General features: G+C 43.6%; 1 protein-coding gene across 2 annotated transcripts; it reads left to right on the plus strand.

Moving 5' to 3' along the window:
* The first annotated feature begins 19,571 nt into the window (after positions 1–19,571).
* On the plus strand, positions 19,572–54,121 carry PDGFRA (platelet derived growth factor receptor alpha). Of its 2 annotated transcripts, none has more exons than XM_068186742.1 (23): positions 19,572–19,801; positions 26,962–27,022; positions 28,370–28,684; positions 31,453–31,716; positions 32,411–32,541; positions 33,860–34,031; positions 34,135–34,324; positions 34,825–34,940; positions 35,422–35,548; positions 36,050–36,243; positions 36,688–36,782; positions 36,892–37,024; positions 41,077–41,181; positions 41,862–41,972; positions 42,704–42,857; positions 43,858–44,024; positions 45,205–45,320; positions 45,896–46,018; positions 46,601–46,712; positions 48,324–48,423; positions 48,545–48,650; positions 49,361–49,596; positions 50,733–54,121. In XM_068186742.1, the coding sequence occupies exons 2-23, from the start codon at positions 26,974–26,976 to the stop codon at positions 50,878–50,880; spliced, it is 3,264 nt and encodes a 1,087-aa protein (XP_068042843.1). In that variant the 5' UTR covers positions 19,572–19,801; positions 26,962–26,973; the 3' UTR covers positions 50,881–54,121. The 2 variants fall into 2 exon arrangements, with proteins under 2 accessions (XP_068042843.1, XP_068042844.1); XM_068186743.1 differs by lacking the exon at positions 19,572–19,801 and adding an exon at positions 20,204–20,257.
* Positions 54,122–71,692: the final 17,571 nt, after the last annotated feature.

Here is a 71,692-nt window from a genome sequence, read left to right on the forward strand (position 1 = left end):
ATAATACAGATAAAGAACAGTTTTAACAGGTGCTTAGGTTTTAACAGGTGCAGGGAAGTCTCTCAGGTGATTTCCTGGAGTAGCTCATATAAAAGGGCAGGTAACGTACACTTGCTTTATTCTCTTACCTCATTCTCCTTTCATGTATCGGGGTGCAGCAGTGGTGTTATTTCAAAGGGATTCCTCCTGATCTGGACCACGTGGGCAAGAGAGGGATCTTTTTAAGCTGAGCTGATGAACATTTTGTTGAACTGCTCAGGAAAATACTTTGATTGATGAGAGAAAATGCCTGTAATACAGTGCTTGATACATTCAATGGGTGTTACTGTCATTTAAAATAGTTGGCTGAGCTTTGATGACATGAATGTTTGTTATCTTTTCCCAGGAAAGTAAAAATCTTTCTTAATTTCAGTGGTGCAAAAACTGGCCTATCAAGAAAGTATTGTCATTTCCAGAAGACCCTTTTCAGATTTATGGGGTTAACTACCTTACAGTCTGATTTAAAATATAGTTATAATGAACTGTGAGAAGGTTTCAAATGATGTATTAGAGCAATATTGCTTTTTGCAGTAAAATGACCAACTGTTATTTCCATTCCTCTAGAGTTCATAAGAGTTATAGCCTCTTCCTGGAATTTGGAAAACAGTGCTGATTCAGTCCACTTTAAAAGCAACTTTAAAGCATGGTGGTAAAATGTTGCATACCACAACTCCTTTCAGCAAAATTGCCACTGCTGCCTTTTTAATATTTGGGAAGTGCAACACTAGTGAGAGACCTGCAATCATGGACTTTCTTCTCACATAGAAACATAATTAACAGTCTCAAGAAGGAATAAGACTAGACAAAACCAAAGGTGGGGAAAATATTACCCTACCATATTGGTGCTGGTATGTTTAGGGTGGCAGGGATTTTTTTCTGCTTAGAAACCCATAGCAGATGGAGCAATACCATTCTCCTTTTACACTTGCCTGCTCTCCTGTAAGAACTGAAATGTGACAAAAGAAGTCAGTAAAGGACTTTTCCGGTTTTATTTTTAATTGTTCTACTTGAATTTGATGTCTTTTTATCAAAATGAAGTTGAATCCCAAATTTCCGACCGCAAGCTGAGCTACAGGTTTGCTTCAGAACAAAACAGTTATACCAGTGTAGAAGGCTGCAAGCATTGCTTGGGATAAGATGTTTAGGACTTGCTGCACTGTTTTTAAGGGAGAAAAAGAAACAGAGACTTTTAGATGACAGACCAAGGCAACATTTCTGGGGTAAACTCCTGGATGACAGATGTTCTGACACAGCCATTTTATGCTCCAAGCAGCTCCACACCACTTGCATCTGCCCATGGAGCACCTCCCATGAAGCCATTCCTTTTTTTCATAGTCAACGGAGATGGACCAGGTAAATTTAATTGTCTTAATGAGTTGATTTTGGCTAGCCTGAGCCATTTTAGGAGAAACTTATCAGGGAGCAAGTCTGTGAGCAGCTGTGTGGGTAGGACAGAAACTAGGTGATGTTTCCATGTGGGGATGGGTGCAAGGAGCGGAGGAGCTGGGAAGCTCCCAGAGCCAAGCTGCTATGACGCTAACAAACGACGTCGCTCAGCAGGCTTTGTTAGCCTGGGCATGGCGCCACGCAGCTGAGGGGACAATGTGCAGCCAGCAGTGGCTCTGGGGTCTCTGTAGAATGCCCTGCTGGGTAGCGTAGACATCTACTTTGTGTTTTCTTCAGACCATTCAGGCTACAGCTGTTTCCAAGAGGCTAAAAATGCCTGAGACTTGACAAGATGCATGGAGTTGAAGCCCAAAATGAGATTATTAGTTTGTCTAATGTGGGCTCATTTATATCTCAGTTTATTAAATTTCACCTACTTCTTTTTTGGAGTCTGGAACTGATCCAAAACCTACTGCAGCCTCTGGAATTACTCCAGAAAGTTCAATGGGTTGTGATTCAGGCTTTGAGTCAAGCCTCAACTTTATACATTTTTAATTATTGAAAGGACTCTAATCCCCTTCTGCCTCCATGTGTGCTGATACAGAGACCTCATTTTCCATTGGTTAATGCTGGAATTTGTCACTTTTTGTAGGAAACATGCAACATTTTCATTCAATGCAGTCTAACTGTGTATTTTTCTAATAGATTTTGTGGGTATGTTAATGGAGTTGAGGCACAGACTCAGGATGGGGCTGACACAAATTATTTCTAAAACTCAATGAGTTGTGAGCACAGAAACAGAAGTATTGTCCTTCAGCTTCAAATTACAGATCTCTGCTCTCTGAGTTGAAGGTGATGTCCCCAGAGGTGAAGGGTGAATCATACCCACAGAGGTGTATCAGGATCCCTGATCTGCTAAGTATTCCCAAAGCTTTGAGAAAAGAAAAAAATCTGGCTGGTTGCTAGAGTAATGAAAAGCAGGTATTTGCCTCACATCATTCACAAAAGTAGCAAGTGGAATGCAGAGAATTTATTTCAAGACAAAATGTTTTTTGCTTCTGGAAGCAGAAGAGAAGAAGGAGAGACAGAGAAGTGGCAAGGAAACTCACAAAGCAAAGGTGGCATTTGCCATGTGAGCCTGAGCAAGCAGAATGAAATATTTCTCTCCACCATGGGAAAATCTTAGTTTTCTGTCTGTCAGCAGCAAAGAGGCAACAAGTGTAAGCAAATGAGAAGAGGCTGGCACAGCACCAGCCCATATATAAAATTATTTGAAGAAACTTAGATGGTGAGTGCTGAAAAGGAGATGGAAATCCTTGAGACCTCACTGATAGCAGCTGTGTTCAGAGTTACTTAAGAAATACCCAGAAACTTAATTCCCTTTATCATTTCAAAAAGAAGATAGAATTGAGTGTTGAAAGAAGAGTGCAAGGGCTAATTGTTTTACAAATATAAATAACACAAGGCCCAGATCATTCTGCAAATACGACTTCCAGTTTTGCCTGATTTAATAGCACTCCTTTACTTATGGTGGTGTAACAAGAAGATTCAGCACATGGCCGAGGTCTTTAGTGAAATGCTGACCCGTCCACACCACTTCTGAATGGCTGTGCGCTGAGAAGGAGCCTTCACAAGCTGATGCACTAGCAATGTGCTGAGCTGCTCTCAGAGGAGAGTACCAAGTATCAGGAAGTTAGCAGGTTGCAGCTTTGGTTCCATTCCTGGTCTCTTTCTTGCCTGCAGTCTCAGCATTTTCATTCAAGACTGAGAACCAATCCTAGCTAGCAGCTAATTACTGCGAGCTTCAGAAAGGTGTAATCTTTCTGATGACCTGCCCAGTAATCTAGGAAATTGTGAGCAAATACTGAACTTCTAACGAGCCAATTAATGAACCATCAGTGCAATTAATGGTTTCCTTTTGTTTAGGACCTTTAAAATCCTGATAAAGAGATTTGTACCTCTCTGCACTGCAGTGGTTTGTGAAGTGTCATAATTCAGCACTAATTCTTAGCACGAGCAAATTTCTGCCTCTTCTTAAAGCTCTGGAAAATCAGACAGCAGTTACTGCCACCACCCGCAAGGGATGAATTGGTGCATATATGACAGAGGTTATTGGTGACGGAGATGCTTCCTCCCCATAACAGGAGCCATTGCTTCATAGCTTGGTCCTCCAAGCTGGGAATGGGATACAAGGGTTTTGATGCCCACTTACCTTTGTCCCTTCCTTCTGGCAAAACAGATGCTCTTCAGGATTATATGGAGTCTGAGACTAGGACCATGAGAGATCTTTCACCTCTCAGACTGCTGCAGAGCTCCTGGTGCCCAGCCCACCATTTTAGAGGACAAAATGGAGCACTTTATTTATCATCCTAAACATGTGCATCATCAACATTTACTTCATTACTGATGTTTTATTTACCAATATATTTAAGCACACTTTTCTTTTGCCTTTTTTTTTTTTAAAGAGTATTCTTCCTTCAGGTATTTACTCTGTTGATAAATTTTCAAGACATTTATACTTCTTCAGTTTTCAGTTTGACAGACGGAAGTAGCCAAGCTCTCCAAGTGTCCTCCCACTTTCAAGGTAGCTCTTCTCCTGCACCTAGGATTTCTCTTTTATGGGTATTCTTGAATATAGCTGAACAAAGTCAACCCAGTGCCTTGTGGAATGGCATTTGTTCTTCCGTCTCTCTGATGTTAATTTCTATCCTGATATATCCTGTTATCTGTTTGCTTTTACTTATTTATTTATTTATTTATTTAATTTTGACCATTATGTCTGAAGGAGATCAAAATTATCCCATCAATCTACAAGTCTTCCTTATATCCACAGCAAAAACTGTTCATATCCCATTGGTAGATGATCTTGCACTTTCTCATGCCAGATTTCATCTTGCTTCTTTCGCTTCAGTCCATAAATTCTTTTTTGCCCTCTGTCCTGGTCCTTTTGCCTACCAGTGATTCTTCCCAGCTTGATGCCAATAGACTATGTTGGCAGACTCTCCCTTGCTGTACTGCTCTAGAAAGGTTTTTGAAGAGCAGCTGTGGCCTTTGCAGTTCTTTGACCTCCTGGAAGAGCCACCATGGATACTGTGTGTAGTTACTGACTGCTCAGCAAATCCAGCCTTGAGCTTCATCACAGCCTTTACAAATATACAACATCTGGAACTGAAAACTTACTGCATTGTAAATTCTATTTCTGACTTTTTCAGCTATGAGATGGCCTAACGGTTCTTAAGGAAGTGACCAACTTCAGTGCAGACACATTTCCATATTTCTGAGTCTATTTGAAGTTTTGCCTTTTATCCCTAGTGACCCAGAAAACCCCATGTTCTTTAAGACCTTTCTTCCAAAACAGGTAAAAAATATCTTACTGTTTGTTTTAAACATTTTCATTCTTCTCTTTATGAAATTTATTATGACCTTTCCTATTAATTTTCTGTCTAATATTTGCCAGCTGTAATTTATGTTTTCTTTATTAGGCTCTCAAAAAACTGATTTCACATTTTGACTTTGAGTCTTTCCAACCCTGCCAATTTCTGTGTTGTCGTGAGGTACTCATCTCTCCTGAGCCTCTAATGATGCTTCTTTCCAAGGAACTCCTTGATGCTGGATGTGCAGGGGCTAAGAGTCTGCTGGGGAAAAAAGTGTAACTGAAAAAATGAATGGACATTGGGAATTACTAAACATAAAATACTAAATGTGTCCTTCTGCATTTGCCTCAGTTTTTGTGTTACTGTTGATTATGGGCCTGTGGTCTGGCTGGACTTTTCCTTTAAACTTGAACAATGTGAGAAGCTTTGTGTTTAACTGAAATGTCCCCTTGTGAGCCCCAGTGTGTCTGGTGGGTGCAGAGCCAGCATCCCTCCTGCACAGAGCCCTTGATGCTCACAGCGCAGCAGCACCCGCTGCTCCACAGCATCTCCCTCTCACCTGGAACCGGAGCAGCTTCAGTGCTGCAGACCTCGGCTCTGCAGACTGCCACTGGGACCAGTCTGACACAGGAGCTAAGGACCATGGCTGTCACACTTAACCTCTCAGCCATGTGACTGCAGACTCCAGGACAGGCTTATCTATATTTATATTTTTCCATTTATAGGCATTCATCTGTATAAAAAGCAACTTTTATATTTTATGGCAGTATACTAATCCTGACTGATGACATTCTGCAAAAAAACTCCCAAACAAGCCACTGCTGGAAACAAACCCAGGTGTGAAGGGAAAATGTAGATGAATTAGGAAAGTTGATGGGTAAAAGTATGCTTGCATACATAAGCACATGGAAGGCTGCGATAATAAATTGCTTCTATATGTGGTTTATTCATGTGGTTCCCTATGTTTTATTTTTTCAGTTCTTCCCTCTAGACAGTAATGAAGCTGGTTTTGGCAGTTTCTGTATGAGTTAGAATATCAAATAATAGATTATTGTACTCTTTCTCTGGAAGAGATGACTTATGAAGTTATCCACATGAAGTGGTGCAATATCCTTCTCTTCTGAAACTTACAGGTCTGTGCTAAGAGATGAAAACACAGGAGAAGAATTGCACAACTTTGCTAGTTTATGGGAATATGGCAGGTCATGTACATAAAACAGCATTCTTGAAATCAAAATATAAGGTAACACTACCAACTTGAAATTATGCCCTAATATGTCTGCATATTAGGTAACTATCAAAGTGGCGAGCAATATGCAATATACTCAGCAAACTTGGTATATCGTTTTCTTTTATGAAGGAGCTATTCAATTTTTTTTTTTGATAAAAGGTTCCTTGTGAAAATATAGAACTCAAAGACTAGGAAAACAAACTAGCATGAACAAATAACGTGACAAAAATATTTCAAAGGAATTTCAAAAGAGATGCTTGAGATAGCATTTCAAAACTGTGCTAGTGGGACTTGATTTTTTCAAAGTGTTTCTCCAATAAGAATCATAACAACCCAATAGTGATCAAAGTTTGTAATGAAGCAAATTTAATGCCAGGATATAACTTTTTGATCTATGTCACCACACCCTTCATGAAAAATGAGTGACCTTTGCACCTCAAAGTCCTTTTAATATTGATATAGGAAATGAAAAATCTTTTTAAAATGCTATTTTCTGTTCAAAGCAGTTGTCAGATAAAGTAAATAATAGCCTAAGTGTTATGTGCAGTCATATTTCCTATTTTTTCTTGTATTAATATTATCTGCATTGCTGAAAGTGCTGCATATCTCATTTTCCTGAGGCAGCATACCAAACACTTATCAATATTTTCATAAAACTATGTATTTTTTCAAAATTTCCTGCCTTTTTGTGTACCATAGGAACATTTAGGATTGCAATCACCCTGCCTGTTCAAGCCATGGCAAGCCACATCAGTTTCAGCCAGATGGCACTGGAGGCAGAAGAGGAACACTTTTTTGTGTGCCTTTTTTTGATTCTGTTCCTGTTTTTCGCCACTCTCTGTTCTCAAAATGGTTTAGAGAAGCCTTGCCTCCCCAGGCTGACCAAATCCATCAGAATCTCCTTCCCTCTCAGGTTTTTGCTGACTCAGTCCAGAACTGCAGCCAGCATCCACTCTGCCTGTGCCACAGGCACAGCTTAAAGCCTTGGCGCTGGCTTTGCCGCAGAGGAGCAAGCCCTGACCTGTCTTTCTCCTGACCCAGTTTTTCTCTGTCCCTGGTGCAATAAATGGGAATGTGCTACAGTCTGAAGACAGACAGATGGAGGAAGAGTCTCAGGATGTGACTGTTGCAATAGATTGAAAGTGAGCCAGCAAAACTTCATCACTGCACAAAGGAGTAAACAAGCTCAGCTGGAGTATGGAGCTGAGATAACCCCAATGTTCAGTGTCAGCTCTCAAGCTGGGGAGAGTCACCATGCCATAGGGATCTTTCCCATTCTTGTCTCTGTTTCTCTCTTTCTTTTCCCCCTATATTCTTTGAGAGAAAAAAAAAAAAAAGGAAAAATTAAACTCAAAGAAATGTGGAAGATGGGAGCCTGGTAGTGTTTTAAATATTTTTTTCCTAGGCTATGATTTGGATTTTCTTAATTTTGTCTAAAAGGAAGAGATTTCTCAGAGAAAAAGAAAAAAACTTCCACAAGAGCCCATTAAAAATTTCCAGCAAAAAACAGTGATCTGTTTTGGCTTATTGAAGCTTTTTAATTTGTGTTAACAACTGCCAGAAGCCCATTCGGAGCAGTGATTTTGCACTGTTTGCCAGAGAGGGATTTGGGATGGAAGATGTCCTACTTGATGATAGAATATCTATCCTGTCCTGACAAGCTACATCCAATGTTCTGAGTTTCTTCCATAGTGATTCTGAAAAAGAACCCCTGACATGAGGAGATGTACATATTGGTACAGCTTGTTGAAGATTTTTAACCACCTTATAGTGAGTTTTAGAAACCCCGATCTTAACTCAGGCTTCAGGTAGTATGGCCAAGCAGAAAGACTTTTTTTTATACGATATGCAGAGGTATGGGTTGTGGAGTCCCTGATTAACTCTTATTATAGCTATTGTAACAAATTTTTTTATGTTTGGTAAAGAGCAATGCTTGCAAAAATATTCTGTTTTATCTAATTAATTATATTTCAAGATGAAAACTACTATACTACCTCTGAGTAATGTTGCTGTCTACTTAAATCCCTCAGCAACTTCAGAAAATATTTAGTAAAATATTTTGTATGCTACATTGCATTTTTAATATAATTTTTTAACTACCTTACACCAGAGTGGGCACCACTTGGTGAGAGGAGAGGGAAGCAGGAGGGTGGTGGTTTCCCAGTCTATAGCTGGCATAGGCATCCCAACAAATTTAAGACTTTTATTGACTCTGTTGTCCTCAGGATCAGGACCTCTACATTTTAATAGCTGTCTGGTGGCTACAGAAGCCTCTTTATCTGCATCCTTCCTCCACAGGATAGCAGCAAATCCAGTGATTCCACCAGATGCAGTGCACAGCCTCTTTGAAGAGCGTCAGATGTTGCTAGCACAATGCACTTCAAACTCAGAGAGCACCAGCCCAGCTGATCTGCAGGGAGTCAAGGACTGGCTTGGTAACATCTGCCAGTCCAGAAGCCAGAGCCAGATAGTTTCTGCACACTTTTGAGTGTATGTGTGCAAAGCAAGCAGGATGCCTGCTGCCTGTGAACAGAAAGTAGAATAATGAAAGACACTATGAAGAGGAAGGAAAGCAGCAAAATCTGAAAGCAGCCCTTCCAGGACTATGGTATGATTTCATAAAGCTTTAAATCTACTTTATGAAGTCTACTCCCCCGCAGAGTCGTGAGCTGTTGTGTTAGTCTGGCTCCAGGTAGGAAAGGATCTCCTGGCCCCATCACTCTGTGCACTGCCACCAAGAGGCCTTGGGGCAGTTCTGTCCCACCAGCTCTGCACACGCTGGAATCCCGCTGTGTTTCTTCCAGAGGCGCCTCTAAATCTCCAGGGGCAGGAGTCAATTTTGGATGGCATGCAAGAGCATTTGAAATGCCTGTGTACAGCCTGCCTCTCTGTTGTGAGAGGCTGAGGAATCTAAGTGAACAGTCAACTTCTTGAGATTTAGGAAACGGTCTGGTATTTAGGCTAGAGTAAAAACAAATGTTGCCTGCAAGAGCAGATGAGGATGCTATGTCTCACTTCCTGGAATTTAGGGCTGGCAAAGGCAGAATCCTTTTAATTCATATCATATCAAGGTCTTCTGCGCATTCCTTCTGAATGGAGGATGCTGGAAGTGGAAAGTTGGCTCTGGTTTTTATTGTTTCCAAAACAAAGTCCTTTTGGTGATATTCCTGACAGAAACACTAGAAACTTTTCTTAGAACCCCACCTCCAATATACTGATTTTTCTGAGACACATCTAACAGATCCCTGTAGGTACAGCCTGTTACATAAAATGTTGTCCTTAAAGATTTTCTGATTTACCATTTCTATTTTCAAAAAGTGAAAAGCATCATGGATGATCACTATGAGTTCAAAGAAAAAAGATATCCTCTTGGTCCCATTTTTTTCTCAATGTAACTTTGTGGATTTCAGCCATTATCCCTCGTTTACATTAGTGAAGTTACTGTAATCATTGTGAAGTGATTGGTCTTTCTCCCTGTATCACTATCACTAACATGAGCTGATCCATTTCATTTACTTGGTTAAACCCAGTCTTCTCGACCATACCTCCAAAGGGTATTTCATGTGTTGGTATGCATGGGCCCAAAGTTTTCTAAGCTAATATGAGCAGAAATAGTAGGTGGTCTGAACTTTCACCTTTGTGGCCTTGTAGCTGCTTTAGTGAATGCTAAGTGCATAATTAACATAAATGCCAGCATGAGGGCACAGGCCTCTGCCCATGCTTTCTCCACAGGCTTAGTTGCTCTGTCTACCCTGGATTTTCCTTGCTGAAGACATACTCGAGCCACTAATGTGGACCTAGTCATCTAATCATCAGCAAAACCACTCTCCATCCAAATGGAGGATTTGAGGACTGGCACCAATGCATTTCAATAAGCCTGGAGACCACCACCTTATAGACTAGGAGGTACCCTGCCTGTACCCTCCGCATGTGGCGTTTCTTGCACTGTGGTGCTGTTCTGATTCCAGGACTCAGCATAATCCCTGGCCTTAGGAGACCACAGACTGCATCCAGGTCTTTTCCAACAGAAAGCCTGTCCTCCAGTGTGTTACTCTCCTGTCCCTCTGGCCACATCTATGGGCTCAGATGTGGGGGGACTGATCCTTGGGCAGAGACACAAGTCCCCAGGAGTTAGTCATTTCATTGCCATGAGACACATTCAAACTGACATCAGGATGACATCATGTTTCTCAGCACTGACTCCCTACCAAAGTCACAGTGCTGCTGTATTTTGGATTCATTACCTGCTCTTATAATGAAAGGGTTATTTTTTTACCTGAACAGGTTAAAAACCATCACCCCTGGCAATTTTGTGTGCCAGATCTCTGTAGAGATCTGAAAGGCTTTCTCCCTGAAAGGATACCTTACCACAGACTACTTTGGGTTTGACTTTTGTGGTGTCTCCTTTCTGTTGTGGTTTCTGGAGATGCTGTAGGAGTTGCAGAGCTGGCGAAGCCATGGAGCTGGGTGGAGGGAGCCCATGGTGCCTGTGCTTACAGACTATGCTAATTTTATTTTTGCTTCTGGGTGGGAAGCCAGCAGTTGGTTTCAATCCCAATTTGAGTGTGTCTTTCTCAGAGTCTGGCTCTCTTCTTGTGTAACACTGTGACGCTGAGATATTCTGGGACACTTTTACTAACCATGGCAGAGATGCATTCCTGGAGACTGGAGCGAGGGTGTTTTTCAGTGCAGGGCCACATGTCTGAGTGATTCCAGCTGGGAAACCCACTCTCTCCGGTGGTCTGATGGAGCTGAGGTTCACTGACCTTCATAAAACTGTGCCACCCACTGCAGTATGACCACCTCCCCCCCGTCGCACACATTCCCCTTCACACTGCACACCCCTGTGACCTGGGGCTTCACCCTTGCTTCTCCTGGGTTTGGGCAGGCAGAGCACTTTAGAAACAATGATGGCAGAGAGAAGGGAGGAAACAAAGCTACCCAAGAATGACAGCAGGTTTTACTCAGGCTCCAGTGGATGCTTTGAGGGATCCAACATGGTTTTTTGAAAGACGGTTTGTTACAAGCTTAATTCCAAATAATCCTCATTGCTGAACTGGGAAGCAAACATCCTCCACTGTGATCCTGCTTCTCTCCTGCTCTTCAATATAATTGAGGAGTGATACTTACACAAGGTGACTACCTACCCTAGCTCCTCTTGTCCCTTTATCTTCATTCAGATGCTAATGTTGGTTTAAACCAATGTTTGTGATTCACAGGCCTAAAGCAAAGCTAGGCAGAAGGTCTGTAGACAGTAGGGGAGCCAGCTATTTTTAACTCTCCTCCTTCCCTAAGTCAATATTAGGATAAGCAGCAATGAAAAAGGCCAACACACGGAGAAAGAATTTGAAGCCAGGAGAACTGCAGAAGCCGTCAGAACAAGCAGCCTCACAGGGCAAAGGGCAGCAGAGAGACACTGGCAGGTGCTAAGTGGGCTGGGGAACCATTTGTCTCCCACAAAAAAAAGCACTAGACTCCTCAGATATTTACAATGGCTTCTCTCCACTCAAACTGTCTAACTACCTATATATTTTAACCTCCCCTAAACAAAGCTGCGTGCCTCCAGCATCCCTGTTAACGGCAGAGGCTACGGTTATACTTCTGAGCACTGTTTTCATCAGCCCCCAGCTGTACAGCTGCTAATGTTTCTGGAGTAAAGCATTTCCTCAACCCTTCATCTGGTCAAGTTGACTAAATCCCACGATGTTTTGGAAAAGGATAATCTGAACAGGCTTCACAGATTCTTTCAGACTACCAGAGACTCTGCTTGCAGCTTGCTTAGCAAGAGATTCCCAACCAAGTTTCATAGATTAGTGTGGATAGTGTGGATTTCAATAATACTTTTTTCCTACAGTAGCATATAATGCATTGGGAGAAAAATAATGACGAAAACAAAAATATAAGTTTGGTGATGGAAATGATGGAAAGGAATTACAATAATTTATTTGGATTTGTGTTGGCTGTACAAATGTTTTCTCCCATTGCAAAGAGAGGGAGAGAATATTCTGTTCTCTCTTGACAATAAGAAGAGCATGCCTGTATTTCCTTTGACTATGAATCAAAAAACAGAGATGAAGTGACCTGTGCCTGTTCCTTCTTCGTGGTGTCTATGACTGATGGACAAAGAGAACTGTTCTGAATTGGGCATTTCTTTGTATCCTCACTGCTATTCCTTCAGCACTTAGCCTGTTCACAAGGGACAAAGGAAGCAAAACATGGACGGGAATAGGGGCCAGGTTGGTGACGGATTACCCAACAATTCCCTTTCTCTGAAAGAAATCTCGGATGTGTAAAATCAGAATGGGCTCCATCTTCCTGGCTTTTGCAGTACATGTTCTTTCAAAGCTGCAGTCTGGTTTCTCCTCCTGTGTTCGCTTCCTGCAACCTCCCAAGGCACTCATGCAGGGCAGAGAAAGGATGGTGGATAAGCTCATTTCAACAGAATGCTGTGTGATGTGATGTGTTAGGGTGCTTCCTAATTCTACAAACCTGCTCAACAGAGAGATTAAAAGATTGCTCCATGAAAGAGTCAGCTTCACCATGGTGTCTTTGTTCACTGATTCAGCAAGGAGTCCTCTACCGAACAAAGAAGGCTGACAAGCCTTGACATTCATGTACTTTTGAAATAAGAAAATAGATTTGACACCTCCTACACGCCAACCCCACTTAAAAAGAGTAAAATACATTTTCCAAATACATATTCTTCATACCCCACAAGGAATCAAAGATAAATTACATTTTCCCCTTCACCCCATCTTTTCCTATATACCCTAAAGAGAGATCTGATTAACCCATGATGAAAATCTGGGGCCAGCTGAGAGAATGACAAATGTCCTTGTGATTTCATTGGGGCTGAAAGCCAGACCTAACAAAAATTGATCAGCGTCTTCTCATCAATTGCAATCAAATTATGGTGACATATTTTCTATGACGGGCATGGGCCTAACAAATACAGTGATAGTGGACAGAGAAAATATTAAATGTCATCTAGTTTTCTTACAGAAAATTGTGTAGCAATTTATAGTATTTCAGCAATCCTCTAGGAACTCCTTGCAGAAGTTGCTTTCCGGGGATACCTAGGAACTTGACAATTGCTCCTTCTCAGTGTGTTGAGTTTAGCAGTCAGATAACAAGGTTTGCACCATAAAAAAACCCATGTTGATTAAAGTGTAAATTCAGAATTATTTCAGTGCTTGTGTTGTGGCTAGAGCAGTGAAATCCATGACTTCAGCAGCAAGCAGAAGCCCGCAACTGCCACAGCAGCACCCGTATCTATTTAATAGAATTTGCTTTTTGTTTGGAAAGGTCCTGCAGAATTAAAAGTTTCTGTACGTAACATTATAAGCACAGTTGCTTGTCAAGGGTTAACTTGGTCAGTGGAACCTAAGTGAAAGTTTTAAAATACTGCTGTCATAGAGAACAAATGCCTTCAAAGCGTCTATAGCATATGTTATTTAAAAGAGCACTGAAATAAAGTCCTGGTTTTAATTATTTTTCTTTGCAGAACTTCTCTAAATTTATTGCCAAAGAAAAGACTTCCAGAGCCAATTTTTAATCTTAATTATACCAGATTCAATCTGGAATATTTCCCTTGAAGTTAGTTACACCAGGTTTACACAAAGCAGGATCTGGCTCAGTTTCTACATTAGACTCATTCTCAAAAGATAATTACATTAAAAAGCAAAATATCTGGCTAAAAAAAGCCAACAGTCTAAGGATCATAATGTAACTAAATGTTGCTGCATCCTCTGCTCTTGAGCCACATCAGAGCTTTCCCGTCAAAGCCTGAACTGTAGCTTCTCATGCATGGCTATGGGAACCTTTACCTACATTTTCCTCTCATCTCACTCTCTCATTTCTCTCTCCACAACCACCTTGCTCAAGAGGAGTGCATATAACTGAGTTCTCTAAAGGATTGTCAACAACAAACAGACAACTGATCATGGCACTGAGGCAGAAAGTGCTCTCTGCAGAATTACATGAGGTACAGACTAAAACAAGTTGATCTTGGAGAAAAAGGCCAAATAGTCTTTTGGAGAAGGCCAAAAAAAGAGAGGAACTGTTTCCCTTGACATTTCAATGTTTCAGTCTCTCCTGTGTCTGAACTAAAGAAAGAAAAATGAGGACATGGGAATTAGCAACTTCTTGGAATGGCTTGAGGCATGATTGGCGCCTGCCTGATTTCTTCCATCACTGATTAGGGCCATAGAACCTTGAGTACAGGGGACACACGGTGCTGCAAGAAGAATGAACATGTGATTCATGCCTCCTACTGACATACCTCCAGCATAATCTTGGTCAATATGAGTAAAATAACTGGATAAATTCAATGACTAAGAGGAATGGCTACATTCACTTCCAGGTCTGGAACTTTTTGCTGACTGTGACAACATGGATGCTGTCTCCTGCAACTCTTAGTGGTGGCTCCACACAAACCCCAATTCGGCAAGCTCTTAGGAAGCATTAATGCCTTTCCATCATCTTAATCCTTGGGATGGGGAAGATCCATGTTCAGAAATACTCCATGCCACAGAAATAGAGGGACAATGTTTTGTTGGCAGGGGTATTTTGGAGCATGAAAGATCAGGTGACGAGAGGGATCCTTTTAGAAACCTAATTACAATTCAGAAACCTTGGCTGTAGCTCCAGTATTTCCACAGCAAATCACCCCAAGGGTGTGTGTTAATCACTAAGTGTCAGCAGAAAACCTGTTGTGGGATGAAGCAGAAAAATGACATCCCTTGCCCGGAGCATGGGCGGTTCCGGGTACTCGGTAAACAGATACGTTTCTCTCCTGAGTCTGACACTTCATGATGCTCAGCCTGTCTTGGCTCTTCTGGTCCCACGGTAGGAATGTATGGTAGACGGGATCAGCCCAGGCATACGTGGGGACCGACACTGACGCAGATGTTGGCACATGCCCACTGTGGCACGGTGACCACGGCCGCGGCATCCAGGGTGGCCTCCGCACCATTCAGCTCCCCCGTGCAGAACTCAGGGCTGGGTTCCCAAGCACAGAAGCCCGAGGGGAGCAAAGCTGGTACTAATAGTAAATAGCTGCAGAACGAAAGCAGCTCGGTCTGCTTGTGGTTTCGTCCTGCTGTAATCCATTAATTGCTGCAGCTCGAAAGAACAAAGGCAGAGATAATGGTCTCGGGAGTTACGAACCGAAGACAAACCTGGGCTGAACCAGAAGACGATCCTTTGGTTTCAGAGGGAAAACTTATCATTTGTGGGACGGGAGGAATTTCTCTCTCCGCTTTACTTGCAACAGGCCACATCCCCCGAGCTGCTGAGCCGGGTCCGGGCAGGAGCTGCGGGGCTGGACCTACAGGGCTGGCTGGAGCCACTGGGTTCCCGGGACGGCCCCTCTCGCCGTATTCTCCAGAGCCGGCCGGTGGCTGCTGAAGCCCGGAGGCAGGGGCGCGGTGCCCTGCCGGGCTCGGCCGGCTGCTCCCGCGGGCTCCGGTGCCCTCTAGTGTCGCGGGCGGCGGTGGCACGGCCCGGGCGCCCTCGGCCGGCGGTGGGGCGCCCCGGCGGCGCTGCCTGCCCTCCCGTCGGGGCGGCGGCAGGGCCGGGCCCGGGGGTCCCCGCCCGGGGCCCGGGGGTCGGAGCGGAGCGCGGAGCCAGGCGGCGGCGGAGCGCCCGGCGGGTAACAGCCCCTTTCCCCCTTGCTTTGCCTCGCCCCCAAACTGCGTTCAGCCTGCTTCTGGACCACAGCGGGCTGTTTATTCTGCCGCAGTCAAAAAAAGTCAGGGCGGGAGCAAAAGGAAAAACAAAGTCTGTTTTTCAAAGAAAAAGGCTTCCACGGCTTTTTTGGCATCTTTTAATGTCGGGAGCCAAACGCAACAATGAAAGCAAAACAGCTCGACGTCGTGGCAGCAGCAGCCTCGGGGAAACGACGGGCATGGGGAAGGAAAACGACGGGCATGGGGAAGGAAAACGACGGGTACGGGGAACTACCCCGAACAGCCATGTGGCGAATAAAAATAAAGGCTATGGAGGGCAGTCTGGGCAAAGTTAATTTCTTTTGTCTGGCTGCCTGTCCTCCCAGTGACATGGGATCCCTGCTATTCAGAGCCAAATTCTGTTGAACAAACAAAATGAGGGAATCTGTACTCGTGGAAAGATGGAAAGAAATAAAAATCTAAAAATCTGGTAGGACTGTAAATGTACACAAGACCCTCCCGCCGCCAGAACACTTTTCCCGGAGGGGCTCGGGCCCCTGGAGCTCCCGTTCTCAGCTCTCCTTCCTAGGTGAGGCAGCCTCCACCGCTGTATTCTGCCTCCTAGGCGATAGATGTGAACGTAGGTGTGAGGCCGCTCTGCTTTCTCCCTCGCTCAGGGATTTGAGGGGTCTCTGCTCCAGGTTGTAGCTGCTCTTCACGCAGGGGTTCCTGCTCTAAGAGGTGAAAAAGGGTGACTACTGCTCCGTGCATCGCTGAACGTGGGTAACAATAATTAAACCCAGACAAGCCTTCCCATCCAGTCAAAAGGCTGCGGCCCCTCAGCGGGGGTTCCCGCGGAGCCCGGGCCGGGCACCCCCTCTCGCCTGCCCAGTCCCGCTGGTGGCCACACAAGCCACCTATTAGGCTGTTCAATAAGCTTAACCAGTTAACCGCTCCCCGGCTCACCTTTGGGAGAGAGCCGCAGGAAACAGTTTATTACTTGAAACAAATTGCGATTTCCCCAGGGAGGGGGATGCTGAGCGGGGGAGGGGGGAAAGGGGCCTCGAAGGCTGCCAGCCCCCCTGGAAGCGTCTGAGAGTGGAGAGACCCGCCCCGCAATACCCCGAGCTGTCGGTGCTCCCGCTGCCCGGACTCTGACGGCGCCGCGGCCCCGGGGAGGGGGACACACACCCCCGCCCACCTCGGGGGGCAGGTTGGGAGCATAAACAGGCGAGAGCGGCTCTAGCCCGGGCGCCGCACTTTGTTTGAGACGTGCAGCTTCCATCTGTTACCACATAAACACACTAACGGGATGCTAACGGGATGCTTTATGCTCCAGCCCTTCAAGGGAGGGGAAGGCGGGAGGAGAGGGGAGAGGTAAAGCATCCCCCCACCCCCAGCCTGTCCTCTCGCTAACCCCATGTCCCCTTCGCCTCCCTGGACGGGACCCCCCTGCACCACACGGGGCGGGGGGCAGAGCTCGGCAGCCGTCCTGGAGGGTTTATTTTAACTACCACCTCCTCGGCGCGGGACCAATCCACAGGCAGCGCCGGCACAGCGGAGGGGATCGGCCCGATCCCGCTGTGGTGAGGGAGGCGCGGGCAGAGCCCAGCTCCCGCCGGCTCGGTGCTCCTCGGGAGGCGGGCTGGGGACGCGCGGCCGGGCCCTCAGTGTGGGGAAAGGAAAGCTGCGACGGGGAAAGCTTTCCCCAGAAGGGTCCCTGAGCGACGGTACACCTCCGCCACTGTCTCCACAGAGCCGTCGGGCCCCCGCCCGAAGGGCCAGACTGGCCTAGCAGGCAGCCTTGCCAGTCGCCTAGTTTACAATTTTTATTTTTGGCTAGGTCTTGTGAGATCCCACGTGGAAGCCGTTAACGACCTCTCGATAATGGTAATGACAAAGGCATTATTCAAATGAGGCAGGTAATTGCAACCAGAAGGCGCCTCCTCCCCTTTCCTTTTGCTCCTTTCTTTTCGAGTGAGTAACTCTCGCATTACATCCCATCCTGATGGTATTTCGCCAGGAATCACCCCGCACGTTGAAGCAGATAGGCTCACGCCGGTACATCGCGGCCCGAGCCCTGCAGGATCGCCCCGGCGCATAGCCAGCTGATGCTCATCTTCGAGGGGTTTAAATTTGCGAGAGCCCGCAGCTCTGATCCAAGTAATGATAAAGCATTTCCCCCTACAGATTAAGGGGTTCAGTCTGCTGGGTGCGCTCGCACTCTCAGATGGAGAGTTCCAGGGTGCGGTGTGGGTTTTTTTTTTTCTCCTGTGATGTTTGTTTGTTTGGTTTGGTGTTGTTTTTTGGTTTTTTTTTTTTCTTTTTTTTTTGTTACTCCATGCTTTTTTGACTCACTGGGAGCCTGTTGTTTATTCACAAGCTTTACGGTATCCTGTTAGCATTCCGACCAGGGGCTGCTCATAGATCTGACTCCGATGATTTCCTGGAGGAACATGTGGAAGCAATAGCGGGGTTGTGCACTCACCCGAGCCGAGGATGCTCTAGTGGAGGGCGTGCAAAGGGTCGGGAGCACCGCCGGGAACCTTGAGAGCCCAGACAGGGGTACCTCAGCCCTGAGCGCGCATCCTTGGGAGTTGGTTCTCATTTCTGCCACTGTTCTCTTCGGGGCATCTTCGTTTCAGAGGCTGAATTCTCCCTCGCTTAGGAAAGAAAAAAACCACTGGATCCTGGCTCTTGACTTCGAAAACAAACTTTTGTTTAATACTACATGGGAGAAAGAGGTGTGGGTGGTGGTGGTGCTCGACTGGGGAAGGAAGGAAAGGGGAGAAGCCCCGGCACAGAGCTGTGGGGCCGGCGCCCTCCCCAGAAGGCAGGCGGCGGGCAGGGACCAGCTCCGCTCCTCTCCGTTCCGTTCCTGGGGCTGCACTGCCCCCTCTCCCGCGGCCGCCGCATCGCCGCGCCCCGCCGGCCCCGCTCGCCTCGCTCCGCACGAAGCCTGCAGCAAAAGGGCGGTGAGGGCAGCTCCCCGGCAGCTCCCTCGGCCCCCCCTTATCGCCAGCGATAGCGACGGCCAGCAAAGCAGAGATACCCAGTGCTGGTTCCCCGGCGGGGATCAAAGCCCCGTCTGGAGCGTGCTCAAACAGTTCGGGCTCGGACGTGCGCTACCCGCGCCTCCGCCGGCACCTCCGGCCCTTGTCGTGTCCCTGGCTTGGTTATTACTGGGGTCTGTTTGAGCTGGGCAAAGCGAAGGCAGAGACGAAGAGAAGAGTGTTCTCGGTCCCGTCGGAGCTGCGGGCTCTACAGAGGCTGACTCCTGGCGATGGTTACCTTTCGTTGTGTCTTTCATTCATAAATGTTAGTGATTCGTCTCTCCCCCTGTCTCTCTGTGCCTCCTGGTCCTGGCTGGCTCACGGCCGTCCGTGCAGCTTTCTAGCCCAAACCCGAGCGCAGCGGTGTACAAAGGACACGAGGAAGCCGCGAATTCGTTTCCAAATCAAACTCCCCATCCATAAACTCACACTGTAAGCGTGGACATCGAGCCCGGCGCCCGAGCCACCGTCCTGGAGGGTCTGAGGAGGGAAGACTCATTCATGAAATTTGGGAGCACTCTGAGTTTTCGTGAAAGTTTTTTGGGTCTTTTTTTTTTTTTTTTCCTTCTTTTTTTTTTTTTTTTTTTTTAAATTTTTCTCCCCCTGCAGTGCAAAACTCCCCGCTCCCCCCTTTCCTCCCCCTCGCCCCTGCCATATGGCCAACCTCCCCCTCCCCTGCAAGGCTGCAGAAATCTGGAGGCAGACACTGGCCCCCCTGCCTGCGTAAGAGCCTCCCGCCGGCGCGCCCGCCTCCGGCCGCGGGGCTGGGGGCGCCGGGAGAGCCAGCACGCTCTTATTCTGAAGGGGCCTGAGGGGGGCTTCATTTCCTGACAGCTATTTACTTAAAGCAAATGATTAGTTTTGGAAGGATGGTCTATAACATTGAATCAATTACGGGACGCGGTTTGTGAGACCATTACAGTCGGATCGGGAGGGAGGGCGAGCGGGAGGGAAAGAGCGCGGCTGAGCAGGGAAAGTCACAAAAGACGTGGACATATTTTGGATGTTTTACGATCTGCAGGATTGGGGCTGCGGATTGTAAAGGAGAAGGTAAGAGGTGCGGGGCATTTTCCCCACCTTTTTGGTTTTTTACACCTTTTCTCCCGCGGTTTTTTCCTCGTTTATTTTTTTTTTTTTCTTCGTTTTTCTTTATTTATTTGTTGGGGGTTTTCTTCGGGGTTTTTTTCCTTTTTTTTTTTTTTTTTGTTTTGTTTTGTTTTTTGCCTTCTCCCCCGATGCTCTGAGCCGAGCGGAGGGCTTCTTTCCGCGGGGCGCAGGCGGCGGGCGCTGGCCGCCGGAGGGGAGCAGTGGGGGTGCAGCGCTGCGCCGCGCCGGCCGTCGGGGTGCGGCGGCGAGCAGCGCGGGCAGCGCTAATGACAAACACATTGGGACAGCGGCGGCCACCGCGCCGCATTCCTGCCACGGGGGCGGTAGCGACCCGCCGGGGCTCCGCGGGCAGCGGCGGTGCCCGCCCCAGGGGGGAAAGCGGGGACGCGCACCGACCAAGTAAGCGGCTCCCTCTCTTCTCGCATCCCTCGCTTCCTTCACCCCGCTGCTCTCCCGTCCCTTCCCCCACCCTTTGTTTTTCACCACCTTCCCTCCTTTAGATCCCCTTTCTCACCTCGCTCCCCCTGACCCGGTAGCCTAACATGCCCCGAGATCCCGAGCGGACGCACGCACACAACCCCCGAAAGGCGACCCGCTCTCCATCCCTGCGCGCCCCGTCCTTTTTTCAAAAGTGTCTCGGTGAAAGGCAAGATGCTGAATTTAGACAGGGCTGGTACCTGGAGCCTTTCCAGCCTGCAGCCCCTCTCTCAACGGGAGTGCCAGCCCTGCCGTACGCCCTGCCGGACTGCTTCCTACCCCGGGAAGGGCAAAGTCTTCGCCGCCACCTTCTGGATTTTGTCAAGCGCAGAGTTGCAAACTTGCCAGCCTCTGCCAGGCTGGAGTCCCCTGGAAAAGTCCTAGGAGCGAGTAGGAAATGGCTTTTTGGCTGTCCGCGGCATTGCTCAACATTTTTGGACGCGGATCCCATAGCTCAGGAACCGTTCCAGAGAACAGGACTTGGACGGCTTTTTCTGCAGCAGCAGCAGCGACAGATCTAGCAAGGCAGCAGCAGTCCCAGGGCACAGCCGCCAGCCCCCGGGGCTCGTCCGCACCCCGTCGGGAAGGCGGCTGCGGACCAGAGGCGGGAGCGATGCCCTGGCCCCCATCAGTGCCGGGGGCACGTTCCCAGCGCCCCTCGACGGTATTTTCGGCGCGTCTCTTGCCGATGTTCGAGCTCCCTAGCGCTCCTGCGGGGCCTAAGTCTGCACGCCCGGAGAAGGCAGCGCATCGCCTCGGCCCTTTTGGGAGCCCACGAACCCGTTCCCGGGGCTGCCCCGCATCGCTCCCTCTTGGTCCCACAGCTCTGTCCCCCGCCGAGACTCCCGCCCCTCTCCAGACCCCGCGCCCTGGGGCTTCGTGCTTCGCCTGACGGAGAGGGCTGGAGAAGAAGCGTCGGATCGTAGCAGCAGCTCCGTAGGGAAACACGTCTGTGCTCTGCTCATCTCCGTCTCCCCTATCCCGCTTTTTCTTTTTCCCGGCTACCCCGCATTAAGAAGAAAAAAAAAAAAAAAAAAAAAACAACACAAAAAAACTCGTCTCTCCAGCTTGGCAAAGGCTTTCCTATTGTTTCCCAGACAAACAGCGAAGTGGCTGGGAGCTGCCATCTCTGCTAGGTTTGCTCGGTGTCCCGGGCAGCCTTTGATCTGCAGCGGCTCCAGCCGTCGGGCTGCGCCGAGGGTGGGCGGGCCGAGGGGGAGCCGCTGTCCCGCTCCCCGGGGGCTGCCGCCCCGGCTCCCCGCGGGCCGGCGGGGTCTGTCGAGTGTCTGCAGCCTGATGGGGGCTGGAGGGTGTGAACGGAACTTCCCACCACCACCCACACCCCAGTCCCGACTGGCTGCAGGCGGCCGCTGTCTCCCCGACGGGACGCACCGGGGGAAGCGGGATGGCTTGTTACGCTCTCGGCATCTCCCAGGGCCGATGTAGAGCCCAGCTGGAGTCCTAGCTCGGCTGACTAAGCTCTGTGTCCTTAGATGGGACAAGGCACAGGGTGAAAGCAAGGAGACAGGCATCAAAGATTTCTCTGTCATCGTCTCATCAAAATCTGAACCGTGGAGATCTGACTTTTAACTCTGTGTGTAGAAACGCTAGGGAAAGATCTCCCAGCAAGGGACTTTGGGTTTAGCTTCTAGTTAACAATGAGTATTTTAGAACGGCCCTCAGCTAAACAGCGGTTTATCCATCCTCAAAGCTTGGGGAAAAAAATTTGCAGAAAAATGAGACCTCACAAAACACTGGGATTTAGGAGTCCACAAGCAAACCAGCTCTCCCAGCCTGCAGGCACTCTCCTGCTGCTTTTAAATGAGATCCCTTGTTCTGGTACTCCTCTTCAGGCACTGAAGAGCAGGAGGTGTGCCAGTCCAGCTGCCATCGGGTACTGGGGCCATCTTTGCTGTTACTAGTTTGTTGATGTATGGGAAATCTTCATGTGGCTCTGAGGGTAATACATAGGTATTAGGTTTCAAGAAAGCAGGAAGTAATAAATATTTGAATAAAATACCTCTCTTCTCTACTACAACATTGGGCTAGGATTGAAGTAAAGTATATGTAGACAGAAGGTCTATAGCCCAGACCTCACAGATTATTTCCAGCTATAGCAGTTGGTCTAAAAATGAGGCTGAATTGAATGACTTTATATAATCCTTGCCTTGCTTGCTTCTTTATTTCATCATGACTACAATGGTACCTACTTTTGTATGTGAACTCTAAAATTTTTAATAGAAGATGTTTCCTTTTTTACTTTTGAAGACTTAAAGACAAAGGAATGACTTCTGAGAGGTGGTTTTTCCTGGTGCTGGTGAGAATTGCTGATAATTAAAAAAAAAAAAAAAAAAAACAAATAAGAAAGCAAACGATCCTTTCTCTCCCTTATGCCTTGCTCTCCTGCTTGACTCATTTCTTTCGAGCCTATAAAGCTTTGCATGGGTACCCAAGGGAAAAGTTTGCAATATCTAGGCTTCCTAATTCTTGTGGTCAACAGAGATGGATATTTTTTCCGCACAATGCTTCTCAGCACTTGAGCTGGGATCTGAGGTGTTTGATTTGGTTCTGAGAGCCTAAGGAAGATGTATTACTTGGAAATGCCAGCTGTTTTTTTTTTTTTTTTTTTTTTTTTTTTTTTTTTTTTTTTTTTGGGAAGCAGCCTCACTGTGTCCTACAGAGCACAAAGTAGGAGACCAGCCCTGGGCTACCCTTGAGGCATGGCTATTCCTTGAGTTTTTCTTGATGCATAGTTTTTCTTTGTACAGGCTCTGCTGGATTAAAATATTTGTAAAGGGTCATGGAACAAGCCTCATTTTGGGAGAATATTTATGCCAGTCTTTTTCATGAACAGCTTTGAGCCTTTCCCCAGCAAAACCATCAGACCCACATGTTAGCGCTGCAGGGCAGTGCTGCTCTTGTGGAGAGTTGAGTTTGCAGTTTGGGAACTGAAGACCAAGAAACGTTGCAGGATGTCCTGTCTGAACATTTACATTCAGCTGGTGACGTATACCACAAGAAAGAAATGTATTTTCTTGGGCTGGCCATCGCTCTTCCTGGAAAAGATCAGCTTTCCCAGAAGGACAGACTGCCACTCTGACAAAATCACGACTGAAATTACCCAGCCCTCTCATAACAAGGATAATCATATCATTACGTGCCAAGATTTACAATCCAAATACTCTCCTATCACTTATGTAAATACTGAGAAAATGGGACCAGGCTTGGTGTGTTTGCTGGGGTTTGGTTTTTTTGTTGCTTTTCTGTTTGTTTGGGGTTTTGGTTGGGTTTTTTGGTTTTGGTTGTTGTTGTTGTTGGGTTTTTTGTTTTGTTGTTTTTGTTTTGTTTTTAATCACACGGAATTAAAAATGTAGGGATTTTGAATTTTAAGTTGATCCAGCAGACCCAGTTTAGGCTGCTGCGTTGGAGACTAGCGCTGCCTTTTGCAGGACAAGAAATGTGGCTCGTTGATGTGGATGAACATTGCCATCCCGTGGCCGCGAGTACGAACTTCAGTGACTGGGTGGCTGCCAGGAAATCAGCCCGGCAGTCTCCGGCGTTCGGGAGATAGGCTGGTGTTCTGTCTTGAAAGAGGTCTTCGGTTGGTCCGCAGCAGTATGAAAATAACATATACCCTTGGCTCTTCTCGGTCCCCCTCCGCTCTTTCTCTTTAGGTCACGTAGAGCACTCATCTGGGAATATCGCAATTTTCTAAACGTGTATTTCCGTTGAGTTTCTGAACATTGATTTTGCCTTGTCTTTTGTGGCACAGTCAAGGAAACCTTTCTTTATAGGAAGGCAGTGCTTGGCAGTTAGTGTTTGGAAAATTGACTCCTGACTGATAACAGTTCTTCAGGATTAGTTTTCTGATTTTTTTTTTTTTTAATTAACCACGAAAGTGCACAAGAGAGATACCAGGATTTCAGTCAGAACCTTTCAAAATCTATGTAAATTTAATGACTGTCCAACCCGGGGCAAACCCCTGCAAAGAGTTTGGCAAATCTGTCAGTGCATCAACTTGCTTTTACTACACACACCTGTGTTTCTATTTTAGCTAGCAATGTCCTATGTATGCAAGAAAACAAGGTTTGCTCAAACTCACATTGTATGTGTCATGCTAATACTGGGTTTCAGTATAAACCTACTGGCTTCCGCAAGGCTACACCAAGTTATGGATTGATAAACCAGTGTTAGGAACTGAACCTCATGTATTAATCCTGGGCTGAGATTTGGATAGCTGGGGACAAAAACAACTAGTCTGCCATAAGGAAGGTAAAGGAGCTAAAAAGGTGCATACAAAGGTGTATGTGATTGTAAATAAAGAAAACCAGGATAGGTGTACCTGTTTGATGTTGTGGCAATGAGTAAAATCTCTTGCCCGTAAGTGTGAGATGGTGCCTGTGTTAAACCTTGAGTCCAGCATGGATGTGTGAGGATATGTTGGTGATGGCACCAGCATTCTTAAGTCAGATGCGTGATGTAATTGAATTCAAATAGGTTTTGAATAGGAGTGATGGTGAATCCTTAGTACATTACTCTGTCTTTCACAGTGAAGAAGTGTTGCTCGGGGTCTTGATGAGATTAACGGGTCATTGAGGAAAGATCAAAGCTCTGGGTTTCGAAAGAAGAGCCAGATGGAGAAAGCAAATTTAGTTAAGTCCTTGTGTTTTTAAACTGCAGTGCTACATTGAGACACTCATTGATTTCAGTGCCAGCCCAACCAAGTTCAAAGTGCCAGCAAGTTCAAAGTAGCACTTTGGAAATGCCATCACCTGTATTTACATCTTTGGGCTTCAGTCCTCACTTACAGCTCTGCAACAAGTCCACTTCAGCAGAGCTTCTGGTGTGCAAGCGATGAACTAGTTTTGTTTTTTGTCCTCCTTTGCTGCGTCACTTGCACTGAATAGTCTGGCAAAACTACACAAGAGGGGGAAGAGAGTTGCCTTTTCAGTCAGAAAAGGGAGGCAACTTGGCAGAAGTGGGGTAACACTGTCTTGTGGCTCTTAGGAGATTAGGTGTCAGATCAATAAAGCAGGCCATGGTAAATCTTTAAAGAGTTACAAAGGGTTACTTTATTAGAAAAAATGCAGGGTATAAATGTGATAAAAATGAGTAAAGAGGCTGAAAGTGAGAGAACTATTTGATATCCAAGAGTCTGTTATTGATGGGAGACAGATACATAAACACATGGCAATTATTGCTAATTGAAGAAGCAGGCAAGATGCCTTGCCTCTGCTGGAACATTGTTAGCTGAATTTCTGAAGGTGTTTGTACATGTTTTTGAGGCAAGTAGTCTTCTAATCCTTCTTCTGAGACCTTTATGTTTGAATATAAATTTTTTTTGCTCTGCAAAATGGGTCTGCTCCACCCATTACAGGAGAAAAGCAGGACGAGATCAGAAACACTCCTTGGCGTGTTGTAAGCATTTAGTTCCCATATGGCACTGCCACAGCTGTAATAACTAGACGCACCTACGTGCTTTCATATCTCAGCATCAGGAACTGAATACCAGAGGATGAATAGAAACTCTCCAGGACCTTTGAAAAATAGTTCCTCTCTCGGCACATCATCCTTTATTTTACTCCTTGGTCAGTGTTTCAAATTAGGGGCTCTTCTGTGCAGTGTTTTTTTAAATCTATATTGGATTTGGGCCAAATCCAGTTGCTATCAGAAGTCACCAACAAAGCATCTGTTGGTTTCAATGGGAGCAGGAATTGCAGGATCTTCTCCTTTAGAAATGACCTAGCATGCTGCTTGAGGGTTTTATGTAGAAATGTCATTACATGGCACAAAAATTACATAGATGCTGATTGCTATTGTTGCCTCTATAAGACAGATGCTTTAGGATTATATGCTTGAAAGCTGAAATAATTGCATGTGATCTATGACTCTCTGCACTGTTGGGGAGAATAGATGCTCTATGAATGGCACTGCTGGCCTACAGTCTGTAATGGATTTATTTCATTAGAAAATTTCAGCATGTGTTTTAAATAGCGTGTCTCTCGATCAAGGGAATTCTTGCTAAATAAGCAATAAGCACTATTGTATTACATTGTATTCTGTAAGCTATATATACACATATGTACAATGGCAAAACAAAAATATCACTCAGGGTTGTACTATTTGTAATAAGAGTGGTTTTAAAATGTACTTTTTCTCCCATAAGAGCTGCTTGCAGCTGAAAGGTCAGAACATACTGCATGAAGATGTTACATCTTCATTGACGCTTGTGAGGGTGCTGCCTCTGTGCAATGGTGTTTCTGTGGGCTTGGTCCCAGGGGCTACAGTGGGAGCAGAGCTGCCACAGGCTGTTGGAAGGGGGATGCACCAGGACTCGGTTCCTTACACCAGGACTTGGCTCCTTACTCTGCCAGTGGACAGAAGGGGTCATCGTGTCTCCTCTGCCTGTGATCAATCTGTGGCCACAGGCACCTTGTGGCAGTAGGTGGCACGAGTCTGACTGGGCTGTGGCTGTGAACTGGGGTCCCTGGGCCATTCCTCTTCGTGGCACTGTGTGGAGTGATGGGAAGCTGCACTTGGGCGCTGCAGAAGAGGGGTTCTGCTAAGTCTCATACACTTGTCAGTCCATTAACTGTCTCTCTCTTGCCTTCTCCTTTCTGTTTCAGTTGTTGGCAGCTATGGGTACTTACCCACAGACATTCCTGATCCTGGGATGTTTTCTCACAGGTAATGTTCCTCAATCCTCTAAGCTTCCCCATCCCAAATTCTTCATAAGTCCATATTTAAACTTGCTTTCGTTCTGCCCACAATAACAAATGCCACATGGTTGCCAGCTGGTCACAGACCTGGCTTTTTGCTTTTCCCTCTGGTAGGTTATAAGACCTACTGAGAAGGCAGTGTTTTCACTGGCCCGGAGCGGCCACTTTGTGTCTCCTGCGCGGCTCTAGCCTCCCACCGACTTGTCCGAGTGTGCAGGGGAAGAGAGCTGCCCACCGCGCCACGGCCGCGCCGCCGGGGATTCTCCGGCAGAGCGGGCAGGCCCTGTGGGCTCCCCGCGTCCTCCCAGCCGCACCGCGCTCCCGGCGCTGCCGGCCCAGCCTCCCAGCATCTGCTGGGCTAATGGGGATGGGAGGGCAGGGCAGGCTTTGCCACAGGGTGCCAAATACAGAAAGGGCGTCTAGAGCAAGGTAACGCTGGGTAGGAGTGGAAAATGATTTCAAAGACAGTCTGAATTCCTGGTGCTGGTTTATTGCAGAGAGTGCCAATTTCACTCAGTGGGCCTAGGTGCTTCTTTATTGTACAGGTCATTTCGTAGACTGAAACCACAACCGTGATTCCTTGGCGAGTTCCTCATTTTGTAGGGTTTGGATCCTCTAATTTTCCTTCTGAGAGTTGGACCTGCACCAACCCACCTGCAAATTACCTAGACTTGCAAATCTGTGCCTGTAACTGGAGATTGCATCTGAAAAGCAGTTCCATCTACAACATCTAGTTCAGTGAATTGCAGTTTTATTTGGCTACAAGCCTTCTGTACATTTTTGCTAGAGGTAGACCTGATGTACAAGCTCCTGCTCCGGCCCTTTGCAGAAACCAAAGTCAGATGTAAAATGCAGGTTTTAATCTTGGGAAGTGGTTTCCAAATTTCAGCTGTGAGCTTGCTTGAAGGCTGACAGAACTGCTGGTTTCCTGACCATGGCTGTAAGAAGGTGTGAGATGCCTGTGACCCAGCAGCCAGGGTGTGGAATTCACTGGTCTGCAGTAGAGCTGTGTACAGCTTTGGGGCTGGAAAGCTGTGGTGTGGATTGGAAGCTATCTCTAACTTTACCTCTGTCTGTCTTCTACCTCTTGATTTGACAAACAGAAGTCAGCAAGCAAACACTTAACATTTCAAAGGAAAGCCATTTGCTATTCCTCAGGCAAAGCTTTGGCTTTTAACAAGGGCAAATTTCCTGGGACATCAGCAGGTCTGGAATAGAAAAGAAAGCTGCTCTGGACCCTCTATGCTTCCTTTCACATCCCTGTGCTGAGGCTGTTTTGTGTATTGACATGCTATTTATTTGTGTCTTTTTGCAGGACCATTCCTAACATTTTGCCAGCTTCCTCTGCCAAATATTGTTCCCAGTAGGAATGAAATGGTGGTACAGCTGCACTCCAATTTCACACTCAAATGCTCTGGAGACAGTGAAGTGAGCTGGCAGTACCCAGCGACCGAGGGAAACCACAGGATAGACATTAGACACGAAGAGAACAACAGTGGCCTCTTCGTGACAGCGCTCGAAGTAGGAAATGCCTCAGCTGCCCATACGGGCTTGTATGTTTGCTATTATAACCACACACAAGTGGAGGATGGGGAGGTGGAAGGGAAGGACATCTACATCTATGTGCCTGGTAAGTGGGGGATGCCACAGCTGCAGCTGGAGCTTTGGGTGGGAGAGGGGAACCATGGATGTTCCGAAGAGGTGTGTTGCTGGTGGTAATTTACTGTCCGAGGAAGAGAAATAACGCCAGGGATAAATCATGTGTAAATCAAGACCAGCCCCTACACATCTAAGGATATGTTATTCTTTCTTTCTATTGGTTTTCACTTTTTGATAAGAGTTTGAGCTCTCAAGAAGAGTGATGAACTCAGAACTTTAGAGCTGAGGTCTTCTGACCGCCAGGGGGCTGGAGAGCAGACCCTGGTGGCCAGGTCAGCTCATCTGTGGGACTACGTCCAGCCTTCAGGTTTGCCTGGCTCCCACAAGGAGGTTTACAGAAATTCCAGGCTTTTCAGGAGGCACTTGGGTGGATATCTTGGGATGTGTACTGACAAAACCAATGCTGTGTATGGTACTAAAGCTGCTGCCAGGTGAATAAGGCCAAATCCTGTTCTTAACCTGAATTGGGCTTTAAGTGAGAACTGGAAAAAGCTCATGTGTGGACAGGGCGTGGGAAGTGTAAAGCAATGGAGATGTCTTGGAGGTGACTGTCAGAAGGAGGGGAAAGAAGCATTCTTGCTGGCCAGTCTGACACAAGATTAAACACATGGTGCTACTGTGCAGTGCCCTGTAATTTTCAAGGCAAACACAGCCTTCCCAGGCCCTGTGTTGCATTTCTCTTTAGCGGTGGAAAACTATTGGACTCAGAAGAAATGGCATCCCTTCTTTTTGGAAGTGCCTATTTCCAGCTTTGCCCTCCCATCCCCTTGTTCTGACTGGAAATGTGCTTAAAGGCTTTCCACAATCTCTATGGGATGAGAATCTTTATTGTCATAGCTGAGATAGGCATGAAAGGCTGAGCCACGACTGAGTGCTTTTGTAAAGCCCTGTCTGGATGTTTCCTCGGCATTGGCTGGGCTTCAGGGGGTGAGGGTCACAACTGCAGGGCCAGAAGAGATCAAGCCACTGGATTTGCAGTAAACATTGAACAGGGAACAAAAGAGAGGAGAAGAGATTGCAAATCATCCTGCAAAACTGCAGCATTTTCTGAAGGAGAGATATCTGCAATGGCAAGGAAGATTCTGGGAGGGCAAAAAGCTAGGAGGCGATAACAGAACTTGTTTTAAAGGCTATTTTGCTCTGGCGTTAAGTTTTTGCTGTTGACAGTGTGTGATTCAAGGACAGTGATTCTTCCAAGACTTTCTCTCCATTTGCCACAACAAATGTAAAGCGTTTGCATTCGTTCTTGAAGCAAGATGTTTCAGCAGAACTGGATACTGCCAGCTTTGGCACATATATCTCAATATCCAAGCAACTCTAACCAAATTACCAGAAGATGTTGTTTATGCTAAGCAGTCTTGCAACTCACCCAGTGGAGGAGTAAAAAGACAAAGCTGGAAGATTTCTTCAAGAGGACTTTTTGGTTTGGTTTTCAAAAGCCTCTAGACATCAGCCTACCAGATTTGCAGGGCAGAGACACCCTGTAATTTTTTCCACTTGCTAACCATCAAGATGTCATAAATGCAGAAACATATCCTTTGCTCCAAATTATAGAGAACGTCTCTGTTTCCACTATAAACTTTGTCTTTACAATTGTTTTTCCTGCAATGAATTAGGAGGGCAATGGGTGGCAGCAACCCACTGCAGCCAGGGAGGATTATGTTGGGACTTCACACAATATCCTATTTTCACTAACAGCACATAGAAAACCAAACTAGGTGAATCTTGTTTCTGTTTTAAATTACAGTGGGAAAACGAATACATGGAGTTGGCAGCATTTTTGAGATGGAGCACTGTGTTTGGAATATTGCTACAAAGAGCCTGCCAGTGCAGCAGAAAGTCTATTGTTGGAGGGATTTGGATTGCTATCTATTAAATTTTATTATAAAGCTTTGCACAGAAGCTTCAGGCTAGCAGGGATTATTTGTTTATTCTGAATGGACAAATGGAGACGATTTGAGGGCTACGCTTTGTATGCATAATGTTATGCAATTATATTTTAAACTCTGACTTTGGATTGGCTGGATAGGAAAGTTGGCATGTATTTTGTTGACTTTAGAAGAAATAAAACTACCAGGTCCTTGTTTGCTTTTTTTCCTAGTTGAATACTGTATTTTGAAAACCACATGCTGTGACCATAATTAACTATGTCTCATAACTGTAATGTTGGACATGTTAGAAATACATGAAGATAAGTACCTTGAACTATTTTTGATGAAATGTGGCTTTAGTGGCGTTCAACATAAACAACATGAGACTGACTTCTACTTTTTTTTTTTTTTTTTCTACTTGGAAAGTGGAATTTTAAATTTTATTTTTATTTTACCCCCTGCTTATATACTGGTTAGGAGATAGCTACTAATAAAAAAGGTGAAAAACATCTAACTTAAAATCATGTGAGTTGTGAATAACAACACTTAACATTTTGGGGTAGGATCTTTTGTCTTTTTCATTTTGCATCCTGAATTGTCACAAAGGAACCTAAATTACCTTTCCTGTTTTGTCCGTAAGAGAAATGTTTCATTACATGTAGCTAAAGTGAGTAGCTACATTTCATTCAAGTAGCTAAAATGAGATACCACATGAAATTAGCAAACTTTACCTGCAATATTTGAAACACTGGGAGAATGAACTGTGCAAGTTTCGCTTATGACCTATAAGTGGTCACTGATATGCAATTCTTGTACGTGGACTTGCTGCAAACAAGACAGTGTGAGATTACTTCTTGTTTTTTTGCAGACCCAGACATGCCTTTTGTTCCTTCTATACCAGAAGACCAGTTCATCCTAGTAGAAGAAGGTGATCCTGCAGTTATCCCTTGTCGGACAAGTGACCCAGATGCTCAAGTGACTTTAGTTAACAATTTAGACAAGTCTGTGCATGCTTTATATGACACCAAACAAGGCTTCATAGGGAATTTTCCTGCAGGCTCATACACGTGCAAAACAATGGTTAAAGGTGTGGAGTTCAAGTCTGATGAGTTCCTCATCTATATTATAAGAGGTATTTATTTCTATTCATTTTTTAAAAAATAAAAAATGCTTGTGTTCTTTCTTCACACTGTAAGAGCACCAGCATCACTGGGTTATATCAGATATTTCTCCAAGGATGAGCTCCTTGCTCCTCTGGCAGTACTGCCAGTTACTTTTTGCAGGTTTATTTACAATTTTGATGAGAACAAAGTGTCCCTAACTTTATCTTCTGTCCAAAATTATAGCATGAAACATTTTTATAGTCCCTGTATTTTCAATCTATTTGCTGAAGCACAGCTTAAAAAGCTGGTGTTTCCCAGTGGCTTTGAACTGTAGAATTCTGGGTAGCCTGTAAAACATAATGATTTAATTATTTTGAAGACATTTTTCCTGGCCATCAAGGAATTCTCAGAGACAGTCCCTGATTAGCAAAATGTGAAATTGCTTTTATACCCAATGCCTTTTTACAGGGGGATTTGAGATAGGAACCTCTAATTGAAATTTTACTTGTGGATCATTTCTTTGTGGGATTGAACTGCTTGTGCAGTTCATCTTTAAATACAAATTGTTTATATTAGTATAGATCAGCAGTAATTTTAATGAATTTTTAAGGTGATTCCTCAGTAAAGGAACTGAAATGGAAATCTTCATCTGAAACTGCATCATGTAAAAATTGTAATCTTTAAAAAATTAAATGAGATCTCTCTCTCTCTCTCTTCTCTTAGCTACTTCACAGCTGCCTGTTGAAATTGAAGCTCTTAAAACTGTCTACAAAACAGGCGAGACCATCGTAGTTACTTGTGTGGTCTTTGACAATGAGGTGGTTAATTTACAGTGGAATTACCCTGGGAAAGTGGTAAATATCTCTTTCTTTTTTTTTACCCCCACAATGTTTGTAGTTACTAGGCAAGCAAATGAAGTTGTAAAATATTATTCTCTTATCTAAGTGAGGACTGCTGAGGAGAGAAAACCAAGTAAGTTCTTTTAATTTTAGGTTACCATAAAAGAAAGTCAGTCCCAAAAGGTAAATTTGCTGTTAGTAACTAAGCAAAGCATGAGAAGAAGGGGAGGTATGGCTGAGGAAGTAATGCTGTTTCTCAGGTCTTGTGCTGCTGCAAAAAAAGAAATGTGAAAATTGAAAGATCTAGGTATGCTGGGCATCTGAGTAGAGCTCTGCTGCTGAAGGTCTGAACCTCTAAAACAGATCTCTTAAATCCTGGTTCTTGGGGATAAAAAAGGACAACGAAGACTCAAGTCTATAATCTTAAGTGTTCTTCATTATGCAGATATAAACTGAAATAATTCTTACAGCCACTGAATAATGAGAAACATCTAGTAAGAAAATCTTAAAACTTTTGTAGAGCCCTGAAATTTTTCAAACTGGTTTAACATCCTTTTGCAGTGAAAATTTTATTCAGTGAAACTTGGCTAGAGCCAGTCCCAGGCAATTTCAGAGTATCCCATGTAAAAAGTCTGGTTGCTGAAGGAATGATTTAATTGAAGTGTACCTAGTTGTTACTCCAAATCCCACCTTTTATTTAAGTAAGTTAAGAGCCCCAGAGGAAAAGTTATTTGAGCAAGTTTTGTCTTGTTTTCCGTCTTACACATCAGTATAGTCTCATCTATATGCCTTTGAAAACTAGCCCCAGCATATTTTTGTACCAGCCCCTTATGATAACATGGTCTGTCATTTTCACCATCCCTTTACTCTCAGGAGTTTTCTTCTTGTCAATAAATTATTCTTGTTTTGAGAGTAGGCAGAACATAGCATCTATTAACTGGTTACTTTTTGTCTGGTGAAAGGGATAAAAATTCATCTTACTTCATGGGCATTGAACAAAGGGGACTCAAGTGGCTTTTATATCTGAGGAAAAGGTAGTGCATAAAGAATACATTTCTCAGTCAAGTTGCTTACCCAAATTTTCAAATGTATTTTGTTTATTGTGAACAAAATATGAGCTCTCAACCTTCTGTGCCTACCCCCAAAAGGGTGTGTTTTTATAGGCACAGCTTTTCTGTTGTGGCTGAAAAAGGCATCCTTATCTGAGTAAACAAGTCTTCTGCCATACAGAATTTACATGTTTGCTCTCGCTTCAGGAGTATCAAAGATCCTCAGTGATGTGCTTTCAACTCAGTTACTTAAGCAAGGTTTTTTTTCCTTCTCCAAACTACAGAAAGAAAAAGGTCTGATAAAACTTGACGATATCAAAGTGCCATCGCAGAAGCTGGTTTACACCCTGACCATTCCTGAGGCATCAGTGAAAGACACGGGGGATTATGAATGTACCGCTCGGCATGCAACCAAGGAGGTTAAGGAAAATAAGAAAGTAGCCATTACAGTTCATGGTATAGTCTGATTTTAGTGTCTAAAATTATTAACACATTGGAAAACACCGTTCTTGAAAAATGCTGCACAGTGTTGTTTACACAAGGCTTTTTTTATTTACAGACAAAGGCTTTGTTCACCTGGAGCCGCAGTTCAGCCCTCTGGAAGCTGTCAACCTGCATGAAGTCAAAAACTTTGTTGTTGATGTGCAGGCTTACCCAGCACCAAAAATGTACTGGTTGAAGGATAATGTGACTCTGATTGAAAATCTTACAGAGATTGTTACTACTTCAGGAAGAGTCCAGGAAACGAGGTAAAAAACATTCTGACCCTTACTTTGCCATGCTGACTTGAGTTCCTCCCCCAGGAAACTGGGCACTACTCCTGCTCACTCTTTACACCTCAGTTTGCTGCTTCTTCCTCAGTGGCATTTAAAAATAGTTTATTTGTTTTCTGTTCTAAAGGGCAATGCCTAATTTACTACTTCTTACTACCTTCATAACATCAAACTCTTCAAGGTTCCTGAGCAAGAAACCTCTTCACCCCCTTTAACATTTCTCCACACCCATAATTTCCGGCCATTTCCAGTAAAATCAGGGCTTTGTCAGGCCCCTGCAGAAAGTTACTAAGGCCACTTCTTTCTCAATTGTATGTTGACAGTTATTTACCACTTGAGTAATGACTTAGTTAAAGGCATGCTAGAAATGCTAAATGTCACAATGTTATAATCGCAACATACCCAGATTCATGTTGCCCCAAAACGATTTTTTATGCGTGCTTTAAAAATGCAAACAAAAACTTGCATTTCTGCAGGTTTCAGAGTATTTTAAAATTGATACGGGCCAAGGAGGAAGACAGTGGATACTATACCTTGGTTGCTGAAAATGAAGATGAGATTAAAAGATACACCTTCTCATTGCTAATACAAGGTAAGCAGCCCCAAAGCCTTGCCCACCAGAACTCATGGCACACAGCAAAGACTTGATCCACTTACACACGGCGTTGCCTGGAGTATGGATACATGAAAGGCACGAACCAGGCTGAGCGGAGGAGTGCGTGTTAGCCTCTGGAGCTTTTCTAGCCTGATCCTGGCTTTCACTTCTGCGCTGGCCTTGAGCCAAAAAGAAACTTCATCCGCCCAGCTAAGCTATTCCAGCTGACAGTAGGATGATAGCTCATTTAACATGACATGAAGACGTGGCACAACTGCAGCACTTCCTTCTCACTGCTCTAGCCTAGAATCCACTCTGTGCTACAGGAGATAAGCACCTCCTGGTTGAGTCGGTGTCTGTAGCTCTTGCTAAGGTGTTGGCCAAACAACACCTGTCCTGCTTTGAAATTTGAAGCTTTTTTTTTTTTGTTTTTGTAAGCACTGACAAATATTTTAACAAACTCCTGACTCCTTCCCAGTTCCAGCTCTGATCTCAGCCCTCGTGGATGATCACCATGGCTCTGCAGGTGGGCAGACAGTGAGATGCTTGGCAGAGGGGACCCCACTTCCTGATGTGGAATGGCTGGTCTGCAAGGACATTAAAAAGTAAGAGGAGTAGGTGTTTTCTTACCTGAAATATGACCTGTATCCTCAATTATCTTAACATAATCAGTTACTGTACCATGTTTTCCTCATCAAGAGCCAGTAAATTTCAGATAATTCTTCTTTCTTTTTAGAGGCATATTGTTTATATTTCAAGAGAGGTTGTTAGTGCCCTTCTTTTTACATCCTATAGGACACAAAACAATGCATCAATTCAGCTTTCTCTCATAAAAGCTCTCTGTTCAGTAAGCCAACTCCAAGGATTTCACAGTCCAGGTTTGAGTAAGGAGTTTGAGAAGTGGCTGTCCCTCCATTCAGGGACTATTTTTATTTTGAAGGAAGAAAAGTGCAGGTTTTTCAGAGATGCAGTCTAAAGACCCTTCTGGCCCTTAAATGTGTTGTTGTCAGAAGAAATTTGCAGGGAAAGGTAATTCTTGTTCTGTTCACTCTTATTTGTCCATACCTACACCCAATGCCCATTTCCCCCATTATTCTTCTCTGCAGGTGCAACAATGACACCTCATGGACCCTTTTGACTAACAATATCTCTGATATACATATGGAAGCCCACCTGGATGAGAAAAATATGGTGGAAAGCCAGGTGACCTTCCAGAAGGTAGAGGAAACCCTGGCTGTGCGATGTGTGGCAAGGAATGACCTCGGTGCTGTTACTCGAGAACTGAAGCTTGTGGCTCCCAGTGAGTTTGCTTTGTCTTTCTGTGCAATTGTAACAGCCTGTTTGACCCTGCTCTAACTCACCCCAGTTCAGTCCTAATGGAAAAAAATATGAATTGTTGTAGGCAATAAATTAAAGTGGATTCTTTTTTCACCCCGGTCTTTCTAAGGATGAGGCATTTTACAGGTCTTTATGGTGCATCTGCTTTTTGCTTATTATGTGGTTCCATAATTCATTTTTAATTTTATTAGTACTGGCTATGGGACATTCTTCTAGACAATCTGCATTTGGTTTTGAAACATGATGGCAAAGCAGCTCTGGGCTTGGAAAGACTTTATAGTCACTAGCCTCAGGAACTGCTCCTGCCACTTCTGCAGGAACTGCCCTCATGGGGGAAGTGGGTGTCATGTGTGTGAAGTTCCTCATGGCTCATGAGGAAAATATGGTCTATCTTTTTACTCCACAGCCTTGAGATCAGAGCTAACAGTAGCTGCTGCTGTCTTAGTGCTGTTAGTGATTGTGATAATTTCCCTGATTGTCCTGGTCATCATATGGAAACAGGTACGTAGAGAAGAATTTTGGTTTGGGTGCTGAGCCCTGCTGGGCTTTTATCTGCTCTAAAGTCAAGTCCAGGACTAATGCTTGGTTTTGCATTCAATGTGCTCTGCAGAAGCCAAGGTATGAGATTAGATGGAGAGTCATTGAGTCTATCAGCCCTGATGGCCACGAGTACATTTATGTGGACCCAATGCAGCTGCCGTATGACTCCAGATGGGAGTTTCCTCGAGATGGGTTAGTGCTTGGTAAGTTTTCTGTAAGGGACTAGTCCCACCCTTCGTTGGGGAGTAAGACATTCAGTGACCGTTCTGAGGTCTCTGGAGGATTTGCAATGGAAGTTATGGCCACAAAGTCCAGAGTCTCTGTCTGTCTGTTCTCATCAGTTCTCCTTCCTGATCCTCTTCCACAGTGGCAGCAGCCCTGAGGTCCTTGTGTTAGTGTCTCCTGTGCCTGCGTTCTCCTCCTGTGCGCAGTGTCCACCCCTACGTGGCTTAGGGGAGTCTCTCAGTGTTAAACACCCTTTTCAACCCTCATTTCTGCTAAGGCATCCACAAGAAGTACATAATTATTTTTTGTCTGCAAGACATTTATATACATGTGTGCAGAGACCAAGAAAATCTGCAACTAGTTATGTAGTTTTATTAAAAATATTTTTTAAATTATTAATCCATGCCATGCACATATCAGTGCTGAGTAACTGCATATTTTTGTGGCTACTGTCCTTCTTTTTTCTTCCTTTCCCTTCTGCTTTCTTCCTTTGCTACTCCTCATTGTAATTCGTACAGAATTCAATTGTAATTATTTCCTCAAGGCTGGTCCAACCTCTCATTTATATCAATTGAAAGTGTAATGACTACAGAAAATCTTAATGCTCTATCAAGATAGTGCTTTAAACATACAAGGCTTCCCTCTCTTGGAGATATCTGTGATCCAAATTGTATTGCAGGAGAAGATGATTAAATGTGTCTTTTATTTGATGTATTTCAAGAAACATACTCTCCTGGTGTAGTTCTTCACCATCACAGAGAAAGAGTTAATTCTTGAAAGAAGCAAGAGAAAAAATTCCAGTTCAGGAACAATATTCTTTAATTAAATTCATGTTGCTAATTGAAGACTAGAGGAGGGTAAATGTTTTATTGAATTATTTTATTACAACCCAGACTTTAATTATATGCCTAAATAGGATTTGTCAGATCTGAGTTGTTAAAGACCACCACTGTGACTTTGTCTCCCTCAGACTCATGAGCATCAGCCTGCTTCAACGCCTTCTTGTTTACAAGTGTATTCAGAATAGTCAGTTTAAAACCCAATGCTCCATATTCTTCTGTCAATATGGATTGCACAACTGCTCTGCTTGATATGCTCACCCGACAGCCCTTTTGCCATATTAAATTCTTGCTGATGAGGGGGGACCCTCTTTTGTTTCTGGGGCTGACAATTCTGATTTGTGTGGATTTTCTCTTATCTAAGTGGGAGATGACAGCAAAGCAATTACACCTTTAGTTCAAGGAGGCTCTGAAGCAGGTAACAAACCCATTTTGGCTCTGCCAGATGAGTATTTCCCATCCCAGCTGTGTAAGCCAGCTGGCATTTTTTTTTGTTTTTTCTAGCCACTAGTGCCTGGAGTGCAGTGCTGTGTTAAATGCCAACTCTGAACATTGGCTGGATGGAGCTTCAATTGATAAATTTGGGTTACACTGCAAATGTCCCTTTGCAGTCACTGACCCACAGTAGATGCAGTGCACTGCTCTTTAAAGAGCTCACGAACCGGTGCAAGTCCAGGAGATGCATACCAGCAGGAACAACACAGTAATGCCATGAGCTGTTTGAACACCACTGCCTTCTCCTGGCTCTGCTGAGAATTAATGAGGTCCCAACAGGACCTGGACCTCCTCATCTGGCTGACAGAGCTCAGAGCAGTGCCTTTTGGGGCATGGGGTCCAAGTGCTGCTGCTCAGGATACCAGGGTGGCTACAGAGAGACGGCAGAATTGTTCTCATCGCTTCCCAGCAAGCCACTTATTTGTCCTGGTGACCTTGATAAAATGAAATGCTGGTCTGACACAGAATCTGACCCGTGCCTATTTGAAAAAGCCAAGTTAAGATTCAGGCCACACAACATTCAGAGATGTGGTACCTAATTTCATGAGTCTAGAAACTGAATGTAGATTATAAAGCTTGACACTTGTTTGGCTTTTAATATAGACCAAGAGACTTATGATTTCATTTGGGGTGGGTTGATTATCCCAGGCCAATTTTAGAAAAAGAAGCATCCAGCTGAGATGGCTGCATCTGGAACAGATTCACACATCCCACCCTTGTGTCCTCTGAGCAGAAAAGCAGCACCTCTCTGGCAGGCACAGCAGATAAGCTCTGTGAATGGGTACAGAGGCTGGATTAGCTGCTGTTCCTCCACTAGTTTGAGGAATCTTGAGCTACTGCTGTGTCTGCACAGTCCCTCTGTGGAGGTGAAGCAGCACTGCTCCTTCAGCGAGCAGATCACAGCAGTGCCTTTATACTGAAAAGTAAACTTGCACTCTAATTTTGAGCTTCAATGAAGCACTCACCAAGAATATGATGGCATTACAGATGCTTCCAGTTCTTGGGCAGTTAGCTCCCACCTTGCTCCAGATTTCAAATGCAAAAGACATGGGGCTTGGGCTACATCTGCAGAGAAGGTTGAAAAGGGGAAATAGCAGTGATGGCTCCCTGCCATTCTGGAAGTGCTCTCACTGTCTCCACATGCAGCCCAGGCCAGTAGAGGTGATGGAGAGGGAGATGTGTGCCTTGTGCTCAGCTGACAATATGGTTTTGGGGAAGAATTGGCTTGTGAAGACAAGGAGATCAAGGAGCATCAGCAAATGCCATCACATTCTGAAGGGCTGCATCCTGCCATATGGCTCCCAGACCTTCAGTCTGAAAAGTTTAGGGGCCAAATTTCAAACTCAGGTTGTTTGAATTAGTCTAAAATTTAGTGTGAAGCTTTCTCACATCCTGATTGGGAAGGATAACCTTTGGAGCACAGGAATCTTGAAAAGAAATCACATAGCTTCTGTGTGCATGATGAACTATGCTGTCACAGTCTTGGAGAGGTTCACCAGTGTTAACTCAGCTAAGCATTCTTTAACCATTTCTTGTACTTGTTAATGATGTAGATATTGTTTGGTCAGAAATTTTATTTCAAAAGCATGTGTACAATAAAAGTGGGGGCAGTAGCTAGAGGATAACAGAAACATATGGCATTGCATGCCGGGTAACACCTTCAGAAGTGTAAAAGGTGACAAGTTCAAACTGCAAACGAGCGTCAAAGACAAAATGCTGTGTATCTCCATAGTAAAAGTTACTACTTATTCTTTCTGTGCTTAAAGTTAAAAAGTAAAATAAAACCAAAGCAACAGCTTGTCAGGCATGTGATTATATTCTGGCATCTGGACCTCATATACAGGTTTGTTTACTCAGTGTTCCCTTGATGAACTTGGTTTTCAATGTAGAAGCTATGAAATACATCATTTTGGAGTATGTTTGTGCAGTTCATATTTCTCTAAAATCTCAATTTGTACAAAATTCTTCTGGAGACTGTATCCATATTAGAAGACAGGATATATTAATCCAAAATTTTTGTCTAAATTGATTTGTGGGAAGAGTAAAGGGTCTATAAACATTAGCTGTTTCATTAAAGCACTTGGAAATTTGCAATACAATTTATTCCAGCAGATGAAACACACTTGTACATTAAACTTCAGAGAAGTTTCCCCTCATATGTGATCAACATGTATTTCAGCTTCTTGCAGATCTGAAATGCTGCTGCCTGTCTGTTTCTGAACGTGCTGTTGATGTGCTTTAGTCCATTTTATTGCTGGATGTATCCAGCATTATATAATAGACCAAAACTACAGCTGAGAGACCCAGTTCAGATTTGTAAGTCAGGGACATGCCTGTATTTTAATCAGATGCCGACTGAGGCAGAGAGGTCAGCTTAAGCCTAGGACAATCCATGCTGTGAGAGGATAAAGTGAAGATGGCAGAGCACAGGAAGGGATGAATTTGAACGAGCTGAGCTTCCAGGTGCAGGTGTGCTCTTGATGTTTGCTTGTATCTTTTTAAGAATGGCACTAAATGACAGCACTTCATATCTGCTTTTTCTGCTTAAAAACAACAATAATAGCAATAATACTGGTGGTCTGGCTAAGGGAATGTGCCCTTTCCACACAAGAATCGACTTGTAGGGGAATGGAGATAGGAAAGGAGCTGAATTGTTGTTACTTTCTGAAATAAATAATGCTCTCTTTTGTGTTCAGGTCGGATCCTTGGTTCGGGCGCATTTGGAAAAGTAGTTGAAGGGACTGCATATGGATTGAGTCGCTCTCAACCGGTGATGAAAGTAGCTGTGAAAATGCTGAAACGTAAGTTGTCATGGTTCTATTTCCCAAGCCAGGTAGGGCAGGTTCCCACAGGGTTATTCAAACATTGCTTGTTTTAAATTAATTCCTCATATCTGAAGTTGAAAAGGAATGGTGAAATGACGGGATTTTAAAATTATGTGTTAGATTGCTTGATGGCATTTCAAGCCTCAAGGTACCCAGGCTTTTGAAAACAGCCAAAGTTTAGGTTTAGCTGAACAGCTACAATAACTCAACAAATACTGAGAAAGATAAAGTAACCATGAATGCCTGTGAACAAATGAGGGCTATACAACAAGGGGAAATAGGCAGGTCTTGTATAAGTTCACTGGAGATTCCCTGGCTCATGAGAACGGAGCACCTGATGCAGTGATTCTGTAGGAACCATGGGGAACTTGCTTGTGTTGAATGAGCAGCTTGTAGAGTGTTTCTGTGCCAGGTGGGCAATCCACTACACCTCTGGAGAGGGACAAACAGACTCAGCCAGCTACTGAGCTGCATCAAGCGAGTCCCTTATTAATCATTTACGGCTCCTCTCCAAGTCTTAAGAAAGACACGTACCAAGTAAAAAGGATACGGTGGCAGCAATGCTCCAATGAGGCAATCAAGGAGAAATTTTTTGTCAGTATGAAAAAGGTGACTGCTCCCACTGGTTGGCTAATGTGTTTTTTTTTTTTCTACAGCTACAGCTAGATCCAGTGAAAAACAGGCACTCATGTCTGAACTGAAGATAATGACACATCTTGGCCCGCACTTGAATATTGTGAATCTGCTTGGAGCTTGTACAAAATCAGGTGGGTTTGGCTGACAAAATAGAAGTTTGCTGGGGGGTGATCATTCAGTATTTAACAAGCACATTCATGCCTAAAGATTTTTAGCTTTTTATGTAGTCTTCATGCATTTGTAGCTTTGTAGACTGTTAAATGCCTAGGTATCACTTCTAGTACTTTTCCAGCTTTCTGTCCCACAATGAACAAATGTTTATTGATGCTTTCCTTAAATTTTACCTAGTCTTGCCTGTTAGTTTACTGAGGACCTTTTATTTTGCACCATGTGGTCATAGTCACAATAAAGACAGAGTAGGAGATCAGGGGGAGAGTTCCAATGGGGCAGAGCCCAGGGTGGAGGTTACCTAACTAACTACTCCTCTAATCGGACAATATTGGCTAGATATTCTAATTGCACTATTTTATATAACTGTACAAATTTTTTTTTTTTTTTTTTTTTTCCAACATTGTGTACCTGAAGGCTTTTATATTATCACTCTAATGTGGTTTGGAAAAGTTTGTGTTCTATTTCCAGGCATCAACACAGGTTTCAAGTAAAGGACTTACCAATAAATATAAACAAATAGAGATTTTTCAGAAAGCTTCTTGATATTTGGTAACAATTGCAGTCATAACTTAGTAGATAGAAATGCATTAACTTACAACTCTATATTCTAATAATTTTGGAATCTTTTTGTATTTGTTTCTGTTTTCAAAAACCCCACTCATCAATGCATAATTTTACTTTCTTTTAACAGGTCCTATTTACATCATTACCGAATACTGTTTTTATGGTGATTTGGTGAACTACCTGCACAAGAATAGGGACAATTTCCTGAACCGACACCCAGAAAAGCCTAAAAAAGATTTGGATATCTTTGGGATGAACCCTGCTGATGAAAGCACAAGAAGGTGGGAAAAAAATGAAAAAAAGAAATCAGTGATCTGCGACTTAAGGACTTAAGCCATTATAAACCCTTGCATTACTCTCATTAATTGGTTTAAACTCCTCCCTAATTTTTCTCGTTAGACTTTTATTTGTCACATTTCATAGGTCTGGGAAGGTTTCAACAGTTTTTATTCAATCTCCCTGACATGTGTCCTAGATTTGTATTTCCTGCATGTAGACATGCCTGCAGTCTGAGGACCCCTGTGGTTTCTCCATAGATATCCAAGTGTCTCCTTGTTCACATGCTTGGGGAATTTCCAGTGTCTAAAACTCCTTCCCTTCAATAACCTGTCAGAGCTTGTTCTCCAAACTCAAGTTCTCCCATTTATCTACCAATGGCTTAGCCAGTCTCAATAGTGTCCTAATGGTTAATGTTCACCCCAGAACTTTTTCCGGATGATGGTTGAGGAAGTTTGTCATTGTACATTCAGCAATAATGTAATGCCATAAAATGAGCCAGGATTTAAAAGCTGAACAGAGATTCATTCAAAAAATCACTCAGAGAAATAGATCAACTGCCTTGGTAGCTGAGTAAAGCCAGTATAATTCATCTGGGCATGGGTTTGTTCAGCAGGACTGGATTGGATGCAAATTGTCTGGGTGAATAAATTACACCTATCATTTGGAATACCTTGAGCTAAAAAAAGCCCTAGGTAGTGATACTTGAGTTCAGTGGGATTTTGAGAAATAAGGCATGATTACATACCTGACTGTTGGCAAAATCCTAAGTTTGAAGTGTTTGACTACAGTAATACACAGTAACATGTATTAATAAGTGATGGTTATGTTATGCATAAGATACATGGTAATGATCTTTATACACATATATATATACTCTAACAAGAATCCAGCTGTTGAATTTCACCTCAATACAATGGTACACCTTAAATGAATGGTTAGATATGCGCATGCTCTGACAGGGGAGTCACTACCTGATACACTTGTATTGTTTTCCACTTCCAGTTATGTGATACTATCGTTTGAAAACACTGGAGAATACATGGACATGAAACAAGCTGATACCACCCAGTATGTGCCAATGCTGGAAAGGAAGGAGGGCTCTAAATACTCTGATATTCAGAGATCTGTGTATGATCGGCCTGCTTCATATAAGAAGAAATCCATGTCAGGTAATGTAGGTCCCTTCTGCATATATCATTAATACAAATTAATCATTAATACAAATGACTCTTGTGTAAACACGTATCTAATTTTTGTCCTCTAAATGGACACAAAATGCTTAGCTCTGTTCAGCAAGAGTGTGAGCATAAGCTGTAAGCTCAAAGCTTGTGGTTGTGTCCATCCATTCTGCTCTGGGGCTAGGAGAGGGAGGAGTTGCTGGAGCAGAATATACATATATTGTCTATTTGTTTCTGTGCTGAAGCACTGGGTAGCTGTGCTCTGCGAAGGGGCTGTAGGCACTCTTTGGAGGCAGTGATTTTATCAGTCTTGTAGTTTGAAGGATTTTGAGCAATAGCAATGACCAATAATAATAGTAACTTATATTGTACTGTTTCCACTTACATTTCACATGAACTGACACTTACCAAATGCAGAACACTCCCAGATTATTTCCTGGATTATGTAATGAAGATAATGAATGCATCCTATTCCCTGTCCCTGTTCTCAGAAACCCAATATGCTTTTGTTTAAAAACAGACACTGCCACTTCTGCATCCAGGCCTCAGAAACTGAACCGTATCCAGTCCCAGGTTTACATGGCAGACTTATGTACTCATGCTCTAGGACAGTCAGGGAAAATGAATCACTGAATTTTGACTGGTTTTTTTTTTTCTGGCATTTTCATAAAAGAAATAAGAACTGTTGCCATAGAATTCCTGACCCTTTTTGCTGATATTGGGTTAGTTCCAGTGAATACTTCCTGGGAAACAACAGTGTTCAGCAAAAGTAAACGGATAAGAATGTACCTTCAGGCACAAAACCCTAATGAAGGTATCACCTCTAAACAAATATTTTTGTACCACACGCCAAGTAAACAATGTGTGTAACAGTCCAGTAATGTCCAGTAACTGTTCTTTCTCACTTTACTTTTTCCTGCTGTTCTCAGGGGGAAAAATTACAGACAGGAGAAAACCCAAACCTGTTATTTAATACTGTCTGTTTTTAAAAATGCAGGTTTTGTCAGTGACTGATGCAGACATTAAAAGTGGCAATAGTTAACTATGAAAAGAATGTTTTGGTCATGGTACTCTGCTAAAATTATCAGCTCAGAATCATGATGGGTAGGGGAAGATGGATGCTGCTTTCACACTCCACAGCAAAACCACATTTTTCTTCTTTTTTCAATAGAATCAGAAGTCAAAAACCTTCTTTCAGATGACGGTTCAGAGGGCCTCAGCCTACTGGATTTGCTGAGCTTCACCTACCAGGTCGCACGGGGAATGGAATTCTTGGCTTCTAAAAATGTAAGTAAATAAAAAAGTAAGCAAAATGGAATAATGTGTAAAAATGTCTTCTGCAGCTATGGTTTTAAATTTAGATTTTGAACATATGACGCAATATAGTATTCTTTTTGGAGATATAGACAGCTTTCTCACTTACCTGGAAATGGAGATCACCATGGTGGGAAAAAAATCAAAGCAGCAGTCACTTGTTTTCATCCCGTGACATTGCTTCATTCCTGCTTCATCCTGTGACATTGATGGAGTCAGGGTGCCAGAGATGGTGGAGGATCAAAGCAGGATCTGGGTGAAGGGTCCATGCAGTCACAAAACAGCAGGGTCAGAAGGACAGGCATATCATCAGTACATGATGGGTAGAATGGGAAAGGGTGACCTCACTTTTGCCTCCTCTCCCCTAAGATGCATCCATGTGAGACCTTGCTGGCCCGGAGGCCTGGTGCCTCCTTGCCCCTGCTAGAAGGTGCTTGTGCGGTAGAAGGTCTTGTTAGGACTGTACCTAGAAAGCCAATCCTTTTGTAAGGGCAGTGGCCCTCATGGAAAAAGCATGTCCTTGAACAACTTCATTTCTCTCCACACAGTGTGTGCACCGTGACTTGGCCGCTCGGAATGTCCTCCTGGCTCAAGGAAAAATTGTGAAGATCTGTGACTTTGGGCTGGCTAGAGACATCATGCACGATTCCAACTATGTCTCCAAGGGCAGTGTATGTACTTAATCTCTGGAGCTCTGCTTTAACTGAAATGAAAATTGTCATTTTAAAATACTATTTCATGTTCTTGCCATTCAATGTTGGTTACAGTAACTGACCATTGGGATGAATGCTCCTCAGGACAATTTATCTTCAGATCATTAATTCCTGTAACTTTTATAACTCTGTTTTAAAGCTAAAAAGTACACATTTAGTACTTCACAGTACGGCATTTTTAACTGGCAGGTTTTGTGACTGGATAAATCATTAAGGAACTGTCAAACAATGACATATTCTGACCTAGGTCAGCAGTGCCAGATTTTGCATCATACCTTCAATCATGTGCTACCTGGTCATTTGCCAGTAATGAAATGACTACAGCTATGATTTAGCTAGTTTTTGTTGGGAGCAACAAGTAGCATTGCTTATAATCCTGATACCTCTGTATTAAATTGAATTAAAAATAAACACTAGCAAGGTTAACACAACTTTTCTTATAGAGAGATGTTATTCCTGGCTATCAAACAACAATGGCAATAGTAATAATTTATTTAATGACTAATCTGTGTTTTTGGGCTTTCTTTCTTTTTATTACAGACTTTCCTCCCAGTGAAATGGATGGCACCTGAAAGTATTTTTGACAACCTGTACACAACATTAAGTGATGTCTGGTCTTATGGCATTCTGCTGTGGGAAATATTTTCTCTTGGTATGTTCTGTAAATATTTTCCTATGTGTAGCGATTAAGTTTTTTCAATTCAAACTGTTTTACATGAAGTATTTCAAGTTCTGCATATAAAAATATATGCATGAAATCCACTGTTAGTTGTTCTCTGTATGGGATGTCAGATTCCAGTGTTAGGTGTGAAGTGAAATGTCTCCCAAAGTTCTCTTTAGTTTTGGTACGGATTTTTTTGTTCGGTTGTTCGTGAGTTTTGTTGTTCTTTTTGTTTGTTTGTTTTTGCAATATACTTTTTTCCTGTAAAACTAAAAGAACTGTGTGAAAATCTTTTGTGGAAAGTATTGGTGTGCCATGACAGGATTGATTTTCTGTCTAATATGAGAAGGAACATGTTTCTCCCTTGCAATGGGATGCCTGGGGCTGCAGCCCAGCTCAGCAGCTGCTTTGGAACAGTCTCTTCATACACGTTTCAAAAGAGCCTGTCTTAGTTCCATTACAGAATGAAAATAAATGTCAATCTTCTGGGACACTGATTTCTCATTTCCAGGTCAACACTGTTCACACAGTTGGTTTATGGCAGGGTAAAGTGGTTATGACAGTATATAGCAGTTACAGACAATGTACAGCTCCCAGCTGGGAACAGCCTGGCTCTCTCCTCAGCCTCATTAATTAGCCTCCTGGACGGGTGGATGGCCCGCTTCGGCGAGCCTGCATTGCCCACATTTACTGCCAGCAGAATTACTCATGCCTGTGTGCTGTCTACTGCTGCCCCACGGCAGCCCCAAGCCGAATGTTATTTGCTAGAATAAGTTGTCACATAGCTGCTTCTCAGAAAACAACAGCTGCACCACTATTGATTCCTGTAATTCCCGTAAATCCTGTAATTCCTGTATTGATTCCTGTAATCTCTGGGCATCATAGGATCCTGTAAATAGCCATTCCCTGAGATCCCTGGGAGACATTGGACAGTTCAGGAACTGAAGCACTACACTTCACCTCTTTACTACCTGTGAAGAAGGTTCTGAAATTCAGTTTTAGGTGAAAATCCTGCTTTTGAAAGGGCAGAGGTTTCTGAAGTAATAGCATAGTATGCCTCATCCATCTGAGAAAACTGTTCCTTTTTGGAAAGCAAAACACATCCTCAGGAGTGTTTGTTGAGAAGGTCAATTATTACATCTTGCTACCATGTTGACTTCAGCTTGAATTACTCTTTTACACATCAGCAACAACTGAGCATGAGTGCAATGATGTCTTTGTGCTGCAGCCCCAAATTATCAGTTGACTGTGTTAGCTTGGGCCAAGTCTAAACGTTTTTGACAGCCCATGCCAAATGCAGACTGATGACCTGATCCTGGAGTCATCCAGTCTCTCTCCCCAGTACATTCTATAAACACTGTAAAGGTATTTTTTTCTAACTAGTATCTACTTCAATCTTCCCTAGCCGGTGTTTCACATGAGGGCTTAATGTCATCTAGACTACAGCTCTGATGTGAAACACTGGCTAGGAAAGAATCATTCTGATGTCATGCTAAATTAATAGTGTTAACACTTCAAGACATCAACAAGAAGAGAGTATTTGGGAACACTGCATGGATAGTTAAGCATAGAGTAGTAGTTTTGCTTCTCTTTCATCTGCAGGTGGCACACCGTATCCTGGCATGATGGTCGATTCTACTTTCTACAATAAGATCAAGAGTGGATATCGAATGGCCAAACCTGATCATGCTACCAATGAAGTGTACGTGTGCAGTTGGCTTTTCCACACCTGTCCAGTCTCCAGAGAATTTTGGCTTTAGTTTCTGTTTGATCAGTTATGTTCCTCTACCAGCTGGTTAAACTGGTTTCCTTCTTATCTGCAGGTATGAGATTATGGTGAAGTGCTGGAACAGTGAACCAGAGAAAAGACCTTCTTTTTACCATTTGAGTGAAATTGTGGAGAGCTTGTTGCCTGGAGAGTACAAAAAGGTTTGCTCTTTGTAATTTTCTCTGTGTTTCCTGTATACTGCTTCAGAGGGAATTACAAGCATTGTCCCAGCCATGAGAGCCATGAGCACTGAACTGACACTTTCTAACCTATGTGAATTATGTGATTAGCATGGGAACATTGCATGTTCGGTTTCTTCAGTCAAACTTGCTGAGACAAGCAGTTCTGCAGTTTTAACTGGGAAGCAGAACCCTTTATGTCTAATTAAATCCTAACAACTCAATTTTTCTAGTGGAGAACTAGTTCTATATATTTTCATGGGATTTTGTAGGCTGTGAAATAATTATATAAAAGGGAATTCTTGGCCCATGTTTATAATCTCTCTGTCTCCTTCTTTGGACCCTGACACCAGCAAGCTTTCCCCTCATATTTCTGATAGTTCTGGACAAGTTGTGCCTTCCCCATCATTCAGTGTTTCATTTATCTCTCCTATCTTAACTCCCTTCTCCCTGCCCTTCTTTCACATCTATTTGTCTGCTTTGAGCTGCCACAAAGCTTTGCTCCTGCATCATCTGAAACTTACGTGTCACTTCTCCCTACAAAGCAACTGAAGATTCTGGACTTCTCTAGCCAGTGCTGCTGGCTCATAGGGCACAATATTTGCTATGCTAATGAATCACAGCTGCCCATCTGAAGAAAGGCAGCCTCAGTGAATAGCATCTAATGAGGGGGTTGAAATGAATATTTTCAGAGCTATGAGAAGATTCATCTGGACTTCCTGAAAAGTGATCACCCAGCTGTCACACGCATGAGAGGGGACTGTGACAATGCTTACATTGGTGTAACTTACAAGAATGAAGACAAGCTAAAGGACAGGGAGAGTGGATTTGATGAGCAGAGGCTGAGTGCTGACAGTGGATACATCATTCCCCTGCCTGACATTGACCCTGTTTCTGAAGATGAGCTTGGCAAAAGAAACAGACACAGGTAGGTGCAGTTTACAGATCCCTTAGCCCATGGTCACCATTTGGGGTCATGTCTGGCAATGTCCAAAGGCTTTACAGCGTCGTACTCTGCAAATGACTTCCTTAGCTCTGTTGGAACTACTTATTGGGGGAGACGCATATAAACGTGGTACTATGACTGGTCACAGTGTTTTCAGTGGGAAAAATTAATTTTGCCTGTTTGGTGGTTGCCAGGGTAAGGCAGCTGCTGGCAGGGTGTGTTTTTGGGACTCCTTTAATAGCTTGGTCAAGTCACAGTGGTTATCTGGTGGATCTGTGGGCACATTTTGCAGCACATCTTGGCTCCTTGGCACTTCATATGAGATCTCAAAGGATTGATTTGTTTGTACAAGACAAATTCTAAAATCTGGGAGAAGTTGTTGATAATATCTTCTATGTTCTATGTCCATATATCTTCTAGTTTTCTACGAAAGCAGGGAAGCAGGGTGTCCAGAACTTCTTACTTTTTTCTTGTCAATTTGCGTGACCAATGCCACTACAACACAACACTGCCTGACCCCAATTGTGAATGGTGCAGGTTTAATTCAGTCCTTAATTCATAGTGTATAGATTCAGAAACCTAGAAATGCCTTTTTTTTTTTTTTTTTTTTTTTGGTATATTTTTATATTTTTGTGCTTTATTCAAGTGAGGGAAGAAAGAAGTCCCTAAAAGTACTATCAAAATTAAGACATATTATCTCTCTCTGTTATCCTTACCTTACTGCCTGTTATTGTTATTATCTCATTATTTTTTATTATCTGATTTAAAAAATTATCTTATTATCTATTGTTATTGTTACTATCTTATTGACCTCCCCAGATTTACCTAAGTGACCTATTGTCACAGTAGTGTCATAAAACTATTTCTCCAACAAATATCTGGCTGAGAGTGCTTGGAGGAACATAAGAACAGCATACTCCTTTGAATTCCAAGGTGGTTCACTACTTTTGATATACAAGATATGTCATGTCCTAAGAAACTGGTGGTCGTAGTCACCTAAGATTGCACTGTGGGTCAGAAAGCATCTGGGGAGGTAGCGTTCAGTTCTGCTGGAGACTGGAGTAGTTACCCAGCCCCAGTCACCACCACCTTATCTCTGAGATATTTGTCTCTTCCAGTTCACAGACATCTGAAGAAAGTGCCATTGAAACTGGTTCCAGTAGCTCTACCTTCATCAAGAGAGAGGATGAGACCATTGAGGACATTGACATGATGGACGACATTGGGATCGACTCCTCAGACCTGGTGGAGGACAGCTTCCTGTAACCCCACGCACACCTGCCAGCTCTGCACGCAGGGAAGCTTCCCGTGTTGTCTACAGACTTCTGCTCCACAGAGAAAACCACTTTATTGCAACGTCAAGGATGTGAAGAGGAGGTGGATTTGTAGAAAGGAACTCCCAGAAATGGGCAGAGGACTCAGCCTGAGTATAAATGAAAGAGACATGTTGAAGATGGACTTTTTTAGTGTTGCTTCTTGCAGTACTTCAGTAGCATCTCAGTATTGTTTGCCATTCCAACTGGTAGGAGGATGAAGGGAAAGGCCACAAACAGACCGGTTTTGTGTTTCAAGGGCATTCATATGACTTTGATGGATCAGTTTTCCACTGCAGCAATACTTCACCATTGTAATTATGTAAATAACTGCCTACTCAAGGATCTTTTGAGGTGCACATTGAACATATGCCATGGATTTTAGAAGAGGTCATTCATGAATTCTGTGTACTTCCTCCCTCAGTCTTAATGTCAGCTGCTGTTGAACTATCATGTGAATTGAAGAACATGCAAAAACCACTTTTGGACCAAAAAGGTCTAAAACCACAAGGGACTGACCGGTACTACAAAACATGTTACTTTCTACCATTAATGCAAGTAAAGGGGAATAATAATGATAATAATAATGATAATTAAAATTCAGTCTATAATAGGTGTTAGAAACCTAGTAAGTCTTTATTAACTATAGAAGGTAGCTGTTTTCAAGATAATACTACTACTGTTTTCAGTAACACTAAATGTATATTTTACAATCCATTGTCCTTCAGTAAAAGCACAATATCAAAACACTTTTTTAAATGCAGGGGAGAAATTTCCAGCCCAAAAAATTTTATGAAATTTTTTTTTCTTTTTTTTTTTGATCTACACAGAACAGTAATTGTTCTGGTTAGCTAAAACTACTTTAACATGGAGAAAAAATTTAAGACTTTTTCTTTCATGAGCTGAGTAGCTTATCTAATCAGATATACTAGAAGCAACTAGTTTTCCTCTGATTAAGTGAGGTTCTAAAAATTTAAATGAAAAAAAAAAATTATACCAGATTTCCAAGATGCTGGAGAATGGAAGATTATGATAAACCACCAGCAATACCCTATTATTAGTGTTTCATGGGTACTCAAAAGAAATCTTATCCTGAGATTAGCTGTGAAGAATTGATTTGATATTTGAACTGTTCAAGGAACAAAGACATTTCTCCTAGCCTGAAACACAAGTTCAAATAAGCAGAAATAAATATGCAGAAAATATTCTTGTCTTGGTTTTCAAATTTAAACAGGAGCAGAAATCTTTATTATATTTGCAGACTGTAACTACAGAAGGTAAATGCTTCTAGGAGTGTTTTTTGGAAGAAGGTGCATGAAAATGAATCTGCTCTCAGCCTGCAATTTTTGGTTTTTGACACCACTTATATGAACAAAGTATTATGATTACTGCTATCACTGTACAATGCATTACTGAGATATGATGCTTTGGAAGACTTACATGTGAAAAAAATTACATCACTGCCAAGGGCTCTATCCTTTCTGGTACTCAGCTTTCAAACTTTGCCTTAATTCAGTGCAATGAGCACCTTGTAGGATATGCCCAGCCTCTGTTATGGTACAACCAATGCAAATATGGTGCCAACTCATTCCTGTGTTGCAGTTTTCCTAGGAAGTGTGAAGGAGTGACTGACAGAACATGCTACCATGTTAAACTATAGCTTACCTTCAAATGGCCCTACAAAAAGCTTTTTAAGTCCCCTTGACTTCTCTTCTGGACAGCTACAGTTCAAATCAAAGCAAATGCAATACTGGCAGTGTTACAGTGTGGGACACTGCACAGGCAAATAATTCTGGGTCTGGGTTTCAAGCTGTCACCTGGCTGAGGCCATGCACAAGATCACAGCGAATGTGAAAACAGGACCTGAAGTGAGCCCCCACGTTTTCAAACCCGATGGAAGATGACAATCAGAAGGAATGGTGAATGGTGGTGCATTCTCTACTTCTTGCATTCGACAGATCAAGAACAAGTGTCTTCCTGGGACCATGCTTTTGCCAAACATGTCACTGAGTTCTGTATGGGGACAACTGTGAAACATAGACTCTTGATATAGCCAGGACAGATGAGATGGTGTGAAATCTCCCTCCAGTTACGAACTATGAATTGAGGAAACACAAATTGTCTATGGATATCCCAGATATCGGAATGGCCACTTGAGATGACATGTGCCTTAATTTGCATGTGTAGTCTTTACAGCTACCCATTCAAATTAGGCAAGCAATTTCACCTGCATTTTTACACATGGCCTAGTGCTCTTCAGGGTTTGAAAATCAGCCCCAGCATGTTTTATTATATCAGTTACTGGAATCTAAGGACATTTTCATGCAGCTTTGCTTTCCCCTCACCAGCTTCATTCTGTATCTCACAGTGCATCTCAGGCTAGACTCAACCAGTAATCCAGAGCTGGCTCACTTTCTGATACATGGTAATGTTAATTCTCCATCTTGTCATGAGTACTGTGTAGATGAATTGAATCTGTGGCAGGGGTCTAGCCAAACCCAGCTCACTGCAGGCTTGGAATCAGACAAGCTGGCCTGGAAACTGGAATGAAAAGGAAGGAGAGGATTTACTAGAGAGGGAGAAGTGTGAAAGGATGAATTGTTTAGTTTCACAATATTATCAGTATTACAGACTTTTTTTTTTTTTTTATGGCTTACTTTTTGAGAAGCCACTGGAAGAGATATTCCCAAACCTTTTGCTACAGTAATTGTATAACGACAATCAGTGTTATCCTACAAAATGCAGCTTTTGATTTGGAATGGCCAACCAATTCCTTACAGCGTGGTCTGCAACTTGTACAAAATGGTCCTATTACATGATGAAGGACGTGAGATATGATGATGTTATACATCAATATGTATATAAGTATTTTTATATAGACTTCTAGAATACTGCCAAAACATTTATGACAGCTATATCACTGCCTTTGTTTATATTTTTTTTACTGTGATATATTCCACAGGCACGTTAACTGTTGCACTTTGAATGTCCAAAAGTTATATTTTAGAATAATAAAAAAGGAAGTGTTTCCAAAATGATGGCTGTTGTGAAATGTTTGAAGAAGGGCAAACTGGCCTGAGTGATGGTAGGCACAAAATGTATTTCAAAAATGCCCCTGTTGATATTTTGTCTTTGAAAAAATCTTGTAAATTAAGATCTCTATATTTCAATAAATGATATATAATTTAAGGATATGTGAGGGGTCTATACTCTCTTATTGAAAGACGGTTATAAAGAATCAGTCTTGCTTAGGGATTTTTTCCCTCAAGAGGTCTTTGAGCTCTCTGCGAAGCCATCGATCAGTAATGACCCGGATACCAAGTGACATCTGTGGGGAGTCATATTATCTCCCAAAACACAGCAGGTGTGGTGCTCCAGCACTGGGTGGGTGGGTGAGTGGGTGGGCGCTGGGCTCCCTGCACAAGATGAAACCCTTGGCCTTGGCCATGTGTGCTGGAGGGTTGATGCCCGCTGGTCTGCACACACTCAGGAAAGGCCCCTGGCTATAGGGATTTTTGAACTTGTGCTGAGCTTGCCACCATTGTGAGTCTCACCAAATTTTTGGTATGGTTCTGTGCTCCCACAGTAATCAATTTCACACAGTGTATGTAACCAAATGTGAATTTGAGAAGATTTGCAAGATTTCAACCTGAAATCAGAGTTAAACTCGGCATTAGCACTTCCTGCATGAAAGCCTGTCTTGGTTTTCCAGTGGGAGCCAGGCAAGGCTGGCTGTGGGAATGCCCTGTGAATGGGTAGGTTAGCAGCTTTCTGTCCTTGGGGTGGGCACTGTTCTTGCTGGGAACTTGCTGGGAGATGAACTCTCCATCTACCATATCCCCCTCCTCATTCAAATGGGGTGCGGCATCCTGGGCCCCCGCCTTAGATAAGAGTTACTGTAGGTTGTCTCTCCTTTGTGTGTCCTCGCTGAAAGGAGTCTTTATCCTGTAACCCTGCACAGACACACACCACCTCCTGTCACCACAGCGGGACAGGAAAGAGCCCTGGAAGTCCGTACATCCTGCTGGGCTGTGCACCTGCTCTTCTGGCAGCTCAGCAGCTGTGTGAGACATAAGGACCAATGGACTCGTCATTTCTGCTGTGTGGGGTGAAGGGTGGGGGCACTGACTCCGCTCTATGCAAGAGCCTGGCTACAGAGCACCCTCCCAAGCACAGGGCATGGCTGTATGTGCCTGTCAGCATATTTGTCCATGCTGGGGAGCATGGATAGCGAGTTTCTCACCTTCTTTCTGAAGTAGACCCATTTTGGGCAAAATTCTAGCTCCTTGCTCCCTCAGACTAGGGGTCTGACATGAGTTCCACACATCATCTTGCTCCCTGTCTCAAGGCTTCAGCAAGTATTTGTCTGGAAATGTGCTGAGGGCATGGAATGGCACAAGGCAGAGGCAGTCTGCCCAGGAAACAGGGGCTGTGAGAGAGCAGCACTGTGCCAGGATCCAAGAAGGGCAGGCTTCCAGCCAGGAGCATAGGAAGAGAAGTTGCTATGAGTGGAAAAAGCAGCAGGTTCACGAGCTAGTAAGAAGTTATCCAGCCACCTTGAAATGCTTCCCATGGCTCTGGAAACATGTTCAAAGACATTTGCAACTGTCTCAGCAAGATCACTGTGTCCCATCAACTTATCCCCATTGTTAGAGGCTGCGTGGTATGGGAGCTGTGTGCTGGCATAACCCCCAGGAAAAATGAAAGGGAAACAAAGAAAAGACTTTGAAGGCTCAAAAACAAAGAAGAGAGAAAGTCACCTCATTGATCTGGGCTAGCTCATGAAGCACAAGTCCATACTCTGCCAGAGTCCCATCACTGCTGCCTAGAGCAAGGTGAGGGGTGGGGCTCAGCGTATGGGCTTGTCTTCCTGACCCCATCCCTCTCCTGCACCCCTTGGCACAGCAGCTCATGTCCACCAAAGCAGAGTATGTGGCAGAGGAGGCACCAGCCCCTTCCTCTGCTGGCACTGATGTTCAATGCTTTTCAATGCTTCCAACACCAATTCATTCCCATCCAAACAACTGGAGGTAAGGATTAGAACCACCTCTAAAAATACCAGTGTTTCCTTCATTTGCTAATAATAACTTTACTGAAATAAAGACCAAAATTTTTCTTTTCCAAGTTGGCCACAAGATGGAAGCAACAGACAAAAATATGTGAAATTGTTCTTTTCCTCATCCTTTCTCTGTTTTTGCTTGCACAGCAACACAGATGTACTGCCACTGCAGAGGCAGAGCAGCTGGAGCTCTTAAAGCAAAGGAGGAACACACAGTGTCCATCAGCTCCAGCTGTTTTGTTTGGAAGAGCTTTGAACCTATTGTGATAACCGTAGATTTTTACAGGATGAGACTGTAAATTGTCTTGCTGTCCCTGATAGTGCTGAAGGGCACTCTGCCTTTTGCCTCAAAAAACTTACCTCTTGTGGAGAGAGAGGGAGGGATTTCAAATAAAATGTGATTTAAAATGAGGCAAGAAGGGATACCTTAGATATCCTAATATCACCTGAGTTGATGTCTTTTTCCCTGCATTCATTCTTTTGTTCCTTTAGTGCTGTGCTGGTGCTAGATGGGGAGCTAAAGGCACTGCTGAGCTGAGGGCCAGGTTCATGTGCCTTCATGAGACTCAAAAAAATAGTTGGGACCAGCCTAATGTATGTACCGAGACCCCCAAAATGCAACCCCCAGAAAGCATGGGTTTGGAGGTTAGCTCGAGTTTGCAAGCTATTCCCTGCAGCAATCTGATGTATCCAACTTTGCTGTATCCACCCTGACATTAGTTCTGCTGGCCTCTGCCAGCAGGACCATTGCCTGCTTCAGCATTTCTCCATAAAAGTGATGCAAACGTTGTAAGAAGGGGGATGTCATATATTAGACCACCTGATAAATCTGAAAAAAATGAGAAGAAAATCACATCAGGTACTCGAGCCCTTGAGGTAGGGCTTGGGTAGCTAAACCGGGGTTGTGTTTTTCCAGCTCTATTAACTGGTCTCATAAAAACCATCTTTTGCATATTACTTCTGGGTGGCTGAGACAACAGCCCTTGTGTTGCCAGTAGAAGCATGTGCCAGCTGATACCCAAGTCTAAGAAACGCCATTTAAAGGCAGCTCTAAGCTTTGAAATTGCAGCCACCTTGTCTAAGGCAAGCCAAGCATGTGTGGATTCCCAGCTCTGCAAAAAAATGGCTCCCAAGAGCAAACTTATATAGGTGTAATTGTATTTATAACAAATGCATTTGTGATCTCATTGATTGAGTGCTTTTAAATGTAGAATTCTACTTTTTTCACAATCTATTTGATATGCAAAATGATGAGTGCTTTGGTAGGTAAAAATGCAACTATATTGATGTGGGAATGATGTCCATGCTCTAAAGCTAATCTTCAATTATACAAAAAATAGAGTCTACTCTAGTCATTTAACCTGGCATGCTGTATGGTACAAACCAGAGGGTTTTCCCAAATAAATTCCCATTTGAATCAGAGCCTGCCATAAAAAAAAAAAAAAAAAAAGAAACTCACAGGCTTTTCTCATCTCTGTGAATCCTTGTGTAAATATCAGGTTTTGCAGCTGCTTACATATGAGACAAGTGTTCTTAGTTCAACACTCTGGGCATGCACCAAACCAAGACTTATATTTTCACACTGTTTGCTCAGAGGAGCTCAGAAACCCTATCATTTCTAGTCTGATGGGCTGGATGAGCAGGGAAGTGGGATTTCATCAGCATATTTTAGTTGTTTTTAGTGTAGTTCCTGGTGTCTGCCTGCAGCAGTTCTGGTTACGTGTGTGCAACACTGATGCTCTGCGTATGAAGCGGGAACCCCTTTGGCTAGAAGTTAGTGGAGGTGAACTGGCCTGAAGGAGAGAAGGTGCCTGTAAGAAAAAAAAAAAAAAAAGAATAACACTTCTATTCAGTAAAACATGCAGGTGAATTTAGTTAAATGTGTTTTCCCACTCGGTCACAAGCCCTTCCCATGCTTCTTTGAGCTGTGCCTCCCTGTTGGTTGGCTCAGAGAAATTGCTCTGTGAAGAGCAGGAGGGGTGCCACTGCCAACCCCTTCTGGGCTGGGTCAGAGCTGCTTGCACTTGGATTTTACGAATGCAAAAGCAGGAATGTATAGAGGACCCTCCATAGCATTTCCAACTACAGTGTAATGTAGCAACATGGAGGCTTTGACGCTGCCTTTGGTTGCAAGTACAGGGGACTGTCCATGCTTCTCATACAGCTGTGGGCTGGTCAGGAGATGCTCTCTTTTGACTGCAAGGCTTGGCACAAGTAGTGAGACAATGCTAGGGCATGACACAGTCTGTTTTTTCTGCTGTCTTGCTAAGACTGCACCATTTGATCAAAGGTGATTTGACTTGGCTCTTTTCTCCTGTGCCTACCCTTTTCAGCTTCCCCCCGAGGAGAGCTGGGAGCTCTGCTGCATCTCTGCCCCACTTCAAACTTGGACAACACCAGCTGATGCCAAGGGCCAGAACTGAAGGGGTCCAGTGCCACTTCAAGCAGCTCTTGAGAGCTGGCATTGCTAATGCATTTCCACGGCTCCTCCCTGGATCTTCGGCTGTTCCCCTGGCAGTGAGAAACCCTGAGAATTAAATACCGTGAAGAAGCGTTGTTGAAAATGTTCAAGAGAAACTGCATTTCGAGAGAAAATGCATTTGAAAATGTCAGCATACTGTAAAAGAAGACGAAAAAAATGGTGCGAATATATGTTGCTTTACTGTCAAAAACTGAGCAGCCCAAACCTGTCCTGAGCTGCCAAAAATTAAAAACTTTATTTTTTGACTTGAATATTTTGGTGTTCAGATTTTTTCCTGAAAATTCCATTTTTGCTGTGGACTAAAAAGCAAGCTATTGTTCTTTTTTGACCTGGCTGAAATCCACTTTTACCTCCTCCCTCCTGAGATTCCAAATAAATGCTGGGAGAGGATAGGGGCATGAGAGCTGTGTCTGCTGGGTTTCTGCTCAGACTGTGGATAAGGGATACCCAGGCATGAAAGATGCATTTTTTCCCCTGCTCTGCCCCGTGGCAGTCGGCTCTGGGAGCCAGTGAGAGCCTCCTTTTCCAAGAGGGTCCCTGACACAAGGGCTCAAACGTGCGAGCAGAACGCAGTGGCGCTTGTGTATGGGCACATGTCTGCCTGCTGGCTGCTCCCTGCCCACGGGCACCTCACCCTTATGGCTCAGGAGAAATGTGAATGAGGGCTCTGAGCCCCACCACAGCCTTACAACTTCACACCGGTCAGAGATCCCTCCAATGCTGCCTGGCTTTTGCCAGCTGTGTGGATGGGGCTCATAAAAGACGTGCCAACCTGCCAACATATTAATCCTGAGACCACCTCAGCCAGGGAGCTCTGCTGTGCCAGCACTGAATTTTGTCTGAATACTGCTCACGTTCTTCTCTCTCACCATGGAGAGAGCAGGAGGCTCTTGAGAGTACTGAGTCAGTAGAAAAGAAGAATTTTCTTACATGTCTTCTGAGCAGTGGTGATGGAGCAAACCTGCCTCCCTGTCTTCTCCTCTTTCCAATACTATATATCTGATTCCAGCAGCTTTCTATCATGCTGCCCACAGGCTCCTGATGAGGTCCCTCAGTCACACACATACTGCTGTTCCTACAGCTGACACACTCATGCTGTGGGAGCAGTAGTAGCTCTGTTCCTCTCCAATAACAGGATCTGCTGCCGGCGAGGGAGGTAGAACAGTTGTAGATTGTAGGAGAGGGAGCCATACCATGTAAGCACTAGACAGAATAAACACCATAATATGGCACATCCCAGAGTGCTGCCAAGGGTTAAACTCTGTCACCTTGCCCAGGACAAAGCACCTCTGTTCTCACTCCCACAGGAGCATTGGGCAAGACTCTGGTCAAGACCAGTAAACCAAAAGTGTGACACTCCTGGATCACCAAGAGGGGCAATTAAGGATTTAGCCTTGAGATTATCACCAGGACACCATCACAAAACCTTAAAAAAAGCTACTGCATTGAAGGAGGCTCCTTTAGGGCTCAGAGGATGTTGTGATTCTGGATTGAAGTTTCTTACTTCTAGGTGTGCTTACCATCACTCACGACATCCTTGCTGAGTTTTGTGCATTGACACCTCTCTTCTAGGGAGCAGTCTGAGAGCTTTTTTGGTACTGTCTAGAGAACAGAGGCATGGGTAACCTAAAACAAAGGGAGTATGCCACTGTCTCATTTTACTCCAGCCAAAGAGCTGCCAGAAGGTAATGGCAATGATAGTTCCATTACTCCCCTCCTGATGTCGGCAGCCTGGGCTAGACTTGAACAGCTGACAACTGATCCTCCTGTCAACTCCCCAGATCACCCATTCTTCATTTTACCTAGACTTTTACATCCAGTAGCCATGCACCAGCTAAAATACTGCCTGATTATTATTTTTATGTCATTATATTGTTGAACCTGACAGGATGTAATGAGATTTGATTGTCTCTATTTATATATATTTAACTGTACCTTCTCTCTCTTTGAGTAGACAAGCATTCCAAATATTGGGAATGTTTGCGAGTTCCTAATTTTCTAATGAATCTGGAAAAAAGAAGACAGTAAAAAAAATTAAAAATATGTAAACCATTTAAAATAGGAATAAATAAAATAAATAATAAAATAAATAATTATCTATCTCACATTACCCACAGCCTAGGCTAAGATGAAATCTTTTTAGTACAGCAGGCACATCTTGAAAACATACCATTTTTGCTAACCATCTGAATTCTTCTGGCTTTAGTAGCTCTGTGATTGGAAGCACTCGAAGTCTAGACACAAGTACTAACACTTCAGAACAAAAGTGAATATTTATTACAGAAATTGTACATCTTTCAAACTTTTCATTACACTGTCATGACTGGATCAAAAACGGTTTGCTGAAATGCAGTTTTAGCTCATCAACCTTTGCATGTGATCTTATTTGTCAGTAATTCTGCATAATAAATTCTGCTAACTGTGTGAATGTGCAGCTTTATATCTGCTCAAAAGGGCCACAGTTTCTCAGCAGAGACATTTTGCCTGAAAATGCCATTGTTGTTTTGGATGGAGTAATGAAAGCAAAGGCTGTTAGGTAATGAGTAGGTTCTGGGAGAGCTGGAGGAGCAGGGGCTACCTGGGCAGTGGCTGGGCTTGCCCATGTCCTCTCCCCATATAATCCCCCCACTTTTGGTTTCAGCAACTCAGCTCTTTTAGCAAAGAAATTGGCAGAAATAGTCCTTAGCACGCAACAAGCAGAAAGTGGCAGCTGATAAATACTCGTCTTTCCTGTTTCCCTCCCCCCCTTCTAATTCTGCAAACATGTAATTATGGAAGTCACAAACTAACAACACTGTTGTCCTTTCCTGTCCTTCCTCTCCCCTAAGGCCACATCACCCCCATGATCTGTCCGTGGTCAGTACTTTGGAAAATCAGTTTGACTCCTTCTTCCCTCCCTGCAGGTGCTGTGAGTCATTTGCCTGAGCTTTGCTCTGGAGGACACAAATGCTTTGCTCTGTGCTCACTGAGGTATTTTGCTCCACGTTCACTGCAATACTTTGAATCACATATTGGCCTTGGGTTTAAAACCTACAGGTTTTGAAGGGCCGTACATGTGAGTAACTGTGCAGGAAATCAGGGGGATTGTATCTTTAAAAATATGTATTTTGATGCAAGACGTGGCAACTGGAGAAGAGACAAACAAAGCAGAGAAACCATATAATCAAAATGATAAATGGACAATATGCACCAGTGTCCCAATATCCTCTCCAGTTCCTCAGTTCATGACTCTCCAATCCTTTGTAAATGAAGGCACATTTTCATCTCTGCTTCCAAAATATTATCAAAGGGTTATTTAAAAAGTCCTGATATGCTGTTTTATCTGTATTCATCTTGTAGTACAAGTCTGGAAATATTCCTACTGGCATAGAAGGATTTTGATTCAAAGTCTGTCTTGATTACATAGTGGGCAATCTGCTCCTTTCTGGCCGACTTTATTAACCCTGATTGATGCCTAGGAGGCAAAATCATTATGGTGCTCAAGAAAAAACCTGAAGCATTGCTGTACCAAATAACAGGACTCATAAGCTGATCCTCCAAGGCAGGATTTAAAATCAAGACAAAACATGCTGGGTTCTTTCAGTTCCACTTGATGGACTTTCAGGTTTGTGCTTGTTTCACATGATGTTGTTTAATGGTAAGAGTTAGCAATGCACAAATGAAAGTGAAAAATCTGTGATTCCAGTAGATGGGACTTCACCATCCATCACAAAGTCATAGCAAAGGAATCTGGTACAGCCCGTCACCAGTCCCACTCTCCTGCCAGAAGTCCACAGGAACTCACAGATTACAGAGCTTCTCCAGAACTTCACTTGATGGGAAAACCACCAGCATTCAGCTGATTAAGTAGAGTTGTATACTCGGTTAGATGGTTTGTCAGGGGAAAAAAAATCTTTCTCTTGTCTTTTTCAATTCGCAAGTAACTTTTAAAAAACAAGAATCCCAGAATCTGTTGCTCAGTAGTTCTGGAATTTGCCTGTTGAGCTTTAATAACTAGCAGCAATTTGAATAAAACTGAAAGTTCAGGAGCTATACTCAATAGGATATTCCAGCACTGCCTTCAGTCTCAGGCATTCACAGCCATAAAGCAGAACTGTAAGAAAGCCATGATTAACTTCTATTTATCTCTCCTATTTCCAAAAAGTCAGGTTTATACTCTGTCCTGTGTGCAGTCATTAGCATGTAATAACACAGATAGCTATATTCCCTTATCAAACTGAGTTGTTCGTCTGCTTTTCATCTTCTGCAGGTTGAGATGGCTGTGTGTACACAGTCACAGGTGTACGTGCACGCTCTGGTTTGGATCTGACACTTCCTCCTTCATCCCATCCATTCCAAGCGAGGCAGTGATGAGTGTTTTATATCTCTGAAGTCCATTTCCCTTAGCTGCTCCTTGTCATTTCCTAGCAGGATTTGTCTGTGTATGTGAAAGCACAGCTGGAGAGGGGTGATGTTTGTCCTTTTTTTTCCTACAGCTGCTCTGTGTGTGTTGAAGCTGTCAAGGAGGCTTCATGGTCACAATGAGGAGCAGTAGAGGACTGTGACCTTGGAGTCTTCTCAGGACACAAATCAGCTCCCTGGTTTTAATTTGGTACTTCCTGGGGTTTTCGATGTATAATTACTTTTGCTTCTTGGAAAATAAATTAATGCGAAATGGGGAACTGAGAAGAAAAGCTGAGTGACTTGGGTTAATGAGAAGAGGCAGGAAAAGAGCAGAGAAAAGTCCACAGCCAGGGAAGGTGCTAGAGATTAAATGAACTGAAGTTAAACCTGGCTCGAAGTTTGCAGCAAAGGAACAGCAGTAGATGAGGAAAGGCCAATATCAGAGGCAAAGGTGGTGTTTATACAGAGGCTGTGAAACCCAGGGCAGGTACTAATAGACTTCCTTCAATCTGTATTACACCATAGCTCTCATTCTACAACAGCATTAAAAAGCACAGAAAGCTGAATTTAAAATGTACTTTTCTAGACTGATTTCACAAAAACTCACATTCCAGCTATGACTGGCAGTCAATTTACCAACAGAATAAGGGCTAGGTCCTCTAAGAAGAGCACATCTTACCATGTAAATCTCTACCTTTTTTTGTTAAAAGTGTGCTGTCAAAATGATACCTGTGTATTTCCTAAAATGAGCTAAATGTAGCTTGAGGATTACACCTGTCTTTGCCAATTTCTATCATTAAATAATTTCCTGTCTCCAGTTTTGTGCTTTATTTCCTGCTGATGTCTAAAGGATGCACACTGACAGCTGAAGAAAGCGACTGTTGTGAAACACTGGCACTGCCTGTGGGGCCATGATCAGCAGCAAGACTGACTGGTGAGTCCGGGTGAGATGTTTTCTTTTGTTTTGATCAATCATTTAGCGTGAGAAAAACGTGGCTTTGGCAGATCTGGCACTATTCATTAATTGGGCTGAATGTACAGATTGACTAAAGCACATGCTTATGGTTTGGGTGATCCAAGTTCAACTCCGCCATCTGCTTCAAGCCTCATCTTCCTGCAGCCCTTGCTGAGCAGGCTCTGGGCTGAGCAGAGCTGGCAGGTGCAGAGTCTCTCTCAATGAAGCTGTTACACTTTGCATGCAAAGATTAAATATTTATTAGTGCTGATGGTCCTCTGTGTCCCAGCTCCCACCTGGGTGCCCCAATCGCTGCACTGTAATGCTCTCTCTGGAGCAATTTGTGTTCAATGTAACGTGCAAAATGAGACCACACCAAGGGGAGAGGTGGCTAAAGACTTTCTGTGCTGTGTAACAGTTTGCAAGGATAAGACAGTCTCCTGGGGAAGGGATGCAGTTATGAATCTCCTTGTACAGAGGAAAGCAGGGCAGAATTGGGTTTTTCTTTGCTCTGAGTATGTGCCAAGCCTGAGGCCCTTTGGAGCTCCCCTTTGGGTGTGGAAACTTCTCCAGTCTCTGAGCTGTGCAAAGGACCATGAAAAGTGTTCAAGAAGCATGAGCCTGCAGGGGACATTTAAAATCCTTTGTACTAGCATCCTCACCTGGCAACTTTGGGGAAATTCAGTTAATCAGAAGAGCTGGAAAAAAGTGGAAAGATGCTGGGGTAAAGGGCTGCAACACTCTGTAGAAGAATTAAAACTAAGACTAGCTGCATGCTCTTTTGGCTTTTATCAGTTCAGGTGAGATGCATTCAATTATTTCTGAAGTCTAAAAACTGCCCCAATCAACAACACAACTGCAGAACTGATTCTTTCCTTCAAAGTTTCACAGGCCGTAGTAGGTAAATATAGTTCAGACACAAAAACGTTTTTAGATGAAGTGTGTTCTTTCAAATCTTTTTTTCTCTCTTCTGACAGTGCCAAGTAGCACCAGTTTGGAAGTAATTTCTGAAATGTGGACATCTGTCTTCTAGGATCTGTACTGAAAACACCATCCTTTTTCATATGGCTTACCAAACAAGTCATTCATTAGTAACTAGTTTTAATTTTAATGACTTTGGGTCTGATTATTGGTTGTAACTCCTGAACTTCATGCCACTGTCAGTGGGGTTTGCACGTGCATACATGTGGGTGCAGAATTGAATCTGTCCCTCTTTCTGGTCAGACTAATTATTTTCATGGGATGTTTCACAGGCCTTCATTGGTGTCCAGAGCACATCTAATGTCTGAGAAAGAAAATGTTGCAGAAGAACAAATATGCCATAAAATTACTCTAAAAGTAACAGTTAATCTCCGTTTGAGATGTTAATTTATAGAAGGAAATGCTTTGGGATATACCCTGAATCTTGTAATTAAGTGACTGGCTTTTTTCTTGAGGGGCTTAAACAATCTTCTTAGCTGAGAAAGTACGTGTTCTACACCCAGATCTTTTAGCAGTAGTTGAAAGGTATTTCACAACAGTCCACACGTAAGAAAAAGTATTTCATCAGTCTGAAGTAAGGTATAAACAACCTCAGGAAGTTTGGAATATGTTATTAAAACTGTTCTCTAGTATCCTTCTTACAGGGTGTTTTGGCATCTCATCCTTTAAGGTAAACTTATTATGTAAGTCACTTGTTGGCTCGCCTCTGGTCCGTCCCACGATCTCTCATTAGAAAATCACATTGTTTTGTAAGTGGGGTATGGTAAGAGAGACTGCTGTGTGCTGCTATTCATTTAATGATTCATCTGACTTGCTTTCCTCCTCTTCTAGAGCCCCTCTGTATCTGAATTTCTATCTATCTGTGTCTCAGGCCTTTCTCTTTCCCATGTTTTGGGCACATCTGCACTCAAAGATGTCCAGCTTGTCTTCGGTCACTGCCCTGAGCATGGTGTCAGGGATGTGCTGGCCCTCAGGCCCTGCTGCACCCCTGCTGCAGGGGAGAGGCCATGGCACCCAGCGCACTCAAAACCAACATTAGAATGTGAAGGACACTGGAGAGGAGCCCCTTTGCTGCCCTGCCGTAGGGCTTGAGCTGAGCCTCCCCAGAAGATGACTCTCTCCTAGGCCCGTACACCATCCCATAGCAGGCATGCTGCCACATTCAGGCTTTGCAAAAAGAGGTGATGTGGTCCCTAAACCTCTGCAGAAACCAAGAGGTGTTTAAATCTCTTTAAAAAGGGAAATGGGGCACCCAGATATCTGTGTTTTCGGTTTCCAGTCAGTGCCTTTGCCTCTTACCTCACATTTGATGTATTAAACTAAAGGATGCCACAGACAGATCCTGTATCTAGAGGATTGTGAAGATCAACCAAAATATCACTCTTTGAAAAAGCTTTGAGGCCCTGTAGCTGTGGATGCAACAAGTGCTGTTCATCATAAAGGGGATATAACTATATGTGGTCACAGGAAAATATGAAACATGAATATGAAATATTTACAGGCCTGAACAAGGAAAAGCATCAGGTCGTTAATTTTCTTTGACATCATTTCTTGAAATGAGTAGGTCAATGTGTTCCTAGGATGACATCTGATACCTCAGTCTTCAGGGCTGTAATCATCTGTCTCTTTAAAAGACCCTTGACCCCATCCTTTTATCAGTCACGCTTCTCGTGCTGAACAGAACAGAGTTCATAAATCACCCTGCAAATCAAGTAACAGACCTGAAAACAGCTGAGCAATGGGGACTGCTGAGCACCACCACCACCACCAGCACAAAGAAAAGTCAGCTGGAGATTGTGGTGAGGTTATTTGAATTGTCCAGAAGCCCCAGAAGCAGTATGAACTCAGCCTCTCTCAGGGCTGAGGGGTAGGGCACTATTGGACCATCAGGAACCGCTGGCACTGGGACCACAGGTGCCGTGGCTCACAGGGCACCAGGGGTGGCCGCAGGAGGAAGAGGATGAAGAGAGGGACAAAGCAAACCTTCAGAAATATTCCTGCAGTTTCTAAGGTATTACCAAAATTTGACTCCATGCTCATGTAGGAGTAACTGGAAGAAACACTTTGGTGGCAATGAGTCCAAAAAGAAACCCATTAAGTGGACATTGCCAGGGTTTGAAGACACTTTTTCCAAAATTGCTTTGGAGGTGGAATCAACCCTGAATATTTTTTTGGCTCTTCTTCATACAAAGGTATGCTTAAGACACCATTTTGAAAAAGTTATCAATTGTCTGCGAGGTGATATACTGGGGACTTTTATAACAGAGCTGTGAGGTGAGGGGTGAGCAGCAGGATCAGAGAAACCCAAACCTTGCGGTGGCAGGGTGGTGTGGCTGGGGAGGAGAGTGGGTGGCTGCAGTGGCCAGGAGGGAGGGCAGCAGCCTTCCTGTGGGAAGTGGAGAAAGCCTTCGAGGATGTGCTTGCAGAGGGAGAGAATACACAGCAGCTGGCTACCTAGTCTGTCCTCGTGGCAAGTTGAAGCCCATGAGTAAAAGCTGCTATGGTTGTTGTGCACTATAGTTATGATATATAACAATAGTTACACACTGTTGTCCCTCAGGAATTAATAATGTGTTAATGATACCTTATCTATTAATAAGTACTAAAATTTAGGTAACACAGAATTCTTCTGTTCTTTCTCTGGCTTTGTGTTTTACTCCCTCTGCAAAAGGCAGGTCTGTATCTACTTATTTGCTTATCTGAATTGCTTTTCCTGCTTTTGCTACCACTGCTATAAATTTCCTAGGAAACCACCCTGCAAAGCCACAGTAGGAATTCAAAATTTCTTCAAGGTCACTCACATCAGAGGTGTTGTTCAAAGCTTTTAAAATAGCTAGCCTGGTGCTGAGTCAAACATATTTTTCTTGACTTGGTTTGTATTAAAGTCCTGAGCTACTAAACGTACTCAGGCAAAACTTTATTTTAACCAGGGCTTTGGCTCCTGTTGTGTCCTGGCTTTGCTTGCTTTAGTAGAAATCAACTTGCATGATACCCTGACCTGCACATATAGTTTGACACTAACCTTCTTTGACCAAGGCATCCTTGCTCATCCTGTGCAGGCAGATATGGTTATCACAACAGATATGGACATAACAGTGAGGGAGGGCTTGGACAAACCACTTGGACACAGCCATTTCCTGAACCTCAAGCTCAGCTGGGTAAGGTTATCATGAAGACCAGTTCATTCTTCTGGGACAGCAGATAGATCTTTGCAAAATAGTCCCCCTCAATTCCAGCACCATTGTCCAGCTACCTTGTTTGCTGCTAATAAATCTTCCAAGGCCCCAGTGTTTCTCACTAGAGCAGAAATAGACTTCTTAGCTTGAAATGTCCTTTCAGGGAGCAGGAGAGTGAGGTGAGGCAGTAGCAACTGAGTAGAAAACAAAGGTGGCCTGTTCATGCAGCACAGATGTTCCCAGGAGGTCCATTAGCTCCTGGAACTGCTCTGGTTGTGGGGCTGGGCTCTGCGACTGCATGGAAAGAGCAGAGTATCTGGCTTGACTCTCAGATTGGTGTTTACAAGGCAGGCAGAGGAAAAATGGATGTTTTACTTGAAATGTTATGGAAATCGTTCAGAAATAATGCCTGCAGAAGGCAGTTCTCAGAGTCTATTTCTGTTCATGAAAGGCCTGCACCAGAATCAGAAATTCTGCAAATCCATTTCCTTTTGTTTTATCACTGCTAAGTTCATGAACTAAAAGAGGAGTCTGAGCAATTTGACTCAGTTTCCAAGGGGAATTATTAGGTTTAACTTAAAAAAAAAAAAATAAAAAATATATATATACTCAAAACTATTGTTTTTTTTACAATAAGCTGGGATTTTTCCCTCTGTACAACAATAGTTAAATCTGATACTCAGTTGCTTGACTAAGAAACTGATAGGATTAAAACCTAAAAATACAAAAGATAGAAACCAGATTGTGTTATCTAAAATATACATCCTCTCCTGTCGTGCTGGTAACTTAAGTTCACACAGTGTAAACAGAGAACTAACAAGCTCTGGTATTGTCATTTGGGCTAGGGATTTTTTCTTTTTTTAACATAAACTAGCTCCAAGCAGCTCACAGATCTCTCTGAGAGAGCAGGTACATAGGTTTCAATGTGTCTTCAGTCCACAAATGTTTGATTGATATAGTACAGTACTCCTGTTCGTATAAATATTTGAAGTTTGAAAAACCTTCTGGTTTTAATTCTGTTTGAAAAACCCAAGAGTTTAAGCTAATTTCCCATGGCAGAACGGTACTTTCACACACACACAAACACCACACACACACACATCCATGTGCAGCTCTGTTTCTTGTGTGTAGATCCTCACCCACCACGATGGGTTTCATGTAACCACTTGGCCCTTGCTGTTTCTTACAAACCAGCAGGAAGGTACCAGGGGCCGGATCCAAAGCCAGCTGATTTTTCATATTCCTCATTGACTTTGCAGGACACTGGATTAAACAGAATTGTAGTGCTACTTGCTTTCTGGGTCTCGCATGTTTCTAGGGATTCCAGTCATTCTCCTCACCCCTCATGCAAGCTGCAGTCTCAGCACAGCAGTTACAGAGGTAACTGTCCTCCCAATAAAAGGCTTGGAGACCTCATGGAATCTACTAGTCTGAATGTTCAATTAATATGGAAGCCTTTTCGTTGTATTCACAGCTTACTGAAAACATAATGCTACATTTTTTTTCTTGCTGTAATGAGAAAAAAAAATGTTACCAGTTAGATAGATCCCTCATAAGTGAGTATCTGAGAGAAGGGAAATGACAACACTGCAGATTCTTGTCATCCTGGGACATGGGCAAAAGCCGTGAGTAAGGAAACCTGGAAAAGAATGGTCAACGAAGAAGAAATGGCGACTGACATTAAAAAAGATTTCTGAGATGCTTTGCTTGACAAGTTCAGAACTGGAAACCATGTGTAAGAAGCCTCAAACAAGGAAAATAACAACTAAATGTCAGAAAAATCAAGAGGCTGATTCCATAGTCAATGAAGGCAAAAGACAAAGCAAAGTCAAAGACATGAGACAAAACCAGACTCCTATGCTCTGGGATTTGCCTGTTCTCAAGTTGTGTTTTTTTTTTTTTTTTTTTTTTTTTTTTTCTTCTAGCTTCTCAGTTTCTCTACTAGGACTTCTCCTTGCCTACAGTCTAACACTGAAAATACCATTCTCCTGGTTACCTGTGTGGAGCTCAGTTTCCATTGACAAGCTCAGTGATCACAGCTGGGGAGGAGGTGTCTGACATACTCCAGTTCCAGCCTTGGAAGGACTTTCAATTCAACACTAATAAACCCAAGCACCAGCAGAAGTCAGAAGCAATCTTTCAGATGCTGCTCATGTGTAACGGGATGTCTGCAGCAGCTGGTGACGAGTGTGACTCACCGAGCACAACGCTGCTCCCAGCGCAGCCGGGAAAGGCTCGGAGATGCCTCCATCATGTGATGCACATCCTTCAGATTCTGCCAAGTGTGTTGGGAGCCACAGTTTGGCTCTCCGTGAGGAGGGAGCTTCAAGGCTTTGCCACCTCACTAGCCTAGCTCCTCCATGGGTTGGTGTGGCTTTGCCCACAGTTTTTTCAGGGAATTAGAGATTGCACTGCAGTGACAGTATTTTTAATTTCAGGCAGGATTGTTAACATTTTTGCACTGAGTATCTAGCCAACTGGGAAGTAGGAGCCTCCAAGCACAGCCAAAATATTGAGAGCCATCTGCACTGGTTTCATTGTCAGGGTGGCCTTTGTCCTTCATCCTACATAGAATCATGGAAGAGTTTGGTTTGGAAGGGACCTTAAATCATCTAGTCCAGCTTCCTGCTGTGGAAAGGAACACTTTCACAAGACCAGGTTGCTCAAAGCCCCATTCAGTCTGGCCTTGAACACTTATAGGGATAGGGCATCCAGAATTTCTGTGTGCAATTTACTCCAGTGTCTCACCACCCTCATTGCCAAACTTTCTTCCTTATATCCAATAAAAACTTACCCTCTTTTAGTTTAAAACTATTGTCCCTTGTCCTGTGACTGCAGACTCTGGCAAAAAGCTTTTCTCTGCCTTTTTATCTGTTGGTGTCCATACAAAGTCTGTGATGCATGGAGGAGCTAACAAATACGTGTCAGCAGGGGAAGAGGTAAAACCTTGTTGTGAACATTGGGGTGAAGCAAGGTCACTTGCAGTGTTTATTCAAAGCTATCCAGACCAGGTCAGTTCTATATCCCTGCAGGTTGCTTTCCTAGAGCAGCTGCCTGGTAACCTGCAATTAGCAGCTTCCCTCAGTCTTGCACTCTTGTGAGAGACACCTCTTGCTGGGAGAAGTTATTTCAGAGACAGGAAGCCTGTGGAAGGAATAAAAGACTGCCTCTAGTAAGGTATGAGTTCAAAAGCCTATACAGTGTATTGTCCTGTGCTTCTCAATACTTGGAATTCAATACAATTGCAAAGTTTAAGAAGGTAGGCTGTCTGATTTAATTTCACCTTTGTAACTTTTAATTTGTTTGCTGTGTTTTGTTTTTTTTTTTTTTCCCTTAACTCTGGCTTACACAGGTGAAGCCAATCTATGCATTAGCTTGTTCCTGTCTTCCTGTGGCTTAGCCATGTATTTTAAGACTGTTTTCCTTTTAGAGGAAATGGGAAGCTGTGGAATGAAAAGTATCATTTTAGTAAAAATAATACTGCCTAACAAACCCCAAATGATTTAGTGTATGCAAAAAAAGCCAGATATACCAGAGAGACTCACTTGGAAAGTGTACTTGGTGTTTAACTTTTTTTTTCCACACTGCACTTTTTAAACATAGCTGGATACATCTAGAGAGGCTGACTTGAGTAGGTGGTTTGTCATTCACCACTATTTTCAGCTGTTTCTCCAAGCATACACAAAATACAAACATATTAATTCTGCACCAGTGTCCCCAGGAACATTT

Source organism: Anomalospiza imberbis, chromosome 4 (genome assembly GCF_031753505.1).
Source record: "Anomalospiza imberbis isolate Cuckoo-Finch-1a 21T00152 chromosome 4, ASM3175350v1, whole genome shotgun sequence".
In the NCBI taxonomy this organism is placed as follows: domain Eukaryota; kingdom Metazoa; phylum Chordata; class Aves; order Passeriformes; family Viduidae; genus Anomalospiza; species Anomalospiza imberbis.

Excerpts from the sequence above, each read along its gene's own strand:
- PDGFRA (XM_068186742.1), top strand. The coding sequence starts at position 26,974 with ATGGGTACTTACCCACAGACATTCCTGATCCTGGGATGTTTTCTCACA. Across the intron at positions 34,941-35,421 it reads CTTCTCATTGCTAATACAAG|TTCCAGCTCTGATCTCAGCC; the intron begins GTAAGCAGCCCC and ends ACTCCTTCCCAG. Across the intron at positions 37,025-41,076 it reads TCGAGATGGGTTAGTGCTTG|GTCGGATCCTTGGTTCGGGC; the intron begins GTAAGTTTTCTG and ends TTTTGTGTTCAG.